The sequence below is a fragment of the Schistocerca americana genome, chromosome 2 (genome assembly GCF_021461395.2).
Source record: "Schistocerca americana isolate TAMUIC-IGC-003095 chromosome 2, iqSchAmer2.1, whole genome shotgun sequence".
Taxonomy (NCBI): Eukaryota; Metazoa; Arthropoda; class Insecta; order Orthoptera; family Acrididae; genus Schistocerca; species Schistocerca americana.
In genome coordinates, this window is record NC_060120.1 from 845,066,811 (window position 1) to 845,138,899 (window position 72,089).

Consider the following 72,089-nt stretch of genomic DNA (forward strand, 5'->3'; position numbering starts at 1 on the left):
TACTCGTTATGCAAAGATGAAGATTGGTTTTTCGCAAAAGGAACTGTAAAAAAAAAAAAAAAAAATTTGTGGCTGTAACCAATACTTACAAGAGAAGCAGAATCGAAAAGATGGTGGATACCACTACTTGCTGCTTGTACTCTTCACTGTACGGTGTGTTTACACTGCCACCTCACATAAAGATATTATTTACGCCCGAGATGTGCTGTGTTTGCGTTGACATGATTAAAAAAAAAACTGAACCTTTCAATTATCTTTGTACTCAATATAAACGTAGCCTATCTCTGACAAAGTTACAGTGTAATCATAATGTACAGTACAGAATAAAAGCAACAAGTAGCAGTATGCAGGATCTCTTCGATTCTATTTCTCTTGTCAACAGTGCCTTTTTCTGAAAAACTCATTTTATCATCAGCAAATTACGAATGATATCCTGCGTTTCACTCGGTCTGCTACTGTGAAAAAGAGTCTGTGCTCTACGATAACGCCAGGAACACAAAGGGACAACTATCCACCTGAAGATGTCGTGTGACCAATCGAAACGCGTAATAGGAAGATAAACAAGTGACAGGCGCAGTAAACTATTTTATTTATACAGGGTGTCAGAAACAGTATAAACTGCTTGTACGGGTGTTGCAGGGGGGTTGTGCTGAGAAATAACTATTAAGAAAAAAAATTCAATATTTTGCGCCGTTTGCGAGTTATTTAGTATTTAAGCTAGCCGATCAGGTCGTCGCGCGCGCAAAATCAAGCAGCCTGCCAGTGGCTGTGTCGCCAGACGTGTTCTTCGTTTTGTTTCCTCAAACCGAAGAAACATAGTTTTTTCTCACCTAGCTTAAATTCACCACTTCCCAAAAAGGCACGTTTTAACGGGCAATGAGCTTATCAAAAACTGGTAACTCAAGGACCCAAAGATCTCTGCGCATTACCGCACTTCGGCACGAGCAAGTGCTCGAAATTGCGCGCGCAACGACGTGACTGGCTAACTTAAGTGCTAAATAACTCGGAAACGTCGCAGAGTATTGAATTTTTTTCTCAACAGTTATTTCTCAGCAAAACCTCCCCTGCAACAGCCTTACAAGCTTTTCAGACTGTTTCCGACCACCCTGTATTTGTCAACAGTCGCAGCCCTGATGATATTGTCCTTTGTGGATGGAATATACATTAGTTTGGAGAGATGCACCGCAACAGTCTTCGGACTGAAGATTTTAAATACTTCGATGGTTCCCTCAAGACATCCATGGCCGATTTCCTCCCTTGCCGTTCCCGAACTGAGCTGTTTCTGCTTCGCCGACCACAGGTCGAACCGCGAGTCGCGTGCGCTGCCTAGTCGTCAGCAGGCAGTGAAGGCCAGCGTAGGCCATGCCTCTGCAGCAGCAACAACAGCTGCAGCAGCAGCCGCGGCGACGTCTCACGCCGGCTCGGCGCCGCCTGTTGCGAAAGAGGAAGTCATATCCTGCCTGATAGCCGCGGGGAGTGCAGCAAACACGCCGCGTCGTGCCGTGCCCAGGCAGCGAACGTCCCAGACCGAACTCTCATCTTATCTGCCAATGCTGCAGCTCGTCTGTAAACACGCAAGACGAATATGCGGCAAGTGTAGAGAGTGACAATACGGCCTGTTTCACACTTACGCCGGTTCGGTTAGTTTTCCGTTCTTTTCCGGTCGCTGCCGACAAGCGTGAAACGGTGTTCCGGTATCTATTCGGTACCTGAAACACTGAAGCCCCAAAGTAACTGGTATAGGCATGCGTATTCAAATACAGAGATATGTAAACAGGCGGAATACGGACAGAGATGTGTAAACAGGCAGAATACGCCTAGGTAAGACAAAAAGTGTCTGGCGTAGTTGTTCGATCGGTAACAGTGCAACAATGGCAGGTTACCAAGATCTAAGTCAGTTTGAACGTGGTGCTATAGACGATGCACGAGCGATGGGACGCAGCATCTCCGAAATAGTGATGAAGTCGCTGCGGCAGGTAAAAGATCCTGCAAGAACGGAAGCAACGACGACTCAAGAGAATCGTTCAGCATGACAGAAGAGCAACTCTTCCGCAAATTGCTGCAGATTTCAATGCTAGCCGATCAACAAGTGTCAGAGTACGAACCATTCAACGAAACATCATCGGTATGGGCTTTCGGAGCCGAAAGCCTACTCATGTAGCCTTGAAAACTGCACGACACAAAGCTTTACGCCTCGCCTGCGCTCGTCAACACCGACATTGGTCTGTTGATGACCGGAAACATGTTGCTTGGTCGGACGAGTCTCGGGACTCTCGTTCCAAATTGTATCGTGGGACGTTTACGGATATGGAGACAACCTCATGAATGTATGGACCCTGCATGTCAACAGGGGACTGTTCAAGCTGGTGGAGGCTCTGTAATGGTGTGGGGCGTGTGAAGTGGGAGTGATATGGGACCCCTGATATGTGTAGATACAACTCTGACATGTGCCACGCAGGTAAGCATCCTGTCTGATCACCTGCATCCATTCAAGTCCATTGCGCGTTCCTACGAACTTACGCAATTTCAGAAGGACAATGCGACACCCCACACGTCCAAAATTGCTACAGAGTGGCTCCCGAAACACTCTTCTGAGTTTAAACAATTTCGCTAACCATCAATCTTCGCAGACATGAACGTTATTGAGCATATCTTGGATAGCTTGCAACGTGCTGTTCAGAAGAGATCTCCATCCCCTCGTACTCTTACGGATTTATGGACAGCCCTGCAGGATTCATGATGTCAGTTCCCTCCAGCACTACATGAGACATTAGTCGACTCCATGCCACGTCGTGTTGCGGCACTTGTGTGTGCTTGTGGGGGCCTATACGATATTATGTAGGTGTACCAGTTTCTTTGGCTCTTCAGTGTAGTAACAGTACAGCATCGGATACTCTCTTTACGCCGGCCTGTGTGACCGAGCGGTTCTAGGCGCTTCAGTCAGGAACCGCGCGACCGCTACGGTCGCAGGTACGAATCCTGCTTCGGGCATGGATGTGTTTGATGTACTTAGGTTAGTTAGGTTTAAGTAGTTCTAAGTTCTAGGGGACTGATGACCTCATATGTTAAGTCCCATAGTGATCAGAGCCATTTGAACCATTTGAACTCCCTTGACATGAGCAGGTTTCATCATGTTTCTATTAGGTGCAAACTCGTTTCCAGGGAACAGAAAGCAATCAAGGCGATCACGCATACACGCACGCACACGCACGCACGCGCACAAACGGTTGAGTTTCTGTTCTAAAATGATAGCGAGTGGATCTCCTTAAAAATTATCTCTTATTTTGTGAAAGTTGTCGCATTTTTTCTGATAAAATGAGCGGTTTACCAGATATTGATGTGGAGCGGTGTATTTCTGCAGTGCAATATACAACAGTGGTGATGGACAAAACTTGTAGTATATAAGTTTAGAGTTAAGACGCAGGGAGCACAGATAGGCGTTTGTGTTGAAATTTTCAACGACTTTGATGAATTTGACTTCAGTGAAAAATGGAATTGGGCAGCGATTGAAAAATTCTTTTTGTCGAACAAGAGACATACTACATTTGGACAGGTGGTAAATTCAGCGTGATTTTGAGGAAACTTAAAAGAAAATTATTTGAAAATCAAGGAAATAACAAATGACATTTATTTAAAATACATATCAAACTGTAACACAGCACCATTTTCCTGCGATAAGTATGAAGGTAAAGAAAACTGTCAACTCACTGAACCAACTTCTGACAGGAACTAATCTTTCAACTACTGAGCCTTCGTACGGAAGAAAACTAAAAACCAAACTCAACTTGATCCGAAGAGGCCCCGTATTACCCTAACGGTACTGACCGATCGCCGTGCTATCCTCAGACTTAAGGAGATGAAGCGGGCGTGTGGTCAGCACATCGCTCTCCCGGCCGTTTTAAGATTTCGTGATCGAAACAGCTACTTCTCAGTTAAGTAGCTCCTCAGTTTGCCTCAAAAGGACTGAGTGCGCCCCGCTTGCCAACAACGCGCGGTAGACCGAACGGTCAGCCATCCGAGTGCTAGCCAATCCCGACAGCGCTTAACTTCGGTGATCTGACGGGAACCGGCAAGGCTGCTGGTACATGAAACAAAATACAGAACGTAATATGAACCGTGTGAGAACCGTTTATGTGTGAAAGGGTTTCATTTGTTTTCTGTTGCAACCATAACGGAACTGAACCGAAGGAAACCACATACACTATGTGATCAAAAGCATCCGGACACCTGGCTGAAAATGACTTACAAGTACGTGGCCCCCTCCATTGGTCATGCTGGAATTCAGTATGGTATTGGCCCACCCTTAACCTTGATGACAGCTTCCACTCTCGCAGGCATACGTTCAATTAGGTGCTGGAAGCTTTCTTGGGGAATTGCAGCCCATTCTTCACGGAGTGCTGCACTGAGGAGAGGCATCGATGTCGGTCGGAGGGGCCTGGCACGAATTCGGCGTTCCAAAACATCCCAAAGTTGTTCTATGGCATTCAGGTCAGGACTCTGTGCAAGCCAGTCTATTACCGGGATTTTTCTGTCGAGTAACCATTCCACCACAGGCCGTGCATTATGAATAGGTGCTCGATTGTGTTGAAAGATACTGTCGCCATCCCGGAATTGCTCGTCAACAGAGGGAAGCAAGAAGTTGTTTAAAACATCAATGTAGGCCCGTGCTGTGATAGTGCCACGGAAAACAACAAGGGGTGCAAGCCCCCTCCATGAAAAACACGACCACACCATAACAGCACCGCCTACCAATTTTACTGTTGGCACTACACACGCTGGCAGATGACGTTCACCGGGCATTCGCCATACCCACATCCTGCCATCTGATCGCCACATTGTGTACCGTGATAAGCCACTCCTCACAGCGTTTTTCCACTGTTCAATCGTCCAATGTTTACGCTCCTTACTCCAAGCGAGGCGTCTTTTGGCATTTACCAGCGAGATGTGTGGCTTATGAGCAGCCGCTCGACCATGAAATCTAAGTTTTCTCACCTTCCACCTGTCATAGTACTTGCAGTGGATCCTGATGCAGTTTGGAATTCGCGTGTGATGGTCTGGATAGATGTCTGCCTATTACACATTACGACCCTCTTCAACTGTCGGCGGTCTCTGTCAGTCAACAGACGAGGTCGGCCTGTACGCTTTTGTGCTGTACGTGTCCCTTCGCGTTTCCACTTCATTATCACATCAGAAACGGTGGACCTAGGAATGTTTAGGAGTGTGGAAATCTCGCGTACAGACGTATGACACAAGTGACTCCCAATCACCTGACCACGTTCGAAGTCCGTGAGTTCCGTTCAGCGCCCCATTCTGCTCTCTCACGATGGCTAATGAATACTGAGGTTGCTGATACGGAGTACCTGGCAGTAGGTGGCAGCACAGTGCACATAATATGAAAAATGTATGTTTTGGGGGGTGTCCGGATACTTTTGATCAAATAGTGTGTTTGTGAAGCATGTCTAACTAAAGACGTTAGCGGTTCCAAAACCACGACCGTCTACAGTGTTCACGTGAAAATAGGAGGGAACTTCGAAAAGTAATCACACATTAGCTGGGGTATAATGGGTAGTTAAGGAGGAAGCTAGATAACAATGACAATTTTCAATGTTGAGACTGAATCTATCTCAGTGAAAGACAAGCAAGGCGTGAACAACGTATTTCAAGTATGAGGACTTATTTTGATGGTTTAAATCATACCTATGATAACACTGTGCAATACACGGAATACCCCACTCTGTTGGGACACAAACGGGCAATGTGATACTTTCCGTCACAGGTATGGCACACCGGTACTCATGCAAGTCCTCTTCAGTCGACCCTGTATTATGCTCATGGGCCCACTTCTCGCAATTTGTGCGTAAATACTTTAACCGATCATCTGATTTTCTAGTTGACGAGTAGATCTCTTTGCAAAGAAGAGAAGGCGTTTCATTCTCATCTTCAGAAGAGCTGTTTGACTCACAAGGCTTCAGACTCTTCTGACTCTTTTAGATGGTCTAGTTTTTTAACCTGCGAGAAGATGCTTCCGTTGCACTGGAACCGCGCGTGGTGACCGCGCGGTTTGAGGCGCCAAGTCACAGATTACGCGGCCCTTTCCGCCGGACGTTCGGGTCCTCCTTCGGGCGTGGGTGTGTGTGTTGTTCTTATTATAAGTTTGTATAAGTTAGTTTAAGTAATGTGTAAGTCTAGGGACCGATGACCACAGCAGTTTGGTCCCTTAGGAATTCACACACACATTTGAACTTTCTTTTTCACCTAATTCGTATTTTTAGGGAGACTCCCTGATCACGGCGCATTTTCCTCTCCACCTGGCAGATGATGATCTCTCCTAATGAGGAAGTAGCTTCAGTCTCTGCGGTGATACAGTGAACGAAGACTGTGTCTCCACGGACGAGAGTGTGGAGAAGAAGCAGGAACTGAATCTGTTGTGTTCTACGAATCTGGCATTATTCATTCTGTTGTATCTTATGGTGGGAATTCCTCTTCACCATATGCATTTACATTAAACGGGAAAATACCCGTCTTTAAAACACAGATAGGTCATTTTGCATTTTTGCTTTTCTAATACAGGTAAGTACGAACAACTGGGCTGTTTGTTACTGTCTTGCCACTCTTACCGGATGGCTGTTATGCCGTATCTTAATTTCCTGACCATATAAAGCGTTTAACGATCCCATCTCAAATGAAAATATATATCTCTTCAATAAGGGATAATTAATCAAATTATTAGCGACAAAAATATTCTAAAATTGGCCCAAAATAACTGTAGTCTAAATTCTGTATGTAATTATTAAATTGTACTTATTGTTTCTGCATAAGAAAGAAGGAGAAAAATCGTTCAACATGGCATATGTTTTTAAAGCCCGTTACAGGTATTCTTCACTGCATTACTAGTTTCAACTTGTAATACCACAGTCTAAGTTCCTAATTGAAAACAACATATCACGAAGTAAGATACACACCTACAAAAATCTGAGAGATTATTTTGCTCAAGTACACGTCTGACACTACCAAGTCTCATGGCGGTACTGAAGATGCCGGGCCGGCCGGAGTGGCCGAGCGGTTCTAGGCGCTACAGTCTGGAACCGCGCGACCGCTACGGTCGCAGGTTCTAATCCTGCCTCGGGCATGGATGTGTGTGATGTCCTTAGGTTAGTTAGGTTTAAGTAGTTCTAAGTTCTAGGGGATTGATGACCTCAGAAGTTAAGTCCCATAGTGCTCAGAGCCATTTGACCCATTTTTTGAAGATGCTGGCTGTTTTCATGGTCTAACGGGCAACAAACATTGTTACCAACTCGTACAGAAAAATATACCGAACTTCCCTACGATATGCCAAGTAACGTTTATTGATTGTTGCACGTCCTCATCGCTGGAAAATCTCTTTGTCCTCAGATGTTCTTTCAGCTTGCCGCAAAGATGGAAACTGCATGGTGCAAGATCTGGTCTACCAGTTCAGTATCAGCGACGTCTGTGCGGCCTTGGTCAAACTGTGCGCTCCATTCCACGACCCCTGAAAGCGACAACGCTTTTGGTCCGTATACTATCAGAATTTCACGGTGAATCTGTGTCCTATTTAGACATTTTTCCTACAACGATCCTACTGTCCCGCGACTTCAGTTTTGGGGTATGTTTCGAGGTGCTGTGCTATTTCAGTCGCACACTGTGATGCATCTGTTATCCGTACTGCAGTAAAACTGTGCCTACAGGAAACCCGGAACATGCACTCTCTTCTGACATTGCGCCACTCTTGTTACGCAATGGTCTTTTGCATGGAAAGACATGTATAGCTTACATTGCGAAGTCCCTACGAAGGAAAATTTTTAATGTGCAGTATTTTCGATTGGCGGTGCTCACAAACTGCAATGTATTGTGCGAAATTCATGTTGCAAAACAGACCGGCAGCTGCTAAGGGAATCTGTTTCGTGGTGCTTGCAAATTTATAACTACATGATCCTCATCAAATCACACACCATTGCCTCAGGATATACAACGGGTCCCAGGAGGAGTGGTCAGCGCCGGCCGGGGGGGTGGCCGAGCGGTTCTAGGCGTTACAGTCTGGAACCGCGTGACCGCTACGGTCGCAGGTTCGAATCCTGCCTCGGGCATGGATGTGTGTGATGTCGTTAGGTTAGTTAGGTTTAAGTAGTTCTAAGTTCTAGGGGACTGATGACCTTACAAGTTGAGTCCCATAGTGCTCAGAGCCATTAAAACCATTTTTTAGAGTGGCCAGCATTCACAGATATGACAGGAACTCTCATTTGAAGCAATAAACCTCATGTGCAGTATTCTGAATGGTTTCAGAGGCTGAACATATTTAATGTAAATTTGTTTTTGGCTGGGAACATCTCAACCGCACCTACACTAGACGATAGATTGGTCGTCGCAGTACAGTTAACTAACCACCAATGAACCGTACTACAGCTGTAATGTGACGTGTAATATAACGCATAGTAGCGAATGTGTTAAAAACAAGTATTTTTCAATCAATCCTTTGTAAAATGCGGTTGTAATGTTTACTAGCTGTTGTATGTATACATGTGTAAACCTGACAATGTATTGAACAGTACAGAAAATAAATAATAATCTACAAGTTTTCTACCTCGGAAACCATTCGGAATAGGGCCTACGTCCGTATGAAGTTTTTTTGCTTCTCTGTCGTATTTATAAATACTGACCATTCCTCTTGGGACACCCTGTATATATGTATAATCCATCATGGTTTCATTCTTCCTTAAGTTTAAAACACGTAACGTCAAATTTGCACGTAAATGTCTATTTTTGAAATGTCAGATATGAACGAAACTGCAGGTTATAGTAAGTGATGGATGTCATCCAGCATCTTAATTTGAGAATGCACCACCTCTCCAAACACTTCTCTGTCGCCGTCAAATGCCAGACCTCGTCGATGAGCAAGACGTACGTGTATCTATGTCGTTATATGGAATGATAAGAGCCACAGTTCTCACCATTACGTATTCTCAGATTAAATGGCAACGTAAGCACGCTTCCTGTGGCACTGATAATTAGTTTCGAACGTAAGACAAAGCTACTGGATTTTTGCGGCCACAGGAATCACTCACTGCTGCTTCTAAGTGTTCGGCGGTTAGCAGTCCTATTCACTGATTTGTATTCCGAAAACACTACATCTTTCTCTGATTCCTACTGCTAACATGCATGTTGGTTAATGAGTTATCCTCGGAGTTTGAATGCACGTAGATTAAAATCTCTAACAAGGTTTTCGTCGGTGTCAGTGTTTTTGGTTCAAATGTCTCTGAGCACTATGGGACTTAACTTCTGAGATCATCAATCCCCTAGAACTTAGAACTACGTAAACCGAACTAACCTAAGAACATCACACACATCCATGCCCGAGGCAAGATTCGAACCTGCAACCGTAGCAGTCGCGCGGTTCCAGACCGTAGCGCCTAGAACCGCTCGGCCACCCCGGCCGGCGTCAGTGTTTTTCAGGCACATTTCCCACCGACGTGGGACAAACAGATAAACTTGTCTTCAAGTAGCATTCTAACAGAACAGATAAGTTCAAAATGGCTCTGAGCACTATGCCAAAACAGATAAGTACAGACACGCGAGAACCTCCAGGTGCAATAAACGAGAGGTTATCAGTTCATCCAAATGGATGGGTCACTTTTTACAGAATAAAGATTAGGAGTCAGTGCATAAAAAACTGCACGTGTTGCGCTCCACGGATATGTTACAAAGTAACGCTGACACAGCAACCGGATCCCTCACGCTACAGACCTGCTCCGCATGTAATCAGCTTAGCTACGTCAGCTTAATGTATTGTTCCCCAGCTACTGCAGTTAAGAAGGCCGTGAACGTCATAACTCCTGACTTAAGAGGGGCAGTGTATGCGCATTAGCGAGAAACAGTAAGACAAGTCATGCGGCCATCCATCAAAGTCTGTTCACATAGTTCACATAGAATATCACATTGTTCCAGCGACAGTGTTGTCACTGTCTATTGCTACAAATTGCTCCTTATGTATATATATTTTAACATGTCACCAGTGTTTCCAGTTCTGTCGGATGACCGGTACAGGACGACAATGCTAACAATGTAGTCAAGCATATTCTGCGACGACGAAATGTCTTTCTTTCCTAAGAAAGGAGGAGGCTGATTGTCGTAGAGAAAGAGAGAAAGGGGGGGGGGGCGGAATACAGAGAGAGAGAGAGAGAGAGAGAGAGAGAGAGAGAGAGAGAGAGAGAGAGAATGTAGAAAGTATATAAAGGTGTCCTCAAACCTGAAGGCTGTTTCGAACAGCGAAGTGATTCATAGATGCGGTCCTGTTGGAAGAGATGCGCCTTCGCCTCTCTATCTGACTTACTCAGCCAACTTGAATCACTTCACAAATTGGCGTTGTTCACATATTTAAATCATTGACAGCGGCGGAAGAATTGATAAGTGACAAAAAAGGTCAGGACGTCTGCAGAGTAAAAGCTGGACTTCCTGATCTGTAGCCTGACTTTTATGTATTTAGCCACCGAGCCGATTCGTGAAATAATATTTGTATTAAAAAGACACAGTGAGCAACATACATACATAAACACATATATACAGAGTTGAAGAAAGTCTACCGAAACAAAAACGCATCTTTTTGTTGTAGTCTTTAGTCCGAAGACTGGTTTGCTGCAGCTCTCCACGTTACTCTACCCTGTGGAAGTCTCTTTGTCTCTGCATAATTACCGCAACTTGAGCCTGCTTACTGCATTCGAGCCGTGGTCTCCCTCTACAATTTTTACCCCCTCCCAACACTTCCCTCCATTATCATACTTACAAATCCTCGATGACTTAGGATGTGTCCTATCAATCAATCCTGTCTTTCTTTAACTTCCTTTTCTCCCTAATTCGATTCAATACCTCACAGTTAGTTACTCAATCTCCCAATCTAACCATCAGCATTCTTCTATAGTGTCTTATTTCAAAATGTTCTATTATCTACTCGACCGAGCTGCTTGTCGTTCATGTTTCACTTCCAAACAATGCTACACTCCAGACAAGTATCTTCCGAAAACACATCCCACACTTAAATTTATATCAGATGTTAACAAACTTCGCTTTTTCAGAAAAGGGTTTCTTGCTGTTGCTAGTCTTCATTTTCTACTCCTTCCTATTTAGCTAATCGTCATATCGTCATTTTCCTGCCCAAATAGCAAAACTCGTCCACCGTTCTATTCTGTGATTTCCTAATTCCGTTAGCATCGCCTGATTCAACTCCACTGCATTCCATTACCCTTGCATTACGTTTGTTTGAGTTTATTTTAAAATCCCTTTTAAAGACACTATCGATTCCGTTCACCCTGTCTTTCAAGTCTTATACCGTACCTGACATAATTATACAGACGTGACAAAAAGTGAGGGGATAACGGTGTACACAGATACAATATCGCGTACATTAGGTACAGACGAACAGTGCATTCGGTGAGCTGTCATTTGTACTCAGGTGATTCATGTGAAGAAGTGTCCGACTTGATTATGGCCGTACGACGGGAATTGACAGATTCTGAACGCAAACTGGTAGTTCTGGTAGCTACGGGCATGGTCATTCCATTTTCGAAATCATCAGGATATTCAATATTCCGAGAGCCACAGTGTCACTAGCGTGCCGAGAATATCACATTTGAGGTATTACCTCTCAGTGGCCGGCTTCCTTCACTTAACGATCGAAAGCAGCAGCGTTTGCAAAGAGTTGTCAGTGCTAACAGACAGACAACACTACGTGAAATAACCACAGGAATCAATGTGGGACGTACGACGAACGTATTCGTTAGGTCAGTGCGGCGAAATCTGACGTTAATGGGCAACGGCAGCAGATGACCAACGCGAGTCCTTTGGCAACAGCACATCGCCCGCAGTGCTTCTTGTGGGCTAGTGAACTTATCAGTTAGGCCCTAAACGACTGGAAAACAGTAGCGCCTGGATACAAGAGTCCCGATTTCAGATGGTAAGAACTGACAGTAGGTTTCGAGTGTGGCGCTGACCCCACGAAGGCATGGACCCAAGTTGTCAACATGGCACTGCGCAAGTTGGTGGTGGTTTCGTAATGGCGTGGGCTGTGTTTAGATGGAATGGACTGGTTCCTATCGTTAAACTGAACCGATCACCGACTGCAAATGGTTATGCTCGCGACTTGGAGACCATATGCAGCCATTCATGGACCTCGTGTTCAAAAACAACGATGGATTTTTTATGTGTTACAATGTGCCATGTCACTGGGCCACAAATGTTCCGACTGATTTGAAGAACATTGTGGATAACTCGGGCGAATGATTTGGCCGCCCAGATCGCCCGACATGAACCCCATCAAACATTTCTGGGACATAGTGGAGATGTCAGTTCATGTATAAAGTCCTGCACCGGCTACATTTTCGCAATGATGGACGTCTGTAGAGGCGGCATGGTTCAACAACGACTTGTTGAGTTCATGCCACGTGGAGCTGCTGCACTGCGCTGCGGAAAAGGAGGTCCGACACGACGTTAGGCTGCATCCCATGACTTTCGTCACTTCAGTATACAACGTCGTCAGCACACCTCAAACTTTTTATCACTCTCGCTGAACTTTATTTCCCTTTCTGAATTTCTCCTTCGTTTCCTTTTACAGCTTGCTCAACTCAAATATTGAATAACATCGTGCATAAACTACAAACCCCTGTCTCAAACCCTTCTCAACTGCTGTTTTTCCTTTCATTTCCTTTGAATGTTGTAAACGTAATCTGGTTTCTTTACAAATTGTCAATAATCTTTCGCTCTCAGAATTTTATCCCTGCTACCTAAAAAGTTTGAAAGAAATTATTCAGCATTGTCTAAAGCTTTCTCTGAATCTACAAATGCTATAAATGTAGTTTTTTTTTTTCTTCGACCTATCTTTTAAGCTACGCCATAGAATAAGTATTGCTTCACTAGTTCCCACATTTCTCCAGAACCCAAACTGACCGTTCCCGAGATCAATTTTAGCAGTTTTTCCATTCGATTGTAAATAATTCATGTCAATATTTTTCTGGCATGACTGTTTAAGCTGATGATTCTGTAATTTTCATTCTGCATAAATGAATTACAATGTGATGGTACAAGCTTTAGAATTTTTTCTCGTTTTTACATCCAGTTACGTTTCCTGCTGAAAAATTTTTCGATAAAGTTCATGATATATTTGAAGGCTGTCGCGCTGTGAAGTATTGAGATGGCATGCATTTTACATAAATGGCTTCAGAATATTCTGAGAGAGGTTAAAAAACTGAGATCGGATTAGTGAATTAGCGAAGGTCAAAGTGCGTAATATGTTTTTGCATAACGTAAACGCGCCTAGAACCACGAAGAGAAAAATAAGCGAGTTGGTTATGTTTTCTGTCCTCAATAAATGGATTGGAGGCAAGATATTTTTTTGGGATGAAGAGATTATTTTGTCTGTAATTACTATTATGGACACTTCGAAATAAATTTCATTCCTGCGGAAAAAATGATATGATCTTACACCAAAAGCATTGAGTTTACTGGAGATTACGTTGAAAAAAATGTTTTTTAAATACACAATTATTTACTATGTTTTTCATTAAAGTTTTCGCCACAGTCTCCTAGTGTACCAAATCTGTACCTGAAACTACAGGGTACATTTAACTTTTGCCAGACAGGTACTCTAAACTGGGGCCTTTGCGTTTTGCAATCGGTTGGGTTCTGAAGAAATGTGTGAACATCTGATGCCATACTTACCCTACGGCATATCTTAGAAGATAGGCTGAAGAAAAGGACTTGTTGGGGACCGACAAAGGTTCGGAGTTCGAGTCCTGGTCCGGCACACATTTTTATTCTGCCAGGAAGTTTCCTACCAGCGCACACTTCACTGCAGAGTGAAAATTCATTCTGAAAATCCGTAGGTGATTTGGAAGCAATGACCCACCGACAGCAGCAAGCGACAGCCGAGGTTCCGTTTCAAGAACTTGGGGTACGAAGTATTTAAGAAAATTTCGAGACATATACAAAGTTTAACTTTTATGGCCCATGGTTCTACACCCCAAACGGAAGGAAACTCGAAGGCAAAAATCCTTTGACTTGTAAGACCACGTCATGTTCCTCTTCAAACTTCAGCGATGTTCAGCGTCAGCCGAGATCTTCTTCAGGTATCTTCAGTTGCCCACGATTGTCTGAAAAAATTGGAAGTGAAAGATAACGCAGCCTAACTGAACAAAAGATTTTTACCTTCAATGACAGCAACCACGAGACCCTATAGATATATATAAGAACATTTACTGCAGCCAATGATGTGATCATCTTGATTGCAGGAAATTCACTGTTGAGGGGAAAAAAAAATCACACGCCGTAGCCTTGTGGAAACGAATGGCTCTAGCCGGTTGGAGTGGCCGAGCGGTTCTAAACGCTTCAGTCTGGAACCGCACGACCGCTACGGTCGCAGGTTCGAATCGTGCCTCGGGCATGGATGTGTGTGATGTCCCTAGGTTAGTTAGGTTTAATTAGTTCTAAGTTCTAGGGGACTGATGACCTCTGATGTTAAGTCCCATAGTGCTCAGAGCCATTTGAACCATTCGAATGGCTCTCCAAGACAAACGAATCTAGTTCAGAATCGTAATTGCTGGTACTGTAACAGCAGAAAGACCACGAGATTCAGGACACGGACAAGCATGAAACCAAGCTGGTCGCAACGAGCAGCATCCCAGACGCACCTTGCGTAATCCGTTTCCAGTAACCTTGGCGCCGGTGAAACTTTTCTTGCTGTCATTAGCAGCTTTTACAATTGCATTAGACTCTTTATGGCACTTGCTGCTTCCTGATGATGTCCGCAACAAGTCACAAACCACCAGAGCACCACTGTTGCAAGACGTTCCACTGTAAGAACCTGATGTTGGGAGGTTGCTGGCGAGCGTGCCGCAGTTGCGAGTAAGAAACCAGACCGGAATACAAGCGGATTTCAAATTCTCGGTCCGCCATTTTTATTTTGATTGTAATAAATTACAATCATCCGCCGGCAACCCCAAAATCTTAACGCAACAAATACATTAAGATGACCTCCTTTCGCCCGGCGTAGTGCAGAAACTCAACGTAGCAACGATTCAACAAGTCGTTGGAAGCCCCTGCAGGAAAACTTAGCTATACCGCCTCTACAGCGGTCCATAATTGCGAAAATGTAGCCGGTGCAGGATACTGTACACGAAGTGACTTCTCGATTATGTCCCATAAATTTTCAATGGGATTCATGTCGGGCAATCAGGGTGGCCAAACCATTCGCTCGAATTGTAGAGAAAGTTCTTCAAACCAGTCGCGAACAATTGTGACCTGGAACCAATTCCATCGTTGTTTGGGAACTTGATGTCCACGAATGGCTGCAAATTGTCTTCAAGCATCCAAACATAATCATTTCCAGACAGTGATCGATTCAGTTGGACCAGAAGACCCAGTCCATTCCATGTAACCACGGTCTACACAATTATGGAGCCACCAGCAGCTTGCACACTGCCTTATTGATGATTTCTGCTGTTATTTCACGCAGTTACGCTTGTATGTTAACACTGACAACTCTACGCAAACGCCGATGCTCTCGGTCGTAAACTGAATGACGTCCGTCACTGTGCTGTCTGTGGTGAGAGGTAATGCCTGAAATTTGGTATTCTCGGCACACTTCTGACGCTGTGGAGCTCGGAATACTGAATTCCCTAATGATTTGTGAAATGGAATGTCTCGTGTGTGTAGCTCCAACTATCACTCCGCATTCAACGTTTGTTAATTACTATCGTGCGGTCGTAATCACGTCGGAAACCTTTTCACATGAATCACCTGAATACAAATGGCAGCTCCGCAAATGCACTGGCTTTTTATACTTTGTATGAGCGACACTACTGCCATCTGTATACATGCATATTGATACCCCAAGACCTTTGTCATCTCAGTGCAACAACTGCAAGAGGGGGACGAAAGGCGCTGAACCTAAAGTAATTTATTCCAGTAATAACATAGCGCAGTAGGTCGTATATCCTTGTTTACCCCTGCCCAAATAACTGAGTTACTTAGCGTGCTGTAGGGGAACCTACAGCTTAATTTTGCATCCTAACCACGGTGCAATTTGGGTTTATCGCTTGCACAAGTCTTTGTAGAAATGAAAGAAGTGATAATGGCAGAAAAATATCTTTCAACCACCTGGTGTTCGAATCCCGAACGTTTGGATTTTGTCGAGCTATATGTCCGAACGTATATACCGCTAACCAGCGCTTCGTCATTTTCGATAAGAAATTGGTAGAAAGGAATAATACCTAGTATGAAGAGTCCGTAGTGAATACACCGGTTACTGGCGATTTATTGGCCGACGCAGACACAGGACGAGTTTTCGAAATCGGCTCATGCAGTACCACAGGATATGGTAGGCTGATTGGCAGCAACCTGGGTCCCACTCGCAACAGGAAACGCTATTGATAATCTGGCAGCTGCACCTTATCGCCCTTTAAACACGCGTGTCCTTGGGGTACTCAGCTGAAGAGAGGGACCCACAGCTACGAGGTTGTTGACTGACAGCGTTGCTCAGCTATTCAGAGGCGCTGCTGCTCTTGTGTACACACTACTTTACGACGACTAATAACTAAGCCTTTCTTCTCATCGGACAATATTTCGAACGCTGTAAAAAACATTAACACGAAAGTGCGGCTGCTGAAGTAAAATGTTTGTGGTGACAATGCTTTTCTACCTCGTAAGTTTCGCCGCTGGCTTCTGCATTGCCTGACTTAAACATTATGACCAGTCACCTTTCAACGTACCAGTGCATTTCTAGATGCAAATAGCTATCATAAATTGCGGTCTCATGTCTACCACTCCTTGCTATGATCTTGAAGTTAGGTTAACAAAAGATATCCACGCTTTTTTGTGGTCGTCAGAGTTCTGATTTTATCCAGTCGTCACGACTTCCTCGCCTGTGCCGGCCTGTTCATCTCACAGATAGCACCTACACCAAATGTCCTCATCTGTTTGTTGTATATGTTCCATTTTCCCTCTTCCCCTGCATATTCTACCCTCTACTGTTCCCTCTAGTAGCATGGAAGTTATTCTCTGATGTCTTAACATATGTCCTATCATTTGACACTTCTACTGTTCATTGTTTACCACATATGCTTTCGTCGCCAATCCTGCAGGCACCTTCTCATTTCTTATTTTATCAGTCCACATAACTTTCTGCAACAAAAAATTCTGAGTGCTTCGACCAAAAAAACTAACCACACTGTAGATTTCAGAGTTGGTCGATCTGCTTGAACTAGTACTATTCCATACCTGCTTTTCATTTAACGATAAAATCTTCCAACACAAAGACGACTTAGCTAAGGGTAACAACATATGAAGCATCCTGGCTGACATATTTATCAACCAGTCAGAAAATAATTTTTTTGAAGGGAAAAGTAAACTTGTTTAAAAGCTTGTTTATTACTGAAACATGCAGATAACGCTCCACTCTTGACTGATGGAACAAATGATGAACTTTATGGATTTCTTACCTTATTCAATTCACTGACAATACGTCAACGTTCACAACTACACATAAAACAAATAACTCCATACATTTCTTAGACCTTTATTTCTTGTTAATGAACAGGAAGAACACAATTTTTACATTTACAGGAAACCAACCCACACTGGTATCACGATAGACGAATCATCACATCATCCAAACACACACAAGTACGCTGCATTTAGAGCTGTGATGAAAAGAGCGCACATATTATCTAAAGCATTAATACAAGAAATTGAAACATTCAAAGCAGTTGCCATAAATATTGGGTATCAACTGACATATTATCCATGAAAATAAATGGTAACGTCAGTAATAGAAGCACTACACGAGTAACAACTCACACAACATATATCATATCTCCACAACCATTCCCAATTTAAGCTCAGCAACACAGAAAATTACTAACTGTTGTGTAACACCAATATTAAAATATCCTGCTCCACAAACAACGGACTTCAACAACAATTCCCTCACACAGAAAAACAAACATCCAAATAATAGAACAAATATAGAAATTACAATGCGATTGCTTCCCCGCATTTCACACAGGCAAACCAGGAAGAACTTTCCATATATGTTACAAAGAACACACTGATGCTTTTAGACTTAACTACTTTCACAAATCCAAAATAGCTAACTACATGTACCTTAATAGACACAGATTAATTGACATCCACAACACAAAGACCTTGATGTAATGGAACAATTAGAAACAATGTTACACAATAAATCTTTTGAAAACATGTTTAATAAACAAACGAAGTTTAGCAACTACAGTTTTCTCGGTAATTTTAAAAGTTTACTTTTTCCTTAAATAACAAATAATTAATAGTTCAACCATTTGATAACATATAACCACATTTGATACATTCACAAATATTTGTTTCATAAATAATATCTCTATATATTTAACAATAAACAGCAGGTATGAGACCCCCTTGCCACGGTTCGTGCGGCTCCTGCCGTCGGAGTCCTCCCTCGGGCATGGGTGTGAGTGTTGTCGTTAGTGTAAGTTAGATTAAGTACTGTGTAAGCCTATGGACCAATGACCTCAGCAGTTTGGTCCCATAAGAACTTACCACCACCGCCACCAGGATCCTTACATTTGAACTTGTTCTGTCTTGTGTTTACAAATGTGCTGTACAATGGAAAGTGTTTACTCATACTGTGCTTCAAAAGCATCTACCCACTACTGGAAATAGTAAATTATTTTTCGATTTGTGTTAGTTTTAAAAACTTACATTTCCAATGTGGCACTTAGTAATATATGACTATCAACGTAATCTTACCTGAATCAGAATTAACCTAAATCTGAAAAAAAAATGATGTAAACTCTCAGAGCACCTGGAAATTTCCTATGAACGCTATTAAATGTCCCCTAGTTACTTGCTGTCAGCGCGCCAGAAAAAGCGGCAGAAGCTTGCAGGCGCGTCAGCAGACGCGGACGCTACAGCGTGAACTACTGACATTGGCACCCGTAACACGCCACGAATGACACAGATGATGTTTGCAACCCGTGTGGCGCAAACGCACGAGGCACTTTCCTCCTACCGCACGACTCGCTCCTTAAGCCGTCGGCACACGGACCGTGTATTCGAAAGTTAAGCGCGCCGAGTTTCTGACCTCATAGCGTGGAAAATGTACGTTGGGAAGTCTTTCCGAACGTGCACAACAATGTTTAGCATGACAGATATTCTGAACGTGCATTTCGACGTTGACGAATGAGATGGAATAACGCCATTACGTCTCCTCAGTACAGAATCGCGACACGGAATATTGGCTTTCATTTGAAGCCGATATGTATATACGTCGTTCCTAAATACCAGAAAACTACTGATCTCTCTAAAACCTGTCGTTAATTGTATGATTCTTTGTAATAAAATTACGGTAAACGTCTTACTGGTGGCTAAAGAATTATTATAACTTGTGTATCATGAAAACGTGCCGTTTCAACGCAACGTCACACTGAGAATCCATAAGAATTGCGATGTTCTTGGTACAGTCTCTTACACTGAAGTGCCTAAGAAACACTTATCGGCATGCGCACTGAAATACACAGATATGTAAACAGGCAGAACAAGCAACAAGTGTCTGGCGTAGTTGTTAGATCGGTTACTGCTGCTACAATGGCAGGTTATCAAGATTTAAGTGAGTTTGAACATGGTGTTACAGTCGGCGCACGAGCGATGGGACACAGCATCTCCGAGGTAGTGATGAAGTGGAGATTTTCCCGTACGACCCTTTTCACGAGTGTGCCGTGAATATCAGGAATCCGGTAAAACATCAAATCTCCGACACTGCTGCGGCCGGAAAAAGATCCTGCAAGAACGCGACCAACGACGACGGAAGAGAATCGTTCAACGTGACAGAAGCGCAACCCTTCCGCAAATTGCTGCAGATCTCAATGCTGGGCCATCAATAAGTGTCAACGTGCGAAACATTCAACGAAACATCAACGATATGGGCTTTCGGAGCCAAAGGCGCTCTGGTGTAACCTTGACGACTGCACGACACAAAGCTCTGCGGGATCCGTCAACACCGATATTGGACTGGAAGCATGTTGCCTGCTCGGACGAGTGTCGTTTCAAATTGTATCGCGCGGTTGGACGTGTACGGGTATGGAGGCAACCTCATGAATCCATGGACCCTTCATGTTAGCAGCCGACTGTTCAAGCTGTTGGAGGCTCTGTAATGGTATGCGGCGTGTGCAATTGGAGTGATATGGGACCCCTGATACGTCCAGATACGACTCTGACAGGTGAAATGTACGTAAACATCCTATCTGATCCCCTGCATCCATTCATGTCCATTGTGGATTCTGACGGACTTGGGCAATTCCAGGAGGACAACGCGACACCTCACACGTCCGAAATTGCTACAGAGTGACTCCAGGAACACTCCTCTGAGTTTAAGCAATTCTGCTTGCCACCAAACTCCCCAGACATGAAGATTAGTAAGGATATCTGGGATGCCTTGCAATATGCTGTTCAGAAGAGGTCTCCACCTCCTCGTACTCTTACGGATTTATGGACAGCCCTGCAGGATTCATGGCGTCAGTTCCCCCTAGCATTAAAGCATACATTAGTCCTGGTTCATGTCACGTCGTGTTGCGGCACTTCTGGGCGCTCACGGGGGCCCTACAGGATATTAGGTAGCTGTACTAGTTTATTTGGCCCTTCAGTGCATATTTAACTGCCAGTTAATGTCAAATCTGCAATTAAAGTTTGGAGGAGATGGAAGACGCAAAGTACATTGGTACAGCGCGAGGAGTAGCGTCTCCGAATTTGTTAGGTAACAGCTGATTTGATAGTTCCAATTTTGTTTTCGCTAGCCTTCGCGGTTTGTGACATGTCTTTATATATTCTTATTAGTTTAACAAAAGTATAATTTCTACAATATTCAATATTATGTAAATATACGTAGGCTGTTTCTGAGGAGTGAGTTTGTTCGATTGGCTTCATCCACAAGACAGGTTGCACTACTTGCAATAAGATATTTTGCATTTTCTAATTTTAACTTTTGTTTTTCACATGTTGTCAAGTTCCTGCTGCTGAAAGGGAACAGTGTTCAAGTAGGAATGGCCTAGGATTTTGTTAAAAAGTGAGAATTATGAAATAATTTTTATCTTACGAAGAGAACTATTGGAAATTTGTATCGTACGCTTTGTAATGGAACTTCTATAGGCCGATGTCTTTACCGACTGGAGTAATTTTACGCCCGTACACTTCGTAAACAGTGTGATTAGCGAGCCAGATAGAGCCCACTGGAGCGGACTGCGATCGCGTATACCACGTTGAGGCACACGTATAGTATGCATAAGTCGTGTCGTTTCTGAGCGTTCGCCAGCATGTTGAACTTGGCGCGTTCAGCCTTGGAAAGCACGGCCCGTGTGCCGACGACTGACAGTAGACGTGTCGTGGCGCGACCACCAGCTTACTCGGACAGCACGAGGCTCGCTAGTGCATGAACTCAGGCCTGGAATGCAGCCTCCAGCTGCAGGGATTTTAAAGTGGGCAGCGGCAACACCCGTGGGCGCTATAAAGCTCACCGGACGTCCTGACCGAGACTGCGGTGACCTTATCCTAGTTTATAGTGCCGCCTATATGCATGGTAATGCTGTAAGGTACGAGGACATTGGGGGGAGCGGTCACCAGCTCGCTTGTACTGCATGTCGCAGCGCTCCCACGCGGGTTGTCATGCTACTATGTAGCATTCCCCTAAGCCCGCAATGGCCCACGGATTAGACGCTTTACTTATGCAAAAGGATATAAAGATACCAACTTGGGATTCAACCATCAGGCTCTTCATCTTGTATGCCAGCTCTTTTTATCTTGTTCTCTTATTTTAAACTGTAACAGTGTGGAGGACATCAAAGGTGAGTAACTGCACTCCGCCAGAAACGCCTTCCGTGGCGTGGAAGCAGTCCCATTTAACGTGACGAATGTTGCTTTCTTGAACTGTGGACAGAAGCCTTTTTTGTACTTCAATTTTACAGTCAGAGGCAAGGCAGAAAATGAAGACTGAAGGCCGGTGTTTACATTCGTGGTGATTTTCGTTTTATTGGCATAGGTTGTTGTACAAACCATGTTTCTGCGCCTAACGTTTCGTCTGCTAATGCTGGGATCATCTTCTGATGCTATAAAGCCTCAGTTAGTTGATTTGTTGGTTTTCGAATTCAAAGAACCACGGGAAACACAGGCATGACCCGTACATCACAGCACGTGACACTGTAGGTCTTAAGAGTGCCAGCAGCCGTCTCCGGCGGGGAGGAAATAACTATTTCACACGACTTTGCTAATTCCTGCCTGCGCGTTTAAATCCACGCGAGCTCTCAGAAGCACACGTCGAAGTTAAGGTCTGTACGGGGTATCTTTTCAGGCACATACTTTTTTTCCCGTGGACTCCGTACGGAGCCGAGCATTCGCGAACTGTGCCGGACAAACCGACTAGTGTGACGTCACAAGTTCGTTTCGGAGTCCGTATTTCTCTTGGACCCCACTGCTGTGCCTTCGTAGCTGACATGTTGAAACGTCTCTGTAACATTCGTTTCATAGTATTTAATTTGTATTTCGTGCTGTCATGCTCAATTATTTGTAATTTAGTTTTGTACTTGGTGTCTGTCCCAAACCAGTGGTACACAATTAAGTAAAAGTATAAATTTTTCCAGTACCTACCTAATCCTATGTATATGACCTACATTTTGTGCTCCCAAATTTCGTTTCTCTCTTTATCATTTGTATGAATGAGTCAGTGAATGTGTATGCTGAATTCGTCTCTTATAATTATGGTAGCAGTACAGCATCTGGCTACCAGCTGTGGTAGTAACAGAGTACCCAACGTGGCTTCCTCAGTCCAGCCAAAGAGATTTGTACCTTTCAAGTATTCATTCGAAAGTAGTTACGTTGGTGGCAGAAAGGACCCGTCTGGTCTCTTCCGGCTACCTGAAGGAAGTTCGTTGCTGGCAGAGAGAGTTCTAGTCACTTGTGACTGGAAATCTGGTGAGTGAAGACGGTACTCTTAAGAGCGACTTGACGCTGGTGAATGTGTTAATGTGTGATGGAGTGCAGCTATTCTAACTCATGTACACGTTTCATCTCCTAGTTCATTTTCAAGTTCGGTAATCAAATTCTTATATTTCTCAGAGTGTAGTCACGATTATATTTTCCTGTATTTGGCTAGTTTTTCTGGTTTTTGCTTTGTCTAACCAGAGCACGTGTTGTGTAGGAAGTTCGTTACTCCAGCACAGGTTTAAAATTCAGTTGTGTGGCTTCTGTTTTAAGCTCGTGTGTTCGTGTTTTATTTCTTCTACTTCTCATTTCGTTTCAGTTTTAAGATGGTGTACCTGTTCAAGTGTTCAAATGTGTGGGAAATCTTATGGGACTTAACTGCTGAGGTCATCAGTCCCTAAGCTTACACACTACTTAACGTAAATTATCCTAAGGACAAACACCCATACCCATGCCCGAGGGAGGACTCGAACCTTCGCCGGGACCATCCGCACAGTCCATGACTGCAGCTCCTAAGACCGCTCGGCTAATCTCGCGCGGCGACGGTGTACCTTTGTTCATACGATGTGGTGGTAATCTCACCGTGTGTAATTTGAGTACCATCTTGAATAAGTTTTATCCTTAATTTCGCATGATATTTTACTGCTGTTTGTGTCTGTATGGTTTATATTTGTGTTCTTGAAGTTCTCACGAGTCTTAATAATTTTACTTTGATCATGAATATTCACGACGTTTCTGGGTGTTTTACGCTAGCGTATCTTAGTTTGGTCTGCAAGGTGATGCAGATAGATTTCTTTGTCGGAAAGTGTTCAATAATATTCTTATTCACAACAATTCAGTCATAGTGACAGGCATGAACCTCTGAGCCTTTGACTTATTGTGTTATGCAATACTCTTTTATCTCTGTTCTTGTACGTGTGAATCGTGTACTTTTGTGTAAACTTCTCCCCTGCACGTCTAAGATTTCTTTTTCATTTATCACCGCAACGTCCCTCAGCAGTCAATATAATAATAATAATAATATAAGTGAATTAATTAATTAAATAACTTGCAACGAAAGATCATAGTTTAGAATTACTTCGTGAATTTTTAATATGATGTCTTATTTTAATAAACTATTTTAACTTGTGATGAATGTTTCTCAGACAAACCCTTCCCCTTTTGTAAGATTATTTTTAATATATTCCACCTGGCGTTTCTGAAGCGCACAAGGCAGGTCTTATATTTGTAGACTATCTTATTCTTTTTGGTGACGATTAAGCTCCTGCTTGCTCTGAATTATCTGATTTCACGTTTGTACTTAAATTGTTCCCAAGTGTTCATACCATATTTTCACTTGGATCTTTTTATCAATGTTAACACGTTCGTTATTCTTAGCAATTCAGTGACTAATTCAGTTCTTAAATTAACTTCTTCCCATTTTAATAAAATGGGATGGCGACCCAGAAAAATTTTGTGGCACACGAAACTTACAGTAGACTGCGGAGTTCCACATTGGCAAACTTCCCCCAATTTCTGTCAGTAAATTACTCTCCAGATAGCCATTGACCGATTAATAACATAGGCCAACGAAATTTTTTTTGAAAAACTTTTTTTACTTTGATAACTGATCTTTATAGATTTTTATGCGCTGAATTCAATTCTAGCCTTATTTGTTTTGTATCACCCATTGTTTTCGAGCAATATGCTTTTTATTATATAGTATAAAAATCCTATGCTATACGGTAAACGGGGAAATTAATGAAACGCTTTGTTACAACATAAGCGTGGTTTGTATTTACAGTAAGCTACTTAAAACAATGGTATCTATTAATGTAGGTTTCACTTGACAGCCGGAATTGGTTTGTATTTTCTTTCTCTTTTTTCTTTGCATCTTCTTACGTAGCTTTTTCTACGGTGAGTCGCCGGCTGATCTTCTCGGTGAAGTGACCAACAGTAGTCCCCCATCATGTTGGTGTTCCAGCGGCCTTGGTAGCGTTTTTCCATCACTTTAATGTCCTGGTGAAAACGCTCTCCTTGCTCCTCACGAACATCTCCCATATTGTCCGCGAAGTAATCAAGGTGACTGTTCAAAAAGTGAACTTTCAGGTTCATTAAACATCCTAAAGTTTTAAACTTCTGTAACATTGTAGCTGTAATAGAAACATATTCTGTGTCTTTTACATATCCTAAGAACTTTGTAACGACTTGCTTGAATGATACTCATGCTTCTTTCTCATTTAAGGTCATTGTGGATTCAAAGTTTTCTAAAGTCAGATCCGACAAAGACGCCTTCTTTTAGTTTAGCTTCTGAAAGGTGTGGAAATTTTTGGTAGAAATACTTAAAACGTGGTCCATCTTCAGGCAAAGCCTCTCCAACCTGTTCAATAGGCCCAACTTTATATGTACGGGTGGTAGGAGAACGGATTTTTGGATATACAAAGTTTTTGCGTATAATTTTCTTCTCACCAGGTTTTAAAGACTCCCTCACAGGCCAGTTCTTTCTGCACCAGTCTTGATCCCAAGCCCTACTGTCCCATTCACACAAGAAACAGGGAAATTTGATAAAGCCACCTTCCTGACAAAGGAGCATGCATGTTACTTTTAGATCGCCACATACCATCTAACCTTGAGCAGAATAGCCTATTTTATTTAGCACTATTTCTAGGTTTTCATAGCTTTCTTTCATATGTACAGAATGTCCAGCAGGTATAGATGCATACAGTTACCATTGTGTGATAAAACAGCCTTCTTTTTGTATTCAATACCAAACTCATTCATCAGACCGGGAATGTCTGAGCAGTACACTAAATCATCTTCTTGTTGAAAAAACTTGGAAAATTGCTGATCTCTCTTTCTATACATGTATATGCTGGTTCCAACTGCCAATAAGTTCTTTTGTTTTAATCTAGAGCCAAGCAATTCAGCTTTTTCTTTCGTTAAGCCTAGATCCCTAACCAAATCGTTAAGCTCGGTCTGAGTAAACAATTTGGGCTCTAGACTTTCTGTATTACAATGGAATTCATCATCATCCTGTTCATCTAAATCACATTGTACATTAGAAAATACTTCTGTTGTAACAGAATTTAAATCATCTGGTGGTTCAGGAATCGGCAAATCTACACCATCCCCTCCCTATTGGTCGGATGGCGGACGGAAGGTTAGGGTAGCTTATTACCTTCTTGTTTTTCGAATTATGAACAGTAATATCAACACTGCAAAAGTAGCAATCATCGGAATGATTTCTTGGCTCCCTCCATATCATAGGAACAGCAAATCTAAAGGCTTTTTTCTCCTATTTTGGGCCATTTTCCCAGATCTTCAACACACACATAACATACCTTTTGCGGCGCCCAAGATTTATCTTGATCACCAAGTTTAGATCCAAAGTATGATAGATAAACCTTTTTCAAAAAGTCTGTAATGTTTCTTCGGTGTTTTTTAATCACAAATTCACCACAGATACTACAAAAGCTGTCAGCAGAGTTTTGCAATCACGATTAGACATCGTACTGAGCACATGTACAGGAAACGGGAAAGCGAGATTAGGTTGACAGTAAACAAAACATCTATCAACACAAAAATAGAATCGACTTTTTTTGCCAGCAAATGTTTTTCAGCAGTGCTACCAACGTCATCTACATTCATTACATCTCGTTTTTAAATTATTTTAACTATATAAAAGATATTATATTCATCAAAAATCGCTTAATTTAATAAATTCAACTTTAAATGTGAAGAAATGGAGGGTAGTACAGTTTTTTAAGTATCATATTTGGATTTCCCACCCTAAAAAAAATAAGAATAAGGTATTTTCAGCAAAAAAGTTTGTCATCGTTAGCCTGTGTAACCACTTAATGTCGGGGCTCGATGATGTAGAACGTGAGTATACTGCGATTTCAGTCGCTATATAATGTGAAAAGAAAAGCAAAAGAAAGCCGCAGTGAGCTAAAAGTGGCCTGGAAGGCGTTCTACACGGGCCCATACTAACATGTTAAAAGAATTTGCGCCAGAGCCAGGTAACTATCGGAATTTTTTACTGATGAACGAAGAACCTTTTAACGAACTGATGAATTTCGTTACATATTATGCACGCAGAAAAGATAACGTTTATATACACGTCGGATTTTCCTTTCCACAAAGCTGGAAGCGATCTAAAAACCTAAAGAGTAGGATACATTATTGTAGAGGATTGATAGAAGTGCTGTTATGTATTTCTGCAAAAATAGTTCATGCATCAGAAACGAACAAATAAGCACGTGCAATGTCATTTCCCTGCATTTTAACACTTCTACCGAGTGCTTCTGTAGCTAATTAGCGAATAAATACTGAAGCTTTTTCCCTGAGTGCGCTTCAGAAGGTGATTACTTTTAATTTGTATTTGCTGATGTATTGATATTTACATGGCGTCGCTGTATCAGTACACGTCCGCAAATCAGGAAGTCTCATCAGGAAGTCCCGTGTAGAGCGCAGTATCGCCCTAACACGGTTCAGTACATTGCGCTGTACAGGGTGTCCCTACAAACATATTCACTCTTTTACACTTCCTAACAACTGGTGAACCTTGAGCAAAGAAAGTTCATTCTGAAGCGCTACTGAAAGACGGAGACTGAAGTGGAAAGACAGTTCAGAACGAAGTTTCAACGACATAACACCAACGCGACTCACAATTACACGCCTGCGAAAGAAGTTTGACGAACTAGGAACTGTCCAGAATGCCCACAAGAACCATTCGTGAAGACGACGTTCATCCACCGGCCCGCAAGAGAAAGAGTAGTCATGGTAAAGTGTCGATAGTTTCCTAGGAATTCTGTGCAGCAAGCGGCTCACGAGACATGAGGTCCAGTAACTAGCGTCCACCGGAGTTTGAATCGCACCCAATGGAAAAATTTTATTCCTAGATTACTCCACGTTCTGAATGAGCGAAGGGTTGTATTTCGTGAGTGGCACGATGGAAGATGTGCAAAATACAAACAATTTCCATATATGGTTGTTTGAAGAGACCATTTCTACGATAAACAGTTCAATCAGTCGTCGCATTTGTACCTACTGCACAGCTGAGAATCATCACGTGACGGTGGGACACCATGTGGACCTACCAGGTGTTACAGTGTGGTGTGATTTATCAGCGTTTGATTTGATTGGACCTTTCTTTTTTGAGCAAACAGTGGCTGGCGAAAATAGTTGAACTTACTACACGAATACGTCATGCCACGGAGCGAAGAGTTGTTTCGGGTTGGAGAACGGTATTTCCAGCAGTATGGAGCACCTCCGCACTTTACATTTGTGGCCATATTGCGCTGCTGAATCTCAGGGTATACATCGTCCGCCCAAAATTTATGATACTGATGTATGAACGATATCAGGGTAGTTACTAAGCTGATAGCTTGAAATATCATCTGTAAACAGCAAATGTGCGTACGACCAGTCATTTGTGAGCGGTAATAGTAAGTAGTGGACGTGCGGTCGTAATGTTGTGTCACAAATCTCGATGGAGCATTATCTCTAAATCTTGTGTTCGGACATTCTCCAGAATATTTTGAGGGTGAGAAAAGTGTGTGCAAAGTCCGTCCCACACACATTTACACGCGAGCATAAACAACGACGCGTGGACGCCTGCTGCGACATGATTGAAATTCAAAACGCAAACTTTTTTTTTTTTTTTGTGCCAGTGACGAGACACGGTGTTATCAGTATGAACCTACAACATAACGACAAAGTGCAGATATTTACTCGAAGGAACAACTCTTTCACGACATAACCGACATTCAAGCCATTGCGACGCGCGAGTTAAACAACATCCAAAAAGAGGGACGTTTCTGAAAGTTCACATGATTGTGTGAACGTTCTGTGCGTTATGTTCATGTAAGTGGAAGGGGGGGAGGGGGGGAAGACTATGTAGAACTCCCGAAACATTGCAGCCACTAACTTAACTTTTCTCTGTTACTTATTAAACCAGTCTCGAAAAATTTTGGGCTGATGGGTGGTTTTTGGTTGTTATTCACGAGAGAGACCCATAAAATACTTTTCTTTCTTTCTTTCTTTCTTTCCTGGGCCTTTGTTCTGCTGCAACGCGGGGTCGGCTTTGTTATGGCGGATTTGGCGGTGTTAATTGCAGAGGGTGGCCGGATGCCCCTCCTGCCGCCACCCCGAACCCCCCAGGGACAGAATTAGTGTACCCCAGCTGTCTGTGTCTAGTGTAAGTCATGAAACAGTGCGAACGTTTTCAAATGTCTGTTAGTCGTGTGACTGAGGCGGAACTGGGGGACCAGCCCGGTATTCACCTAGTGGGATGTGGAAAACAGTCTAAAAACCACATCCAGGCTGGCCGGCATACCGGCCCCCGTCGTTAATCCGCCTACCCGAGACCAGGAAGCAGTGCGTTAGCGCTCTCGGCTACCCTGGCAGGTAGAAACCCATAAAATACTGACAACGAATATTTTATTTATAATAAGACGCTTAACAATCCAGTGTTGTTATTTCACACAGAAATAAGCAAACTGCGGTAAGGTATTTTCCGAACGTGAAGTTACGCTATTGCCTGGTCACGTACAGTGTCTAATAAATTACCCCAACTTACTTTCATGTAGTTCTGTATGTTTCACTGGAACTACTGTAGATTCTGTCTTGCCTTTAGTGTCAAGTGTATTACTGCTCGGTAAGTGGACACTACGCCTTAGATTCCTCGGCTAACCTATTTCAAGCACGTCGCTCACATTAGGAACAGTACATAACACGACTTTTAGCATTCCTACTTAGGAACGAGTAATATAAACAATCACATAATTTCATTGATATTCTTTGTCGTAGTATGGTCCGTCATCGTTGGACATAAAAATATATCGAACGAATATTCCTTGTAGAACAGAACTACCTGCCTCAGAGCCTCAGCTTTGTGCACAACATCTTCTTAATAACATGTTTCGAAAACCGGACATGCACCACTGTTTATATTAGCCTCACTTATTTCTCTTACACCACTGGATGGGAAAAATAAAAGGATTACGAAGCTACCGTCCGTTTCTTTCCTGACTGCTAGAAGACCTGAGCAAATGTTCCGTCGTTAAGGATTTCCTTGATGAGGGGCAGTTAAACACCAGACGTTATTTACGCGCCTTGTGTTTACCAGGTGTATCATAAACAAGGAGCAGTGATCTATTTTCACACAACCGGCAATAATTAAAGTAGATTACGTTTCAATGTCATATATCATGCTGGATTACTGGCAAATAGTATGTGTCGATTGTTCATTTCACACAACACAATACATAAACGGTGAATACTACAGGTACCAACGAAAGGTGCGAGCAGAAGACAATGAAACAAGCAAATAATCCTAGTAAGCATAGCTCTGGAAACCGTGTGTCTCCCTAATACGACTACTACAACTGAGTAGACGAACACGTTATACCAGCGCCCCTAAGGATCCAACTGCAGTTGCGCACTTCAGGACACACACATTACCACATGTGTCTCACGTTGGTACAGTTCATGTGAAGGCAGGCTACACATCTCCTCAACGATGCTAGTACACACTAAAAACAATTCGAGACGTGTTCCGAATGCATTGACGAGCGTTCACTATGCATTCCGCAGTTCACCGATACCGTCAACAGAGCTGGAATCCATCAAAGATTTTCAAAACCCCGAACAAAATAGAAGAAGCAATGGGTTCAAATAGTTGACCTGTGAGACCATGGTATTGGTTAAACCCGCTCATTACACTTGTTGTCGGTACGCTATTTACCAGTTCTTAGCTATCTGGAATGATGATAAAAGGTCATAAACGTAGCCTTCGGCATTGTCGGTGTTGTAATAAAGGCATGACTGCACTTGCACCTATGTCGTATTGGGGAAACTATAGGGTTCTGAAACTACGTTTATTAGGGTTATTTGGTTCTTTCATTATTATTTTCTTCTGGGCGAGCCTCGCAGCCTCCATAAATGCGAAGAACGGCTTTATTCCACCAGGCGTTCAAAAATTTGATTTGTACTACTAGTTTCGAACAGTGCCCATTCTCAAGCGCATCTAAAAATGCGACACACCATAAAAAACAGAAGAGAGCTAAAAAATGGAAGTCATACAATTGCACTGAATGTACCGTTAAACAAACATAGCAGTTACCTACGTAACAGATGTAGACACGTCATTGCCGTTTCGTAAGCCATGTATGAGTGTCGAATCTCAAAACTAATATCTTAGTACATAAAATTGAAGAATGTGTGAAATTAACCTATTTCTTTATCGTAAAACGAAGTGTTTACAAGTACAGCACATCACAACATGGAGAACATACGTCATAAATCAAGAGTGTGTAGAACAGGCTTGTTGGGTCTCATAGATAACCGATGGTATTACAGAGAATAATTAAGGTAAACTAGTAACAGGTATAATTTCAAACATTCCTCACCTTTATGTACTAAAACATTAGTTTTGGGATTCGAGACTATATACGTGCATACCAATACTGTACCGAATATACGGTATAAAACAGGGTGTCCATAAATTATCTTTATCACTTAACAATTTAATATCTTTAAAGCTATACTAGATATTGACAAATCGTTTGGAACATGTGATAACTCAACTCGAAGTTTTGTCTCCTCATTTATACACATTAATGTATGAACCCTTAGTGGCACAGATACTGTCTAGTCGGAATTCCGTTTCTCTCCACGTACGATTAAAGATATCCACCTTGACATGTTCGAATGAATTGGTAATGCGTTTCTTCAAGTCCTGTAGGTCTCTGACGTTGGTACGGGAACATTAGATCCTTTACAAAACCTCAAAGGAAGAAAGCAGTGGTGCAATACCAGGGGAACTGGCGGTCATAGAATTCGACTATCTCGTCCAGTACACCTATCCGGAAACTTTTCATTTAAAAATTGATGGACATCAGAAACAGTGAGGTGGTGCCCAATCCTGCTGGAATATGATATCAGGTTGCAGGTGTTCCAATCATGGCACAGGAAACTCTTGTAGTGTATACTGGTAAATACCATCGTTGGTGGCAGACTCGATGAAAAAGACTGGACCAATGATTTATTTATGCATCAATCCGCACCAAACATTGGGCTTTGGATTGTCTCTTTCCACCTCTACTGTGTCTGCACATTTCGCGCCTTTATTTAGTTGAGGGAACATCGATTGTGGTGTGTGCGTCTAGAAGGTGAAAGACGGGTGGAAGACACGTCTACTGGTCCTCTAGACATGAGAAACACCTTAGTTGACTTTGTAAATTATGGGGATGATTTGGAATCTGTTACATCACCATCATCGGTATTCGCGAGTGGAAATATCAGATTCCTCCATTTTTTTTCGAGTTCTCATGTAAAGATTTTCGCAGGCAGGATAAGTTTCTAGTTACTCAGTGGTTTGCAGCATGCTCCACTTCGCTTAAGTTTAGGGTTTGTAGAGAAATAGTATCCAGTCTACATCTTCGGAATTATGTTGCACGAGCGATCGGTAGGATACTGCTGTGTGCTTGATATCGAGAAATACAGCGAAAATGGTAAAATATTATGGCAAACCATGCGAAAATACATGTGTTCTTGTAAATCCAGAGTCTGGAGATGAGTGTAGAAAAGCAGACAAACAAGCAGGCCTGGACCAGAAACAGTAACGTGTTTGTCGAGGGGAAACAAGCCCGAAAATATCTAGTGCTGCGAAGAGTATATACGGTGCTGTCTGTCTTCGCGGTTTATGTATGAGTGTCTGATGGTCGATAGCTACGCGAATGACATATAAGGGACGATTTTTGTGTGGCACAGGGTACGAATTGTATGTTTACTACATCGACACGGTACGCGGTGATTTATTGCAGGGTTGGAGATCGGTTTCACGCTCTAATATTCAAGCTCCTGTCCTCAGTGGGAGAGCAGTCTTTCCATATTTGACGATATGTAGAGGCACTTTACAGGGTTTAATTGTCGATGCAATATGGCGATCTGTTTAAAATAGTTGTTTGCCGCTGAAAGTCTCATCTGCAGAAAGAAAAACAGGCGGATGGTGCTTCCACACCGGCGGCATCAGTAATTCAGTGGGTAAATTCGATAAGAGCCAATCATGATGCTTGATTCAATCACAAGACATCCTTTGTGCTGAGACAAAGGAGTCTCTACATAGCAGTTAGAATGCTTGTGTATGTTGATAGCAGGACTTAACGATTTCCAGGAAAGGTAACACATGATGGGCAGGCTGCCACGTTAGAACCATCAGGAGGAATGCATTTATCGTTATTCTAGGCTATTTTCGTAAACAGATTCTATTAGGGCAAGAATTTCCATGCAGAGAATCTGAGACATCACAAAAGCTCCTACAAAAGTGAGCATTAACTATTTATAGGACACTACACAATTCGCGAGAGGTCGACTTGGCTCTTATTTTACATAGCCATGTGACATCAGTATAACATTGAGAACCTTTTAGATGGTGAGTTGCCACCCAAACATTTCGTGTGATACGTCAGCCACGCTGGGGAGGTGAGCACACATGCATGGCTAAATGCAGCTCACATGTCCTGCTAGGATCGCTACAGAGAAAGCAGCCTGCGCTATTCTGGAACAGATTTATATAGCAACAGCTGTGATGTCAGTACCCATAGGTATCGCATCAGGAACAGTAAACACATGCATGCGCGGCCCAGAGGATGACTTGGAGCTTATTAAGACAGACATGTGACGTCAGTATAACACTTGAAGAACTTTAACTGTAGACGTGACTTTCACATGCCGTGGCAGTGGCATGAGAGTGATGGCTCGCGCTGGCTTGCGTATGGGGGTGGCTCGTGGCGGCATCGACACATGCGCGCCCTTGGAGAGTCTGATATGTTGACGATTGTTTGAAAGCATTTTTACGTGCAAAGAACGTTTGTGGACAACATTATTTCCGGCTGTATAAGCATTGTGAGCGTGTTGGCAGAGCATTATATACGAATTATTTCAGTGATTTATGAGTAGTTTACAGGTCTGCACATCAGTGCACTGCATTATTTCAGTGATTTGCAAGTAGTTTGCAGGTGTCTATGCTGTGTACTGCAATATTTTGACAATTTATGAGTTGATGTCGTGTCTGCAAATCAGTGTACTGCATTATTTATGAGTAGTTTCCATGTCTGTGTGCTGTGTAGTGAATTATTTAGGTAATTTAAGAGTTGTTTGTGTGTCTGCAGAGCGTTTTACATGCGTTATTTCGTTAATTGACGAGTAGTTTGCAGGTCTGTAGGCTGTGTGGTGTGACCCCAAGCATGTGAGAGCATGTGTTTTGTATCAGTGTGATAAATATACTATCTCAAATCTGTCCCTAAATAAATTATTCCAAAATAAATGAAGTACACTCCTTCCTCCCTGCAGCAGCCCAGCGCAGGCTGAGTCATTTTCCCGACATTTTCCCCTCCAGACCACCATCTTGGATTACGTCACAAGAGGGACGATAGCACCCTCTGGTGGCGGTACTGTGTACTATGTCAGTTGGACTCCAGACCTCGTGGTGGGGACACAGCATGGCTGTACTGCCTCAAATTGTTTAAATAAAGACTGCCTGCAAAATAAAAGACTTATATCTATCCTCTCCAGAACAGGCTGAGACCTTTTTCCACTAATTCACAGGAAGAGGTGAAAGTCGGATGACTTAGATTAGTGGAGGTAGCCCGATTGCCCTTTTTTGCCGCAATTTTCTTAGTTTAGTGGAGGTAGCCTTCGTATGTTGCATTGTCCTGATGGAATTTGAACTTCCTCTCAATTTCTGGGGGAGGGGAGGGAATTTACCAGAGGGGGAGAGGTTAATTAATTGATCAATTTAATTAAATAGTCAATCACATTGATGAGTGTGACAGGGGCTATTCCAACAATGCAGATCTGAAAGTGTACCTGCAGCAGTAGGGCGGAGGGGGAAAGGGAGGGGGGGGGGAACAATAGGTTAAATGTCTGTCATTCAAAAGGAAGGATCCTTTTAGCAGAACAATAGGTTATGTCAAGAATGAGACTTCCACTCTGCAGCGGAGTGTGTGCTGATATGAAACTTCCTGACAGATTAAAACTGTGTGCCGGACCGAGTCTCGAACTCGGGACCTTGGTAGAGCACTTGCCTGCGAAAGGCAAAGGTCCCGAGTTCGAGTCTCAGTCCGGCACACAGTTTTAATCTGTCAGGAAGTTTCAATAGGTTATGTATCTTCAATCACAGGAGAACAAAAGGTTTTCCCCTGAGTGCATACCAGCCCCTGACATAGGCAACCTGCACTAACAAAATGGACTGATGCCCCCTTGTCTGCCTACTGATGGTATCCGGCTAGGAGTCTTGTTAGGAAACAAACATGTTACACTGGTTCATGATACATGCTGTTGACAACAGTAACGTTAATTTTATGTTTTTCATTGTTTTAGCTTTCGGTTCGTGCCTATAGAGTCATCTCAAAAGATGAAACGAGAATGTGTTTTTAAGCGACTTTTGACAATACAAAGCTAAGTCCCACACAACACCCAGCCACCAATCGGAAAAAAACTCAGACCCCACCGCGAATCGAACCTGGGCTCTCGTCTGTATGCAACCTGCCACACTGACCCCGCAGCTACGGAGACGGGCAGCAGTGTACACGCTTCGCCCTCAAGCTTGCATGCAGTGCTGCTCAGGTCTGTCTAGGGCTAATTTTTTCCGGCAGTGGTAGTCTTACGTTAACAGCAGCGTCCATTGATTTACTGATGAAGAGACGGCCAATACGTACGTACCTCGTGTGTGGATTCAGTGAATGCTGTAGGAAGAGCGGCACAACGGCGCTATGCTGAGCTGTTCACGCACCGACGGCAACCACGTCACACTACTCTTGCATCTGCCTGAGGGTTGTGGCGTGACCTTAATTTGTGCTGTACGTTTTTGGCGATTATATACTATAAGCATTTTCACTGTTGCAAAAGTATTTTCACAGGAACAAATCTAACTACGGCAATGAACGGAATAAACAACGATTACATTATTCCTCTGTAACGAGCCACAGGGGACCACGTGTCCCTTACAGGAAAATACTCAGAAAAATGTACAGGTTGATTATAACTGAACTGCAGCTACTGACGGAGGTCCAGCTGTAGTTATCCTATGGCAGCCCATAAACATGTCAACGCGGAACCGATTTATGCTGGAAAAAAATTAACAACAATTTTGGCCACCTGATGCAATTCTAGCGCTCTACAGCACCTAGTCTGGAGACATGGTAAACACCCAATGTAAGCTGCGGTTAATAATAAAACAAACATTAAGCCCTGCTCACTTGTTTGACCTTTTCTTCCCACGTTCCATTTCTAATCCATTACATGTAGAAAAAATTCTGTGCGTCTTTCTCGGATTCGCAGAGCCAGATTTCCACCTAGTTGTCAAAACTGAAAATAATTTTTTTTTCCTGTGCAAATCGATTCTGCATTAACGCATCAGAACATCTACCAAGTTCCGCTGCCACATAATAGTTACCTGTACCTCTGTGAGTGCACCGTAACTGTAACCATACCTGAACAACCGAAATGCTTTCTTTGTACTTTGGCTTCACGCTGTGTATACATTATGTGATCAAAAGTATCCAGACACCTGGCTGAAAATGACGAACAAGTTCGTGGCGCCCTCCATCGGTAATGCTGGAATTCAGTATGGTATTGGCCCACCTTTAGCCTTGATGACAGCTTCCACTCTTGCAGGCATACGTTCAATCGGGTGCTGGAAAGTTTCTTGGAGAATGGCTGCCAATTCTTCACAGAGTGCTGCATGAGGAGAGGTATCCATCTCGTTCGGTGATGCCTGGCACGAGGTGGGCGTTCCACAGGCCGTGTATTATGAAAAGGTGCTCAATCATATTGAAAGATGCAATCGCAATCCCCGAATTGTTCTTCAACAGTGACAAATAGGAAGATGCTTAAAACATCAATGTAGACCTGTGCTGTGATAGTGCCACGGAAAACAACAAGGGGTGCAAGCCCCCTCCATGAAAAACACGACCACTCCATTACACCATCGCCTCCGAATTTTACTGTTGGCACTACACACGCTGGCAGATGACGTTCACTGGGCATTCGCCATACCCACACCCTGCCATCGGATCGCCACATTGTGTACCGTGATAAGCCACTCCTCACAGCGTTTTTCCACTGTTCAATCGTCCAATGTTTACGCTCCTTACTCCAAGCGAGGCGTCGTTTGGCATTTACCAGCGAGATGTGTGGCTTATGAGCAGCCGCTCGACCATGAAATCTAAGTTTTCTCACCTCCCACCTGTCATACTACTTGCAGTGGATCCTGATGCAGTTTGGAATTCGCGTGTGATGGTCTGGATAGATGTCTGCCTATTACACATTACGACCCTCTTCAACTGTCGGCGGTCTCTGTCAGTCAACAGACGAGGTCGGCCTGTACGCTTTTGTGCTGTACGTGTCCCTTCGCGTTTCCACTTCATTATCACATCAGAAACGGTGGACCTAGGAATGTTTAGGAGTGTGGAAATCTTGCGTACAGACGTATGACACAAGTGACACCCAAACAACTGACCACGTTCGACGTATGACACAAGTGACACACAAACAACTGACCACGTTCGAAGTCCGTGATTCCGTGGAGCGCCCTATTCTGCTCTCTCACTATGTCTAATGACTACTGAGGTCGCTGATACAGAGTACCTGGCAGTAATATGAAATATTTCTTGGAAAATGGCTGCCTATTCTTCACAGAGTGCTGCACTGAGGAGAGGTATCCATCTCGTTCGGTGAGGCCTGGCACGAGGTGGGCGTTCCACAGGCCGTGTATTATGAACAGGTGCTCAATCATATTGAAAGATGCAATTGCAATCCCCGAATTGTTCTTCAACAGTGGGAAGCAGGAAAAACGTATGTTTTCGGGGCGTGTCCGGATACTTTTGATCACATGGTGTATTCCGTCATCGGTCTACCACGATTCGCTTTCCTGTTCCACACCCTTTATCGCGGAGTAGCACTTGCAGCCAACATTCTCGTCTGTTTATTTGTTGGATGTATAACCCCAAGTTACAAGATTTTGTAATAAAGGGCACACGCGCACCCAAGTGAATGTTCACCTGCCTACGTACTGTTTGTCTCGAAGCATAACTATCCGTCAGGAAACCGACCTTAACACTAACAATAATACAAATGGCATAATACTTATTTAAATTTGTCGTGTAATGGACAGAAGTTAGTTGTTTTCACTAAAACATTTCAGAGTAAGGTGTTAAGTAATTTTCTAATTGGTTCTCATCGTCGATCTATTTCAATGATCCGAAACAGATTAAATTTGTGGTAGTAAATGCAATAATGATGTAATTCAATTATATTCCTACAGCCGATGCAAATATTTCTTTTATTTTCACCAACCTTAAAAAAGCCAATGTCTATAATTATTGCTGCTTGCTATGTATAAGTGCACTGTTTATAATCACCAAACGTAATTAAATTTGCTCCATCCATTGGAAAACATAAAAAAAATTACCACCACATAAATGGTTTGCCCGAAGTGCGCCCAATGCAGGACATAAGAGAATCAAGGTCATGAAAAGAAACCCCGTGATACGTTCAGGTTTAAATTTAGAACCTATAAGAGAGCACGTACGGGTGTGCACTGATATGAAAAAGTCATGATTGGAATTTGAATCATTACTTTCGGTTTGTGATATACGTTCTTTGTAGAAATTGAAAGATTAGTGAAGCTGAGTGCTTTTAATTACGTTTTGCACTTTGCTTTGCTCACAGAAAGAGGATATTTTTATGTCTTTCTGCTTTCTAGGCCACAACCAGCAATCACCGGAAGCTGTGGAGATCACGCTGGGAGAAAACCAACGGAAACTGCTGTGCGGGAGTGGAAGAGATAAACGTGAACTGAAGACGCGATACTGTGACTCGCTAAAAACTGAAGCGTCAATTCAAGAAATGGCTTGGCTGGATAGTAATTCGTACTACCAGGGAGTATCTCTGGATAGGTAGGTGGGAGACAGCGTGTGGAGAGGAGTCTCACGTTGTTGATCGCTACAGAAGAAACCTCGCTAACGTACGACAAATGAGGTAATAACACCTTATCCCTGTAGTACCACTGAAACAAACTCATGATATCTCCGCGTCACCAACGAAATGCACTAAAGATCTTGTTGTGCCGCAGAAAGCAATGCATTTGACCGTAAATCACACTGACGAGTTTTTAACATTATTAACAGGCATTCAATGCAATTAAAAGTGCATTCTACCACTTTATTCGCATTTTAAAAATCATACAAGTCTTCCTCTCACGGAAAATGAAGAAAAAATAGAATAAAAATATGCTATGTTGTCAAAAAATAAGGAAGTTCTCATTTCTGCCCTTTGACCTTTCGAACAGGCCTTTCATAACGTCGAGGGAGTCAATTAGGTGTCCTTAGCTAGAGAAAACTTTTTTAATGGCATCTACAGAAAAGTCTGTTAAAAACGGTAGAAAGCTTATCACCGTAGACGTATCAACGATCTGATCAGAAGAGCAAGTTAGGAGCGTCGCGCTAGTGAATCTGCTGGAAAAAACTAATTCTTTGCTACCGACTTGCTTTAGCAGTGGTGTCGATTATGTATAAAAGCACTGGAAAGTACATATTTCCACTACAATATGTACCGCTGTTGCTGCAATTTGATCTTTCCTATGCTTTCCTGCATCGGACCTTCCATGTAAGTCTAGTGAAGGAGTAGACGGCAGTGTAAGTTTGACCTCTCGGACACGGCGAACCTGGACTAGACAGAATACCTGGCAATATTCAGATGGTTCAAATTGCTCTAAGCACTATGGGACTTAACAAAAAATGGTGGAAATGGCTCTGAGCACTATGGGACTTAACTTCTGAGGTCATCAGTCCCCTAGAACTTTAGAACAACTTAAATTTAACTAATCTAAGGACATCACACACATCCATGCCCGGGGTAGGATTCGAACCTGCGACCGTAGCAGCCGCGCGGTTCCGGACTGAAGCGCCTAGAACCGCTCGGTCACAACGGCCGGCTCCATTGTCAATATTCAACAACGTGAATACGCGATCAGGAGTACCTTGGCTCAGAACCCGACTATCTGGATTTACGTCCGGTTTTCCTTGAATCTGCCTGGCCACGGTGGTCCAGGCGCTCCAAGACGGGACTGCACTGGAAAGGAACCGGAGAGCCACACTTATTTACCACCTGCCTGCTTCCAGGACCACGCCAAAATAGATCCTTCAGCTACGCGGCGGACGCACATGCCTACTACCACAATTACGGTAAAATTCAGCTTGCCTCTTGACTACTACAAGCCAGTCTCACGTTTATAAACGGACTCCATACTGGACTTGAGGTCAAACTTGTCACTTTTTGAAACCAGAGGAAAAATAAAACAAACTATAATTTAAACATTTTTGAAAGGTGACAATCAACAGCCGTCAGGTAATGTATAAAATGCATGTTTGACCATCGCCCGCTTTTATTTTAAACCCAAACATCGACCGGTTTCAGTCATGGGCCATCCTCACGGATAATGCTAAAAATGGTTTAAGCTTCAACACTACATTTGTCATTAATTAAACAGTGTATAGAGCATATCATGAATATCAAAATACGATACAGGACTTTTAGAAGCAAACTTACTAATAACAAGTGTACTAAGAGCAGTATACGATTCAAATGCTTTTTCCATTTTTAATGTCTCATTAATTTAATATCTCATTAGTTGATAAACAGTCGTTTTTACATGACTGAGGAACAGGCGATGTCAAAACTGTTACCATGGTTGTTTGCTATGGACTCCAAACGCTAGGACAATACTTTGCAAATGTTACATTGGCATCTCATCAGCAATAACAAATGGGCGCACAGATTCAGTTTTTGACATGTAACGTCTATTTTCCATGTCGATAGGAATGCCTGGAGTATGTATTCGACAAGGATTCTCATCCGGAGAGTAGTATAATGTACTTTAATTGGATGCAGCAGGATGCTGTAGTCGTGAATGCTTTCTCTGCACATGCTGTTCGGAGAGTTTCCACTGACTTGGTCGTCTGTTTGACAAATTCGTCTGTGAGCTGTCTAGGCCAGGCGGCAGCAATGAACAGAGGGTTGTTATTATCTGTAGATGAGGATGAAGCCAAGAGAATGCCCGTCGGCGAGAGACAAATTATATACTCTGCAACAACAGCGCTGGCTAATTAATTAATTGCGGAGTAATGAAATATAGAAGTCGGTCGTGGATCCTCGTGGAATGGACAAGACGGGTCCGGTCGGAATGTTATAGGCAGTTGCAACTTCCAGTGAATCAATTAATCACTTTAATATAGGCTACAGTAGGGTGCTGATGACCACGCTGTTTAGCGCACGACAATATTAAATCCATTCAGCTAGCAGGTTCGAGTAATGTTACGGCAATATAAACATTGCAGTAACGCTGAATCGGAAATTACGACTCTCGATGTGTGCAAAGATTTAGCCAAATTTGATGTTATCTGTCGGCAGCCCTTAAATGTTGTTACTAAAGACAAGTCTTAGTATTCATTTACAATCGTTACTCTCCACATTTCCCTTCATTACCAAACTGACCGCTAATTGATGCTTCAGCATGTGTCCCACCATCTCATGCCGGCCGCGGTGGTCTCGCTGTTAAGGCGCTCAGTCCGGAACCGCGCGACTGCTACGGTCGCAGGTTCGAATCCTGCCTCGGTCATGGATGTGTGTGATGTCCTTAGGTTAGTTAGGTTTAAGTAGTTCTAAGTCCTAGGGGACTGATGACCACAGAAGTTAAGTCCCATAGTGCTCAGAGTCATTTGAACCATCTCATTCCTTCTGTTAGTCAAGCTGTGTCAAAAGTTTCGTTTCTCCCCAGTTTGATCGAGTACCCCTTCATTAGTTACCAATCTACCCGTTTGATCTTCAGCATTATTTTGTAGCACCACATTTCAAAAGCATGTACTCTCTTCTTGCCTGACTTTTTACGGTCTCGTTTTACTTTCGTACAAGTCTATGCTCCGATCTAATGTCTCCATAGAAGATTTCCTTATGCTTAAATTAATATTAGATGTTATCAAGTTCCTCTTTTTCCGGAATGCCTTTCTAGCTATTGCCAGTCTTTATTTTATATCCTCTGTACTTCGGCCTTTCTCAGTTTCTTGCTGTCCAAGTAGCAAAACACATCTACTACTTTTAGTGTCTCATTTCCTAGTTAATTTAATTCGATTATATTCCATTACCATTGTTTCAATTTTGTCGATATTTATCTCAATATCTTATTAAGACATTATATCTTCCGTTCAACTGATCTTCAAATCCATTTAGGCACTGTGACCGAATTGCTATGCCATCAGTTTTAAATCCTTCTCACTGATCTTCAACTTCCTTTCCACATTTTTCACTGGTTTCCTTTTCGCTGTCTGAATGTATAGACTGAATGACTACACTACTGCCTCACTCGCTCTCAACTACAGCTTCTCTTCCATGTCCTTCAACTCTGCAGTTGGTCTCTGTACAACTTGTAGGTAACCTACCACTGCCGTATCTTATCACTTCTACCTCAGAATTTTAAAGGGCAAATTCTTGTCATCACTGTGAAAAGCTTCCTAGAATTGTACAAATGGTATGTGTCGGTTTGCTTCACTCTGTATTTTGTGTCGTAGGATTTGTATTGCCTTGCTTGTTCCTACATTTCTCTGGAACGCAAACGGATTGTCTCCGTGGTGGGTTTCCTTTCTTCTGTAAATATTCGGTGTCAGAATTTTGCCGCCATGGTATATTAAACTGATGGTTCGGCAGTATTCAAATCTGTCAGCACTTTTCTTTGGAACTGGGGTTACTGATGATGGTGATGATGATGAGGTCCCGTACTCCGAGGAGTGTAGGGGACGATGCGGGAGACCCACACCACTGTACTAGGCAAGGTCCTAGTGGAGGTGGTTTGCCGTTGCCTTCCTCCAACCGCAATGGGGATGAATGATGATGATGAAGACGACAACACCCAGTCATCTCGAGCCAAGAAAAATCACTGACCCCACCGGGAATCGAACCCGGGACCCCCTGCGCGGGAAGCGAGAACGCTACTATTATATTCTTTCTTTAACTCTGAGGGTATTTCGCTTGTCTCAATTGTCTTGCATACCAGGCGGAATACTTTTCTTCAGATCTCAATAATTCTGAAGGAATGTCGTCTACTCCAGGGGCTTCGCTTAGTCTTTCGGTGGTCTGTCAAATCGTTCTCGAAGTGTCACATTTCGCGTCTCATCTTCCTTTACTTTCTCACGACTTTCCGCAGTACTGTCTTCAAGTTGTTTTCCTTGTATAAGCACCGAGCGAGGTGGCGCAGTGGTTAGACACTGGACTCGCATTCGGGAGGACGACGGTTCAATCCCGCGTCCGGCCATCCTGATTTAGATTTTCCGTGATTTCCCTAAATCACTCCAGGCAAATGCCGGGATGGTTCCTCTGAAAGGGCACGGCCGACTTCCTTCCCCATCCTTCCCTAATTCGATGAGACCGATGACCACGCTGTCTGGTCTCCTTCCCCAAAACCAACCAACCAACCAACCTTGTATAAGTCCTCTATAAATTCCTTGCCCGTTTCAGTCTTCCTCGTCTTTACTTACGTTAGTACTGACTTGCCATGTGAGATCATTATGTTTATACAAATGATTCTCTTTTCTACAAAGTTTTCTTTAATTTTACTACATCAGATACCTATCTGTCTCATAGTCATGCACGCTTCTACAGTTTTCCATTTCTCTTTCAGGCATTTCAGTGCGGACATTTTGCTTTCTCATTTTCTAGAAGTCTATATTATTCCATTTTTCCTGATTTATTTGTTGTATTTTTTTTTTATTTTCTTCTTCCGTCAACTAACTTCGGTATCTAGTGTATTATCCAAAGATTGATGCTCGACCTCGTGTTTGAGCTATTTGATCCTCTGTTGCTCTCACTATTTCATCTCTCAAATATACCCAGTTATCTTCTACACTACTGGCTGTTAAAATTGCTACACCAAGAAGAAATGCAGATGATAAACGGGTATTCATTGGACAAATATGTTATACTAGAACTGACATGTGATTGTATTTTCACGCAATTTGGGTGCATAGATCCTGAGAAATCAGTGCCCAGACCAACCACTTCTGGCCGTAATAACGGTCTTGCTACGCCTGGGCATTGAGTAAAATAGGGCTTTGATTGCGTGTGCAGGTACAGCTGCCCATGCAGCTTCTACACGATACCACAGTTCATCGAGAGTAGTTAGTGACTGGCGTGTTGTGACGAGCCAGTTGCTCGGCCACCATTGACCAGACGTTTTCAATTGGTGAGAGATCTGGAGAATATGCTGGCTAGGGCAGCAGTCGAACATCTTCTGTATCCAGAGAGGCCAAGGCCTGTACACGACCTGCAACATGCGATTGTGCATTTTCCTGCTGTAATGTAGATTTTCGCAAGGATCGAATGAAGGGTAGAGCCACGGGCCGTAACAGATCTGAAATGTAACGTCCACTGTTCAAAGTGCCGTCAATGCGAACAAGAGGTGACTGAGACGTGTAACCAATGGCACCCCATACCATCACGCCGGGTGATAAGCCAGTATGGCGATGACGAATACACGCTTCCAATGTGCGTTCACCGCGATGTCGCCAAACACGGATGCGACCATCGTGATGAAAAAAACAGAACCTGGATTCATCCGAAAAAATGACGTTTTGCCATTCGTGCACCCAGGTTCGTCGTTGAGAACACCATCGCAGGCGCTCCTGTCTCTGATGCAGCGTCAGGGGTAACAGCAGCCACGGTCTCCGAGCTGATACTCCATGCTGCTGCAAACGTCTTCGAAGTGTTCGTGCAGATGGTTGTTGTCTTGCAAACGTCCCTATCTATTGACTCAGGGATCGAGACGTGGCTGCACGATCCGTTACAGCCATGCGGATAAGATGCCTATCATCTTGACCGCTAGTGATACGAGGCCGTTGGGATCCAGCACGGCGTTCCGTATTACCCTCCTGAACCCACAGATTCCACATTCTGCTAACAGTCATTGCATCTCGACCAACGGGAGCAGCAATGTCGCGATACGATAAACCGCAATCGCTATAGGCTACAATCCGACCTTTATCAAAGTCGAAAACGTGATGGTACGCATTTCTTCTCCTTACACGAGGCATCACAACAAGGTTTCACCAGGCAACGCCGGTCAACTGCTGTTTGTGTATGAGAAATCAGTTGGGGACTTTCCTCATGTCAGCCCGTTGTAGGTGTCGCCACCGGCGCCAACCTTGTGTGAATGCTCTGAAAAGCTAAGCATTTGCGTATCACAGCATCTTCTTCCTGTGTGTTAAATTTCGCGTCTGTAGCACGTCGTCTTCGTGGTGTAGCAATTTTAATGGCCAGTTGTGTACTGTTTTCCTTTCCGCCGTTTCAAGCAATCGTTGTCTCATGTTCCCTTTGAATGTCTCAACATCCACTGGTTCTTTCAGTTTAGCCGCATGCAACTCAATAATAATAATAATAATAATAATAATAGTAATAATAAATTTCAGGATCAAATTGGCGCTTCATTCAAGTTCTTGCGGAGTATACAGCATACCAGTATAATTAAAATTTCATTGATACCATGCGTTTCTGGCCAACAGCTTGTCATCTTTCCGCGGCGTTTTGCATTCGATGAGACGAGAGGCGTGCGTACTGGCGCAGCAGGCGGCGCACAGAGCGGCCGGACTTCATTCACGCCTGCTGGAACGAGTTCCCGCCCGTCCTTCAGTCCTGAAAAGCCGTGACCCTCGGCTGGCGACGGCTGACCTTCGGTTCGCCACTCGCAGCCCGCGCACTATCCGGTCAAGGCGAACACAGTGGCAGCAGGAACGGAGCTCTCGTTACCACACACTTACCAGCCACCGATCTCCATGTTCAACGCCAGAATAAGGCCTGCAATAAGACAGCGAAATATTGCTAGGTTGTCGAGTGAACTGATGCTATGCCATAGAGTAAGCACAGTTAGTTCTAAACAGGAACTGCCGTACTAATCGATCGGTGCAGAGGCTGAAATATTCTTTTCGTCTCTTTACTTGAAGCGGCGATGCGTCGGGAGAAGTCTTACCCGCGGCGGTCGAGACAAAATTAGGTGACTTACTGCCTCAAGGGTTTACACGAAAACGTTCACTGGCAGACCCGGAATAATTGTCCACACTGCCACGCTGTTAAAAACAGTCTACATAACGGTCACAGGACAGGGTTAAACCCGTCGCTGCTCCAAAATCAATAATTACTCGTAATGTACCGTAGCAACTGTATACAGAAAGATTCTGTGATGTACACTGAAGAGCCAAAAAACTAGTACACCTGCCTAATATCGTGCAGGACTTCTGCGAGCACGCAGAAGTGCCGCAAAACGACGTGGCATGACCTCGACTAATGCCTGAAGTAGTGCTAGAGCGAACAGACACCATGAATCCAGCAGGGCTGTCCATAAATCCGTAAGATTACGGGGGAGTAGAGATCTCTTCTGAACAGGACGTTGCAAGGCCTCCTGGATATCCTCAATAATGTTCTTGTCTGCGGAGTTTGGTGGCCAGTGGAAGTGTTTGAAATCAGAAGAGTGTTCCCGGAGCCATACTGTAGCAATTCTGGACGTGTAGGGTGTCACATTGTCCTGCTGAAATTGCCCAAGTCCGTCGGAATGCACAATGGACGTGACTGGACGCAGGTGATCAGACGTACGTGTCACCTGTCAGAGTCGTATCTAGACGTATCAGGAGTCCCATATCACTCCACCTGCACACGCCCCACAGCACTACACAGCCTCCACCAGCTTCAACAGTCCCCGGTAACATGCAGGATCCATGGGGTTCATGAGGTTGTCTCCATACCCATACATGTCCATCCGTTGGATACAATTTGAAACGAGACTCTTCCGACCAGGCAACGTTTCCAGTCACGAACAGTCCAATTTCGGTGTTGACGGGCCCAGGCGAAGCGTAAAGCTTTGTGTTGTGCAGTCATCAAGAGTACACGAGTGGGCCTTCGGCACCGAAAGCCCATATCGATGATGTTTCGTTGAATGGTTCGCACGCTGACACTTGTTGATGGCCCAGGATTGAAATCTGCAGCAATTTGCGGAAGGGCTGCGCTTCTGTTACGTTGAACGATTCTTTTCAGTCGTCGTTGGTCCCGTTCTTGCAGGATCTTTCTCCGTCAGCAGCGATGTCGGAGATTTGATGTTTTATCGGATCCCTGATACTCACGGTATGCTCATGAAATGGTCGTACGAGAAAATCTCCACTTCATCGTTACCTCAGAGATGCTTCGTCCCATTTTCGACTATAGCACCACGTTCAGACTCACTTAAATCTTGATAAACTGGCATTGTAACAGCAGTAACCGATATAAGAACTGTGCCAGACACTTGTTGTCTTGTATAAGCGTTGCCGAACACAGCACCATATTCTGCCTTTTTACATATCTCTGTATTTGAATATGCATCCCCATACCACTTTCTTTGGCGCTTCAGTGTATATATGCAGATTGAAGCGACGAATGAAAATATGTACCAAGGCCGGGATTCGAACCCGAGTCTCCTGCAAAGTATGAAAAAATTGGTCCAATGAGTGCTTTGTAAGCTAATTCCTTTGTTGACGGCCTACATTTCCTAAGGACTCTTCCAACGAATCTGTCTGGCATCTGCCTCTCGCATGATTAATTTTATGTGATAGTTCCACTTCACACCTCTACGCACGCATACTACTTGATTTTTGTGGAAGTAACTGCTTTCAGTGATTGTTCTGCAATCGTGTAATCATACAATAAAATGTCTTTCGCACTATGTATTCGCAATATGTTACATCTGCATATGTTGGCGGTCAATTACCACTCCCTGCACCAAGCGTCGACCCTCTACAGGTCTTTCTGCATTTTCTTCTCCGAGATCCCAGCACTGGACTGGAAAATGTCCAGCGCTAACAGTTCGTTCACAGCTTCCAGCTGACTCCTCGCAGCTTGCGCCAATAATCCTCGCAAATACGAAAGAGGATAGCAGTTCAAACTCAGGTGGTCAAGACACACAAAAACGCAACACTTCAGGTTCCTACGGAAATCTTCGATGAAGAGTTACCGACAGATGTAGAAGTAGTTTCATGTGTCCACTAGGCATGTGGGTTGGAACACTTGGTTTTCATGTTGTATAAAATAAACCTGCAGACAATATTAACGCAGTGCGAACGGACCCCAAGTTCAATCTTGAACTTATTTTCCTAATCGCTGTCTATTGATGCCATCTGTTGTGATACATTTAAATGACTTCGTTTGTTCCGGTATTTGCACCAATAGTCAATGTATCAAACTTGATTGCTTTCCTGCATTTTTTGCTTATTTATCATTCTGATTGTGTATTGGTATTTCAAATACTTACTGTTTTCGTCTTAAAATTTCTCCTGCTTTTATAGCTGGCCCTAATCAGAAAACGTAAGGAAATGAACGAATGTGAAATACTTCCGCAGGCATTTCATGCAGGCACTGTTCTTAAGTGATCAAGGGAAATCACAGATAACCTAAAATTTAGACGACCAGAGGGGGTTTTGAACCACCTTCCTATCAAATACGAAGTCCGGTGCACTAACCACTGCGCCACGTCGCTCGGTCCTGCTATTGAGAAAATATGACAGTACTTGCCGCAAGATGTGGGCGGCTCCAACAGCGTTTTCTCCTACACGACGCTATCTTTACTGCACCCTGTAATTTGTGCGCTATTCATTTGAGAGCAGCGGTTATGTGTGGTACGATCTCAGCTTTCACTTGCTCCGTTTCCGCACACTTCACATTCTTTTGGACCGCTTCCTCACTGACGTCAGCCTATCAAGGGGTCACTGACGTCAGCCTATCAAGGGGCTTGTTATTATTTTTGCTGAATTCATTTTGTTATGTGTCAATTAATGCACGAAGTCCTACAAAATAAAAGTGCAATAAATTACGATGGAAAAGGGACGTCCATAATTAAGTTAGCTCAAAATGGGGGAGGAGGGAGGGATCGAGCAAAATCTCACCAAATCCCATTTATCTGATTTAAAGGGAGGGTGGAGGGGGGCAACGAAAATCTCACGTCAACTTTTTAATTCAGAGAACATACATTATTAAATTTGACACCATTTTATTTTATGTGGTTAATGCTGAGCGTAGACAGTATTAAATTGCTCACCAACTGCTTCTGTGAACTGAACTGAATGCTTTACAAGTGTGCATGCTCGGAAAGACTCCCCGATTTGAAACAAATGCCGCCCAAGTGTCAGATTTCATTCGGGGAGTTCTGTGCCGCACTGGATGAAATCACTGCGTTTCAGTCACTGAGTCAGTCGTGGTATTCTGCACCGCATATAAAGCCGATGTTATTGTGTTCACCAAGAATTTGTATCAAAACTTATACAATGTGTCTGTTAGGCGGTATGCCGACAAGTCGAAACACATGTGCGCGCAAGAAGCAACCGTTTCTGCAAGGAAGCTAAGCCGAATTGTAGCGACAAGAATTCTTTAAGTGATCATATAAATCAAGAGACTGAAAAGATACGCAATCGTACAATTCAAAGGAAGGTACAACAAACAATGCTGTGTGTCATCTGCAAAGTAAGTAAAGGTTCAGTGACATTTAATGCTTATATTACACACCAGTAAAAGGTCAGTTTTTTAGGGATTCGTCAAAACAATACTATTTTCGTGGAGCCTTTTTATGTATGTCCGTCCATCGTAACATTACCCATCACTGGCATGTTTAAAATAGTGTTTTCAATTACATGTTAAAACACTATTTAATACACTTTATACACTGAAGAGCGAAAGAAACTGGTAACACGTGCCTAATATCGTGTACGGCCCTTCGAGGACGCAGAAGTACCGCAACACGACGTGGCATGGAGGCGGCTAATGTCTGAAGCAGTGCTGGAGGGAATTTACACCATGAATCCTGTAGGGCTGTCCATAAATCCGTGACAATACGAAGGGGTGGAGATCTCTTCTGAACAGCACGTTGCAAGGCACCTTAAATATGCTCAATAATGTTTATGTCTCAGGAGTTTGGTGGCCAGCGGACGTGTTTAAACTCAGAAGAGTATTCCTGGAGCTACTCTGTAGCAATTCTGGACGTGTGAGTTGTCGCATTGTCCTACTGGAATGCATCGGAATGCGTAATGGACATGAGTGGATGCAGGTGATCCGACAGGATGTTTACCAACGTGTCACTTGTCACAGTCGTGTCTATACGTAATTAGGGTCCCATATCACTCCAACTGCACACGCCCCACACCATTACAGAGCCTCCTCCAGCTTGAGCAGTCTCCTGTTGACATGCAGGGTTCATGGAGTCATGAGATTGTCTCTATGCCCGTAACGTCCATCCCCTCCACACAATTTGAAACGAGACTCGTCCGACCAGGCAACATGTTTCCAACCATCAATGGTCCAATGTCGGGGTTGACGGGTTCAGGCGAGGCGTAAAGCTTTGTGTCGTGCAGTCATCAAGGTTACACGACTGGGTGTACGCCTCCGAAAGCTATATCGATGATGTTTCGTTGAGTGGTTCGCACGCTGACAGTTGTTGATGGCCGAGCATTGAAATCTGCAGAAATTTGCGGAAGGGCATCACTTATGTCACGTTGAATGATTCTCTTCAGTCGTCGTTGGTCCGATTTTTGCAGGATCTTTCTCCGGCCTCAGCGATGTCGGAAATTTGATGTTTCACCAAATTCCTGACATTCACGGTACACCCGTGAAATGGTGACACGGGAAAACCCCAATTCATCGGTACCTCAGAGATGCTGTGTCCCATCGCTCGTGCGTCCACTATAACACCACGTTTAATCTCACTTAAATCTTGATAACCTGCCATTGTAACATGAGTAACTGATCTAAGAACTGCGCGAGACACTTGTCGTCTTATATAGTCGTTGCCGACCGCAGCGCCGTATTCTGCCTGTTTACATATCTCTGTATTTGAGTACGCATGCCTATATCAATTTCTCTGACGCCTCAGTGTAAATACAACTTCGTTTTGTTGAAGTGTTTTAACCAGTATTTTAAAACAAGTAAGAAGATTCATCTTTTTTCCGACAACGGGGTAGACATGACATGAGGGGAGGGTGGTGGGGGGTCCCACTACACTTCACCAAAGATGTTCAAATGTGTGTGAAATCTTTTGGGACTTAACTGCTAAGATCATCAGTCCGTAAGCTTACACACTACTTAACCTAAATTATCCTAAGGACAAACACACACAGGACTCGAACCTGCGCCGGGATCAGCCGCACAACCCATGACTGCAGCGTCTGAGACCGCTCGGCTATTCCCGCGCCGCACACACCACCAAGTCTCACCGAAGGGGAAGAGCGGTTCCAAATTTTAAAGAAAAGCCCTCACGTACTTAGCGGACGCCCCCAAAGGAGGTTCCACTATGACGAGCTAGCAAAAATTCCACCGCGACGACTGTGTCACTGCCGAGCTGCAGAAGTTGGTAACGCAGAGCTGCCCTCGTCTCCAGAAGAGTCAGTTCCTTGTGTGAAGTGTGTCACGGTCATGTGACAGGTAGATGTGCAAACAAACTGCTTCTCTACGACTCGCGCGGCAAAAGAACGTCGTTATAGCAGAGTGAATACAAAATGATGCAACGGACCAGGAAAGGAAGACGACGAAAGAGAAATAAATCCATAAGGGAAAGGATAGTGCAGAGGAAACTGGCGGGGCAATAAACTTCGGAAAAGATTTTGGTATGAAAGGCGTTGGGATGAGCAGAAGCAGACGAAGGAAAAAGAGGAGCAGGTGTTATACGAGCAGACGTGTTGGAGTGGAGCTGGTTCGTGAAGGCGGCGACCTCGGGGCTCCGCGCTTTCACCGCCGACTGCGCTCGTCGCCTGCCGCCTGCTGCATGCCGGGCACCTTGTTACGGCCAGGGGCCGCAAGAAACGGCGCGCTGACAATACCGCAGGCGGCTCGCCACTCTACACCGTGCATATTCACAAGTGACGATCTTCTCTTATACGCACTCGTACTTCGAGGTTATAAATCAGTTAACAGGCTTATTTTTAGGTGACGTGTTGCGAGAAAAGAACACTCGTTATTTCGTTAAGTCCGACTACAGTAACTACAGTTTCTCGACAAAGGAAATCGCGTAGAAAAATTGTTGTTCACACTGAAAGAACATAACAGATAATCGCCACCAGAAGACTAAAACATCCGTCTTTTGAAATACGCCATGGAAATGAATTATTACCCATGTGACTGGAAGTTTGTTGGCAGTGAAACACCAGGAACACTGCTGGCCATTAAACGAGTGATGACGTGCTACAGACGCGAAATTTAACCGACAGGAAGAAGATGCTGTGATATGCAAATGATAAGCTTTTCAGAGCATTGACACAAGATTGGCACCGGCGGCGACACCTACAACGTGCTGACATGAGGAAAGTTTCCAACCGATTTCTCATACACAAACAGCAGTTGACCGGCGTTGCCTGGTGAAACATTGTTGTGATGACTCGTGTAAGGAGGAAAAATGCCTACCATCACGTTTTCGACTTTGATAAAGGTCGGACTGTAGCCTATCGCGATTGCGGTTTATCGTACCGCGACATTGCTGCTCGCGTTGGTCGAGATACAATGGCTGTTAGTAGAATGTGGAATCGGTGGGTTCAGGAGGCTAATACGCAACGCCGTGCTGGATCCCAACGGCCTCGTATCACTAGTAGTCGAGATGACAGGCATCTTATCTGCATGGCTGTAACGGATCGTGCAGCCACGTCTCATCCCTGAGTCAATAGATAGGGACGTTTGCAAGACAACAACCATCTACACGAACAGTTCGACGACGTTTGCAGCAGCATGGGCTATCAGCTCGGAGACCACGGCTGCGGTTACTCTTGACGCTGCATCACAGACAGGAACGCCTGCGATGGTATACTCAACGACGAATCTGGGTGCAAGAATGGCAAAACGTCATTTTTTCGGTTGCATCCAGGTTCTCTTTACAGCATTATGATGGTCGCATCCGTGTATGGCGACATCGCGGTGAACGCACATGGGAAGCGTGTACTGGTCATCGCCATACTGGCGTATCACCCGGCGTGATGGTATGGGTGCCATTGGTTACACGTCTCGGTCGCCTCTTGTTCGCATTGACGGGACTTTGAACGGTGGACGTTACATTTCAGATGTGTATGAAGAAGCTTGCACAGGATAGAGTAGCATGGAGAGCTGCATCAAACCAGTCTCAGGACTGAAGACCACAACAACAACATACGACCCGTGGGTCTACCCTTCATTCGATCCCTGCGAAACCCTACATTTCAGCAGGATAATGCACGGCCGCATGTTGCAGGTCCTGTATGGGCCTTTCTGGAGACAGAAAATGTTCGACTGCTGCCCTGGCCAGCACATTCTCCAGATCTCTAACCAATTCAAAACGTCTGGTCAATGGTGGCCGAGCAACTGGCTCGTCACAATACGGCAGTCACTACTCTTGATGAACTGTGGTATCGAATTGAAGCTGCATGGGCAGCTGTACCTGTACACGCCATCAAAGCTCTGTTTGACTCAATGCCCAGGCATATCAAGACCGATATTACGGCCAGTGGTGGTTGTTCTGGGTACTGTTTTCTCAGGATCTATGCACCCAAATTGCGTAAAAATGTTATCACATGTCAGTTCTAGTATAATATATTTGTCCAATGAATACCAGTTTATCATCTGTATTTCTTCATGGTGCAGTAATTTTAATGGCCAGTAGTGTAATTTAGCTACAGTTACTGGCCCTAATACACAAACGGCACAAATTTAGACTTTATAATTTGACACGTTTCCGTCTGAAGCATACACATCTATCCGAACCCACAATCAAAGTCTCCATCAATAGTGAAACGTTTATACGTTTGAGCGATTCAAAACGCAAGGTGTTTTAAATATTTCATCCGCTTTCAGCAGACTAATCTTTTACATGAATAAAGATAGAATCTTGGAGAGGAATTTAAAATTAAAGTTAAAACTCACATACGTATAGAAGTACCACTCACTCTACAAGGATAAACCGTTTACATGCATGCACATACAACCTTCCGGTAGTTTTGATAATTACACTTATGTTCAAAATTCTCATTTACCTTTCACATATGTTAATTTCTCCGTCCACCGCACTCGCGACAAACATCCAAACGATGGTCAAAACTCGTCCCAAACTTCTGCAACCGTACCCAGAGTTACTGCATTTACTGTTGTTTTCACGCGACACAGCAGTTCGCCGCAAAATGCCGCAGGGCACGGCACGTACACAAACCCCAACGCAATAAAGCACACACCGTGAGATCAGATGAACTTGCATAACAGTGGTGAATACAAAATACGCCCCATACGATACAGAAGGTGGAATGCCGCACTCTCTCAGAAAATCGCTCCGTACAATTATACCTGAACTGCACCTGTTGAAATGGGCGATGCCTTCTGTTGTGTTATTCCCATCTGTACACGACGCTCATCGGATAATGTACTAGAAAGCGTGCGAATGAAAGAACTAGCTGCACCAGGGAGACGCCTACCGGCAACAACATGAAAGGGCCACTTACAACTGGAGCCAAGGTAAAATGTTAGTTGCAATGCGCAAGATAAAATTCACGCCAAGTTTATTTCTTCTTTCAGTTAGAAAATGCAGTATTATGAAATTGTACTTACAATGTACATTTGGATGTAGAAACGTTGATTGTATAAGGTACGTGAATACCTATATACCGACAGGAAATGTATTTGCATTTGTGAATATGAATGACCTCCACCTACACCTTACAGCTCTAGTCAACGCAGTGCGCATGTCCCAAGGGACATTGCATCGTACTTCGACACAGACACTGCAGTTTTTACCTATATATAATTAAAGTGCAGCTACTCACGTAGGTACCGTGTGGGCTGCAATTATCGAATGGTAGCGATACTTGACAGATACGCTAACGCGTTAATGCGGAACCTTTTTACGCACGAAAATAATTAGTTTCAATTTTGGTCAACAGGTGCAAATCTGGCGCTGTGCAGCGTCTCGTCGACATCTCCGGTGCTCGTATGGAACAAATTGTGTAAACGCCGGTTAATAATAAAGTCAGCATGATGGCTTTCTTACTTCTTTCGCCATTTCTGCGCAGGCCCCGTTTCTAATCCATTACATATGGAAACATTTCTATACGTCTTTCTTGCATTCACAGCGCCAGATTTGTATCTGATGGTCATAATTGGAACCAGTTTTTCCCAGCGTAAATCGATTCCGCATTATTATACCTACCACGTCTCGCTGCCATACGATAAATACAGCCCACGCTGGTCCTCTGTGAGTAGTTACGCCTTAATTATAAAAACCCGGGATTACGACTGTTCTGAAACGGACGTAGAAACCGGATTTCAGACGCTATGATATAGGCTTTTCATGCGAAGCCTATTGCTTCTCAAAAATGCACCACTGCTTACTTAATTGTTCGTCGCTTCCGCCTAGTTGGGTATACGTTCACTCTACATTTCTCTTCCAGGTTTTCCGTTCAATGGTCGCTGGTGTTCCACCTCTTCCGTACCCCGACAGTCGTTGCATTTCAATCTCGTAATAGGCGTCCGTAAGTTCTGTTCCTTTAGTGAAATTGTAGTTTCTGTCATCCTCACTACATGTTTACTGACCAATTAAATCTCCTCTCTTTTAGTTTGTTCAAGAACCTGGAATGTAGATTTTCATCCACCAGTTCTTTGGCCTCTGCTTTAACCGTTTATGTTGATTTGGTTCAAGAAACTCAAGTTACTGCCACCTGAATAAAATTCTTTCTGTACGACTGAGACTGACACTTTAAACCGTTTGCTTTGATTGTGTCGTAGATATTTATGTCGGAGCGGTACTAATACCTTGAGATCAAATACGTCAGCTGACGGTCCAACAAACCGTAAAACTGTCTGAAAATGTTGGCGAGGAGTATGTGCCTGACTGACTATTAATATAAAATAAAAACACTGATGGACTGAGACCTCTGAATTCCCTCTAAAACCATCTGACACATTAATATCTGAATGCTCCTGTACAGCTGTACAGTCGCAATCTTTCCCAAATGTCTCGATTTCTTCGGTGGCAATGAAAACGTGTAACTTGTCTGACTGGTATCTACTACCGAGTAGTGAACGCACTGGAGTTTGTTGACACAGAAGTGGCGCGACTGTAAGGGGAGTATTTGAAAGTGCTGTTGACACTGGCAGAAGTGTCAGCGAGCATTATAGCGGGCCTGTTCACACGCAAGCACCCAAGTATTACGTACTAACAATCCTTTCAATTTAACACTACCGACTTTCTGCATCCTTTAGTGGAAGCGGTATTATTACAGACGACTGTAGACTTTATGGTGAAAAGGTAAGAACCTCATGGGCAATCCTACATATCAGATAAGACAGATCGTTGTCGATGACCGATGGAGATGGCTCTTTTTCAGTTTTTACATGTCCGCTGAAGAATGACAGTCTCTCTCATAGTCTGCCACTTGACTCAGTTCTGTGCCCTGAAATTCCACCGTGTTCCAGCAGTCATCCTGATATCATTGAATCATTACTTCTGGGGTCCTCCAATGCTTCTTTTAAAATCGAAAGGTCTGCACTCTGTCGTAGTGCTGCTCCATCAGTTGAGATCTTCTCTCGTACCATGAAGAGTTCACTTCCATTTCTACCTGCTATCTACCTCCACGGTATATATTATATTCGTGTTCTTCCTCTCATGACCTCGTTCCTCATCTGATCCCTGAGACTGACGCCCAGCCATTCTCTGCTTTGTTACATGTGGTGGGGCATATGTCTTTTCCACTTTTGTTTTTAATTTCATTAGAACATCCTGGTCGGTGAGAATGAAGTGAATCTTTCTGATTTATGCCCATTCTTCGAGGAATTTCTGCAATTTTTCTTTTATTTTTCCCACCTCCATTTTATGGTCAAGGTAGATGAATTCGCAGACGACATCTATGGCTTTATGGCCAGTTTTAACTGGTTAGATGAATGGAATCAGAAATTATATTATTTGCATATTCATCTCCTACCTGAAAACCCGCCTACCTGAATATCCGAGATCGCTAGCGCACGCCTGTACTTTGGCACTCGAGTCAGACGGTTCGAATCTCATTTGTGGAAGACATGTTCACCATCAGTGTACGGCCAGCAAAGGGAGGCGAAGTGTCGGCCTGAAGTTCGTGATCGCCAGAAATTCCGCCAATGACCTGGATTCCAAACCTCTTCGCAGTGTCGCAAGGAGTAAGGGAGTATGAGACTGTTGATGATCACCCTTCTGTCGCCATCTCCCAAAATCATCGTCGTCATCACCATCCTTAACAGACATACATTAGACATAGCTCTCACTCACCATTTGGAAGCGGCTACTGTGCGCAGAGGAAGGAAATTCATTCCGATTAGGCGGCTGAACCTCCCCCTTGGGGTCTCATTGTCCAAAACTGCCACAGGAGTTTTTTAAAAAAATTAAAACTTAAAAACTTATTAACCCCCCCCCCCCCCCCCATACGTGTGGCTATGTAGCAGTTAGGCTGAAAAGATGATGATGGACAGCAAGCGAGAGGACTGGACAATTGCGTCAAACTAATCTAAACACTGATGTCTTCAACAACATCAAGAAGTGCGAAATATGACTTTGTGAAACATGTATGTACTGCAGACAAACCACAGACACGATAAAGTGGTTGTTTACTTTCTGAAAATATGAACTGACATGGGGAATCCAGCACATTGGCGGGGGGGGGGGGGGGGGGGGGGACCAGGCTTTAGCTACGTTAAGAGGATTTATCTTGAGCAGCTAAAACGGTATGAGGACTGCCTACCGCGAAACCGAACAGAGACAAACAGACAAATCCGGGCCATAAATTGAGATTTCCACTGACACAAGGGACCCTAAAACCGTGCTGATTGATATTGTCCGTCGACTGGGAACAAGTATTTCGAAAACGGCAAAGTTGGTCGGCTGTTCGCGTGCTACTGTCGTGGGCATATGTAGAGAATGGTCGACGTACGGTGAAAGCACGACTGGGCGACAAGATGTTGGACGAACGTGAAGGCCGGAAGCTTACCCGCTTTGTAAACCAGGAAACTCGGAGATCTTTCGCAGGTCTGACGATAGAGTACAATGGTGGTGCACGTACAAGTCTTTCGGAACATACCGTTCGGCGCACACTGTTGAGCATGGGGCGACGCGACAGACGAACTCTACGTATTTGTATTTGACGTAAGACATCATCAATTACGGTTATCGTGGCCATGGAATCACTGAAAAAGGACCATGGATCAATGGAATAATGTCGGCTGGTCGGATGAATCACTACTGTTTCTTTTACACCAAATCGACGGTCATGTCCGGATAAGCAGTCATCCCTGCGAACCGAAACGTGTACCGCGCCATACACACAGACATATAGCGGACGTTCACTTGGTTTCCATGGGGACTGTGGTAGTAATTGAAGGCACCAAGACAGTTGTTGATTACGTGAACATGCGGATCACATCCATCCCTTCATATTTGAGCTCTTTCTCGATGGCAATGATGTCTTCCAGCAGGATACCTAGCTGTGTCGCAAGGGCGGAATTGTGCTTCATTGGTAGTGAACTGAATTTATGTCTTGGTCACCAAATCTGGCTGATCTGGTCAGGATGGAAGACATCTGGGACGCTATCGAAGGGCCTTCCAGCAAACAGCAATAGTTGAGTGATCTGTCTGTAGACTCTGAGGACACATAGCGCCCAAAACGTACCAAGCTCTTGTGGAAACTACATCACACAAAATCGTTGCTATGTTGCGTTCCAAAGGTGGATCAACATGCTATTAAACAGGTGGCCGTAACATTTTGGCTCAGTGGTATGTAAACAGTACGTTGTCCTCGACGGTGTTCGTCAGAGATGGTGGTACCTTTGGTAGTGCCCAAGGGAAGTGTGATAGGGTCGCTATTATTTTATGGTTATATAAATGATTTGGCTGACAGGGTGAACACCACTCTTCGGTTGTTTGCTGATGATGCTGTGGTGTACGTGAAGGTGTCGAAGATGAGTGTAGGTGGATACGAGATGACTTAGAGGAAGTTCCTAGTTGGGCAGATGGCTCTAAATGTGTTAAAAGTTAAGGTGATGTAGATGAGGAGGAAAAAGAAACATGTAATGTTCGGATACAGCGTGAAACGTCCCCTTAGAAAAATTTATACAAGACTGTGCTTAACCTGACACACAGTATTTTGTTAGCGCAACGCAATCTGACTTTCAAAATTCCCTACAAAAGAATGGCCCTGACTAACATTAAACTATACCTTTCACAAATCACTTACCTCACAAAAATCTTCGCTGCTCAAGCTACTGCAATACAGCGAGCGCCACTACCGCCAGCTAAATAAAAGATTCAAACTATGGAAGGCACTAACTACTGATAGGGATAGTTAGCAAATGAAAGATATTAATAGAGAACAAACAATGTATTTACCTTGATATCATCATATATAAACATAGCAGTTCATGACAAATTACAAAACTCCGCCATCTCTCTCCCCACATCCACCACTGCTGGCGGCTCAACTCCAACTGCGCAACGCTACGCGCTGTTCACATCCAGCTGCCTAACACTACAATGGCAAGTATTACAACAATGCAAAGCAGCCACAGACTGCACACAGTACAGCCAGTGATTTTCATACAGAGGTGGCGTTACCAATAAAAAAACCTAAACAGCCTACTTACAAGCATTAGTAGTGTCACGTCGTTTAAATATCTCGGTGTAACGTTGCAAAGCGATATGAAATGGAACCAGTATGTGTGGGGTGTGGTAGGAAAGAGGAATGGTCGACTTCGGTTTATTGGGAGATTTGTAGGGGAGTATGGAGCATCTGTAAGGAAGATCGCATATACGGCGCTAGTGCGACCTGTTCGAGAGTCTCGGATCCGCACTAGGTCGGATTAAAGGAAGATATCGAAGCAAGTCAGAGGCGGGCTGCTAAATATTTTTACTGGTAGGTTCAAAAAATGGCTCTGAGCACTATGGGACTTAACTTCTAAGGTCATCAGTCCCCTACAACTTAGAACAACTTACACCTAAGTAACCTAACGACATCTCACACATCCATGCCCGAGGCAGGGTTCGAACCTGCGACCTAGAGGTCGCGCGGTTCCAGACTGTAGCGCCTCGAACCGATCGGCCACCACGGCCGGCTCTGGTAGGTTCGATCGACACCCCAGTGTTACGGGAACTGAAATAGGAATCCTTGGGCGGACGGCGACGTTCTTTTCGAGAAACACTATTGAAAAAATTTAGAGACCCAGCATTTGCAGCCGACTGCAGAACGATTCTGTTGCTTCCAGCATACACTGCACGTAAGGATCACGAAGATAACATACGAGAAATTACTGCTCATACGGAGAGAGAGAGGACGGTCGGTTTTCTCTCGTCCTGTTCGCGAGTGGAAAGGAAAGGAAACGACTAACAGTGATAGAAAGTACCCTCCGCCGCGCTCCGTACATTGGCTTGCGGTTATGAATGTAGATGTAGGAAGGTAACTGATTAGCCAGCCGCTGTGGCCGAGCGGTTCTAGGCGCTTCAGTCCGGAACCGCGCTGCTGCTAAGGTCGCAGGTTCGAATCCTGCCTCGTGCATGGATGTGTGTGATGTCCTTAGGTTAGTTAGGTTTAAGTAGTTCCAAGTTCTAGGGGACTGATGACCTCAGGTGTTAAATCCCATAGTGCTCGGAGCCATTTGAACCATTTTTGGTAAGTGATTTCGCGGCGGTGCGCTGGTACTCTAGCGCGCGGCCCGCGAATGCACGGCACGGAACGCCACAGCCACAGCGACCGTGAAAGCCTCGGCAGCGGCAGCGGCGGCGCTAACTGGGTCACGTCCAGGACGGCTGTGACGCAACGCCACGGAGCGCGGCGCGGCGCTGCGCTAGTCGACTGCCGTCCAGCACAGCACAGCGCGGCGCGCGGAGCGAGTTTCGCAAAGATCGGACCCCAATTATACAGGACATCGCACCACAAAACGGACACATAGAGTGAAGTGTGTTTTTTTGTACACCATTATTCAGTTAAAATAATAGACTTTTTTAATAACTGATTTTAAATTACATTTTGCACATACGTAGTGTACATTAGCTTGGTGCACAACGTCGAAGAATTTTTCTTTTGTATGTTGGTACTCCGGTTCCCATGGGTTTATTTACCGATTGTCATTTTATATCCGTAGTTCGCTGTTTCTATTTGAGTTTACGTATTGTCATTTCGTGATTTGGCGGTAGTGAGCCGAGCTGTGGACGCTGCAAATTGGATAGCCAAGTTGTGAAATCGGAACATTTCCGACATATTCTTCTGTCTGAGTTCAGTTGGGGGGTGACAGCATGCCATTCGACAGAGTACGACGTGAAAATAGTTTTCTCGTTTCAAGGAGAATCGCTTTGACATTGGTGACTCTCCACGTTCAGGAAGATGGATTTGAAGAAGATCGTTTGAACGCATTAATCCACAATGTCCGTGTCAGTGTATTCCGGAACTGATAAATTGCGATCATTCTACCATCGTGCGAATTTGCTTTCAATGGCAAAGGTTCAAAAAATCGGGTATATGGGTACCATATGCTCTAAGCCAAAATTAGAAGAATCGGTGGGTGGCTACATATGTATCTCTGCTTGGCCGTCATCAATTGGCTCGTGGAAAACACCGACCATTCCTAATCTGTATCTGTACTGATGACGAGAAATGCTAATACAAGGAAAAGAAAGGAATTACTGAGCCCAAACAAAGCAGCAACTCCCCAAAGACTTGTTCGCATACACAAAAGATAATGTTATAAATCTGGTGCAATAGTCACGGTGTAATGTATTACTAATTGCTTCCTCGACTGCTGACATCTATTGTCAACAACTGAGATGCCTTACTAACGCAGTCCAAGAACAACGACAGGGAAGACTGCCTGAAGTGATGCTACACCACGACAACAGTAGCCAGCATTCTGCTGGACTGGCAAACACTAGAGAGTAGTTGGGCTGGGGAGTCATTACGCACCACCTTCTTCGCCTGATCTTGCGCCCTCATATTTTCACCTTTTCCTCTCTATCGAACACCTTCGAGGAACTTCCTTCCCGGACGAAAATGCGCTCCGAAAATTGCTCGACAAGTTCTTCGCCTCGAAACCACGTGCTTTTTAAATTTTCACAATCGAAAAGCTACTGCAACATTGACACATATATAAATACTGAAAGAGAATATATTAGTGATGTCTAAACTCTCTTTACGTCTATCTGCTGAGTTTACAAACTTACGGAAAAACACTACGAACTAATTCACCAACCCAATACATACCAGTTTTACAAAACTTGTAATTCTTTTGTTATTACCGCATTGAAATTTCTAAAAAGAGAATAATGAACGTTGACAGATTTTACTGCCTTTTTAAGCTATGGAAATATGTAAGATCGTCATTACAAAAGCCAAAATAAATTAAATTTAAAAAAAAAAGCGCAGGAGAGAGAGTGTCACCAACTAACCACACCATGAGCGGCCTGCTTTCCCCACTTTTATCGCCTATACAACACGGCGCTGGTCTACACACTGCCATGGTTACATATCGCTCTATGGGGGGGATGTTCACGAAACTGACGGAAATTGTCAATATTCAATTTATTTATTTGTAGAGTCAAGGAAAAGAAGTTTCCAAAGTTTTGATGATGAAATGGCATTCGAAGTGCCTGAAAAATAATTAAATCTGTGACGTTACCTTCCTACCACGCTCACTTTTTCAAGCAACACTTCAATACCAGCTCAATGAACGGCCACTCCATCGTTGTTTCGCCTTGTGCTACTGACGAAGATTTACACCTGTACAAGTTAGGATGCAGTTCTTGTATTCAGTGATGGGGACGTAGGGAGGATGAAGGTATTAGGGAGAACGGGCTTTAAAATAGAAAATTTCACTCAACACATCTTGAGATAAATATATCTACAGTCCCGTTCTGCAGCGGAAAAGTCAACTGAAGACCTCGTAAAGGAAAGAAGGCAGGAAACAAGAAACCAGAAGAGAAGCCTTGAAGAGAAAGAGGAACCTCAGTACAAATAATGGGCCTTCTGAAGAAGTGGCATAAGAAAAAGAAACGTTTGCTCGAACTTCAACACTTTTCGTGACAGATCGACCTATATGACACTGGTAAACAACTGGAATTGCAATCTATAATTGTTTTTGTAGTGGTTCATCGGTATGGCTACGAAAAAATTAAGAACATTTATTCATCGCTGTTCCCAAAGAGTGACACATAGTTCACTGTTACGCTGGAAAAAATCTAATGTCATTTAAAACATTAAATTGCATTTTCAGAAAACTATTGTTTTTTTTAAATTTATGTACCTTCTTCTCAGAATCTGTGAACGCTAGAATTATTAAATTTTGTACACATATATTTATACACGCAATAAAAGTCTCAAGAGTACATTTTGAAATTCTAAGTTTAAGCTGGGATATGGGGCGAAGTGCTTGGATTTTTGCATGAACTTTAGGTTATACTTACAGTTTAATAATTAAAAAAGTTGTTAAAATACCTTACTCGATATATTAAATAAAATATGAAAAAACAATCTCTTTTTTTTAATTCACACATACATTCACTGACTGTGTTTTAGTATATGTTTAGCCAATTTAGCTAACACAAGCAGTAAGTAGTGGCGATAATTCTAAATCAAATTGGAGGATAGTGGGCTCCCATTTCGCTCTCTCGCAAAAGGCTGCTTGAACATTAGAGCAAACTAATTTGATTTAGAACTGAAACGTAAACCTGAGAGAGAACTACAGAAAAGCTTTTGAGAGCATTTTTGTCTTTTAAAGTTGAATCACAACCATTCTTTTTCTGCTTTGCAGCTGCTGAAATGGCCGACTTAAAAAAAAACTTATAAATTTATAATCATTTAAATCTTTCTGAGCGCTCCGATCTGGTTCTGTGTAACTCGAAGTAGAAAATGATTCAGATGGCTCTGAGCACTATGGGACTTAACATCTGAGGTCATCAGTCCCCTAGAACTTAGAACTACCTAAACCTAACTAACCTAAGGACATCACACACATCCATGCCCGAGGCAGGATTCGAACCTGCGACAGTAGCAGTCGCGCGGTTCCACACTGAAGCGCCTAGAACCGCTCGGCTCCAACTCGACGTAGCTCTTATGTATTACGTAGCGTACATCACGAGAGAGCGCTGACGGAGAACATTTTTATTTAGTCTAACTCATGAAATTTAAACGGCTGAACAGACTTTCTTGGAACATTACTAAGAACCATCCCGATTAAACCAGCTGAGAAACAGACTTACACTAAAATCGGACCTTTGGTTTGTTAGCAACGATGCCATAGACAGATACACTCGGTAAACTGCTAACATCCTTCAGAGGTTAAAAAATGCTCATGTGAGAAGGTCACAATATGCAAAAAGATAAAACAGTGAAAATTTTGTAGAAATATCTGGAATAGTTTTTTACAAAAAGGTACATTCATTACTTTTTTTAAAAAATAATTTTTTTAATTCCATATAAAAGTCAAATATACACTCCTGGAAATTGAAATAAGAACACCGTGAATTCATTGTCCCAGTAAGGGGAAACTTTATTGACACATTCCTGGGGTCAGATACATCACATGATCACACTGACAGAACCACAGGCACATAGACACAGGCAACAGAGCATGCACAATGTCGGCACTAGTACAGTGTATATCCACCTTTCGCAGCAATGCAGGCTGCTATTCTCCCATGGAGACGATCGTAGAGATGCTGGATGTAATCCTGTGGAACGGCTTGCCATGCCATTTCCACCTGGCGCCTCAGTTCGACCAGCGTTCGTGCTGGACGTGCAGACCGCGTGAGACGACGCTTCATCCAGTCCCAAACATGCTCAATGGGGGACAGATCCGGAGATCTTGCTGGCCAGGGTAGTTGACTTACACCTTCTAGAGCACGTTGGGTGGCACGGGATACATGCGGACGTGCATTGTCCTGTTGGAACAGCAAGTTCCCTTGCCGGTCTAGGAATGGTAGAACGATGGGTTCGATGACGGTTTGGATGTACCGTGCACTATTCAGTGTCCCCTCGACGATCACCAGTGGTGTACGGCCAGTGTAGGAGATCGCTCCCCACACCATGATGCCGGGTGTTGGCCCTGTGTGCCTCGGTCGTATGCAGTCCTGATTGTGGCGCTCACCTGCACGGCGCCAAACACGCATACGACCATCATTGGCACCAAGGCAAAAGCGACTCTCATCGCTGAAGACGACACGTCTCCATTCGTCCCTCCATTCACGCCTGTCGCGACACCACTGGAGGCGGGCTGCACGATGTTGGGGCGTGAGCGGAAGACGGCCTAACGGTGTGCGGGACCGTAGCCCAGCTTCATGGAGACGGTTGCGAATGGTCCTCGCCGATACCCCAGCAGCAACAGTGTCCCTAATTTGCTGGGAAGTGGCGGTGCGGTCCCCTACGGCACTGCGTAGGATCCTACGGTCTTGGCGTGCATCCGTGCGTCGCTGCGGTCCGGTCTCAGGTCGACGGGCACGTGCACCTTCCGCCGACCACTGGCGACAACATCGATGTACTGTGGAGACCTCACGCCCCACGTGTTGAGCAATTTGGCGGTATGTCCACCCGGCCTCCCGCATGCCCACTATACGCCCTCGCTCAAAGTCCGTCAACAGCACATACGGTTCACGTCCAAGCTGTCGCGGCATGCTACCAGTGTTAAAGACTGCGATGGAGCTCCGTATGCCACGGCAAACTGGCTGACACTGACGGCGGCGGTGCACAAATGCTGCGCAGCTAGCGCCATTCGACGGCCAACACCGCGGTTCCTGGTGTGTCCGCTGTGCCGTGCGTGTGATCATTGCTTGTACAGCCCTCTCGCAGTGTCAGGAGCAAGTATGGTGGGTCTGACACACCGGTGTCAATGTGTTCTTTTTTCCATTTCCAGGAGTGTATGTAATTCCATGAACTCAGCAGTAAATGGGTCGATTTTATGTAAGGCATGCTACAAAATTTCATTGCCGCATCTTAAAAACCGTGCAAATTCTGAAACTTTTAAAAAGTTTTATATAATTTTTTTAAATGTTTTAGAATTTTACATTTAATTATCAGCTCCTCTTCAGACAATGTCAGATATATTCAGCTTTAGAAGGGTTGAAAATTACCCTGATGGGTTTGTTACTCAGGTGACATCCAACGACTAGTCCACGTTCGAAGTCGCTGAGCCCTCCTGGCCGAGCCGTTCTCCTGTTACTAGCCCTGTTAACGGCAACGCAATACAGCCCGCCACTATTTACACTGTGGAGCACGTCCCTCGTGACATCTAGCGGACAGTTCCACATTACGTAGGGGTGTCTTAAGAGAAGCTGCGGCTCCTCGGTGACGGGAGGCGAAGCTCTATTACTCTGGTACACGGTAGGGAGGGCAGCGTCATTTCCGCGGCTGCCGTTTGCCTCCACGTGGCTGGGCCAGACAGGGGGAGGGCTGCGAACACGATCCCGCCCCTGGGGCCGGCCGCGCGATATCCGAGCCGGCAGGTAGACGCGGCAGACGACGAGCTAATTATCTCGCCGTCCCGCGCCGCGTATCGGATTTTGCAGCAGCCGAACCGCTGTCATCTCCACCCGCCGCCGCCGCCGCCGCCTCTCGCTCTAGCCGTGCCTTCGCACACGCCCACCGGTTGCCCCAGTTACACTGCTGACGTCAGGGCGCCGCCGTCTTTGTACGGCTTTCTGTGAACCTGCGCTGCGCACTGCCACGCAGCGCCGTCCCCCTACACTCGGCGTGGCGATACGCCCGACTCTCGGTACTCGTCTTCGTCTCTCGCCACACTGCCTTTCTTTCCTTTTCTTTCGGTATTCCGTTTCCCACTCGACAGACACAAGCACTTGCTTCGACAGAGTGCTATGACTGCAAACTGAAGAGCGAGTCGTCGTTAGTTCCTCTCTCTTCTCAGCAAAGTCACAAAGAGCCCCTTCGTGCTGTTTCGCAAACCTACACCGACCTTCTCCTGAGCGCCTTTTAAATTGGTGGCAATGTAATTAGCAGACATGCCCTCACTAAGTCATTTGACACTATATCGAGTACAGAAATTAGTCCTCTTCTTTTATACTTCAAGTACTGGGCCGGCCTGCCTCCCAGTCTGTCTGTCTACCCCACTCTTAAAAACCCTTTTCTGAGGAACAGGAACAGGTACACGAATCGAGTTGAAATTTATTTCCCGTATTAAGCACCTATGACCCCTCGCCGGTGTAAAAAAAATTGACTCTTATAAGCCAGTGCAACTTTTTTTATTTACATTTAAATTCTATATTTCTTTTCGCATGGAAATTATAATAAAGAAACATTGAAGCATAATTTTCTAATGTAAACAGGAAAAAATGTGTAATAAAAACAAATGGTACAGCATGCATCCGGCTTCGAGTACCGGTCCGGCAAAAATTTTCAGTTCGTATCACTGATTAATTAGAATGCCCTAATGCGGCCGCCGTCGAAAAAAAACCCTGAATGTCTATATAATAACCATACAAGTATATTAACAAGCGTGGGTTAACTGCTACACCGCCGTGTGACCATACAACCCCTCTGTTAATGATGGAAGATGCTGTCAGCTCTCCGTTTTATATGTAACTTGTGTTCGTATCATTACGAATGATGTTGTTTCAGTAACCTGCTTCACTTTGTTACTTTATAGTGATGATGATACAGTGGTATGCAAACGTAAATCCTTTCCACCTTTCCCACCATTCACTATTTATAAACAATGGAATCATACCTTACATACGTCTGACTGGCAATGCATATTTTCCTTCCTGTTAGTTAAACTATACACACAAAGAAGAGTTTTTAGGGTATTATTATTCGTTTTTGACACAATTTTAGTACTGTTTTATTCCTAAACTATTGTCTCTAAGAGTAATGGCATGCACCTAGACTTATATATACCCCCATTTTTATTATGGTATTGATCCATAACGGAAATAACCGTGCATATTTAACATCATTTGTACTAGTTTATACCATAAAAATTGTTAATGTCAAGGTAAATTGCATCTTAGTGAAAATGAACGAAATGTAACTACTTTTAGCCGGCCGCGGTGGTCTCGCGGTTCTAGGCGCGCAGTCCGGAACCGTGCGACTGCTACGGTCGCAGGTTCGAATCCTGCCTCGGGCATGGATGTGTGTGATGTCCTTAGGTTAGTTAGGTTTAAGTAGTTCTAAGTTCTAGGGGACTGATGACCACAGCAGTTGAGTCCCATAGTGCTCAGAGCCATTTGAACCATAACTACTTTTAATGAATTCATCCTATATATAATATGTTTATAATATATTTATTTTGTACACTAGCTCACAGACTACTTATGTCTCACGTTGTTTGTTTTATGTATGGTGTTGTTATATAGGGCCTGAAAATAGCGTTGACGCAGCGTCGAAACTCGTAGCGAAGTAAATAAAAAATGTTAAGTACAGCTGGAGGAATTTCATTTTTAATAAAAGTTATACCAGCTGTGTCCCACCTTCATCCAGTTTAAATATGGATGTACGACGACAACTAAAAGGGTCCTGCCATGCAAAAAGAATAGCATCGCAGACCAACACTGCTGGCTGCCGGGCCGTCTGGTTGGTATCCCACTGCTGTCAGGGGCGTCTCCAGACACGTCTACTCTGGTCACTGGGGCTCAGTTCGAAGCGGGACCCATCACTGAAGACAACTCTACTCCTATAAATGAGATGCCAGGCAGAAGTCATATACGGAGAAGCCCCTGACAGCGGTGGGAAGTGGGAAACCAACTTTGTCTGTTTCAAGCCATACGGCCCAACAACCAGGAGTGATGCAGCCTGGGGATGTGAAGCGGGCCCTTCCGTGGGTCGCCCATGGGGCCGTGCCGACCGCTCGTCCTTAGTTACGCAACGCGGCCGCAAGGACACCAGCACTACTGGCGCCGCTGCTCAACTCGCGAGCGAGCTCCGATCAACACTCCTCACGCACGACCCAGCTGGGGTACAGATCGAAACGACACCGTCCTCACACGGGTCGTGTTTGTCGTCGAGAAGCACGCCGAACGTGGTTTACATCGAGGTTGGTGCACGCTCGGAAACGAACTGCTGCATCACACGGTACGAGCCCCCCATCGTAATGTGCAACCGCAGCAATCTCCAGCGGCAGTTGCCTCCTATAATCGGCATGCAAACCACACAGCCTTGTTTAAGAAAATCGACGAACTGAAAATTGCTACGCTAGCGGTTTTCAAACACACGTTACCTGCCTTGCCCGTAGGCTAGCCATGTTTTTCTGTCTATAATATACATAAAAATTTGAAATATCCACGAATATGACACAAAGCAAAAAGTCGGTAAGGACATCAGCTTTTAAAATATAGATCACAAATTTACAATAATATTTCATCAGTCACACCTCTTAGTACAACTGTTACAGCGTTCTAATTAGATCACTACTTCTGTTCAATAGCACAATTTCTACAACCTGTGAAATACAAGGGACTTCAAAAGAAAAAATGCAAAATGTAGTCTTGGAAGCTCTCACATACAGTGAGTTTTTGATGGGCCTTGTCAGGGTGCTGGGCTTGCAGCATTTTCTTATTAGTCTTCAACCTCTGCACATTTTATAAAGATACCTACTTCATATGTCATGTAGGATCATTCTTTTGTAAGCCAGGCTACAGAACAGCTGACAATTTCTGGAGTTGTTTCATTAAATGTTCTCTTGATAATACCTGCTACACTATTTGGGAATAATGAGCTTTTGATGCAACTTTATCCAATGGAATTGCTCATTTTCCTGTATTACCGTTATCCTGCAAGACTACGGTCTATAACCCGGCTTGCGCACGATGATCTTTTCAAACTACAAGCTGTTACTGTCTTGTTCTTTATGAATGCATGTTACTGCATGACTACAGATAATAATGCTTTCCAATGCATATTCAGGGGTTTTTCACACTTCGTACGATCTGAAGATGGTTGCAGATAGCACCCGAAACTAGTTATGGTACTGTAATTGTGATAGGAAAATTGCGGCTAGGCATTAAAGGTTTTTTCTACTTTAAACATTTTGTTTATTTAATAGACAATTTTTGCTACGTTGGTGTTGCTGATTGTTTAAAACCAGTTTACATATTACGTTTCATTCCCCGTTTGTTCTCTTTCCCCAACAGGATCGTTTTTCGACGGAAACATAAATACACTGAAGCGCCAAAGAAATTGATATAGGCATGGATATTCAAATACAGAGAAATGTAAACAGTCAGAATACGGCGCTGCGGTCGGCAACGCCTACATAAGACAACAAGTGTCTGACGCAGTAGTTGTTGGATCGGGTACTGCTACTACAATGGCAACTTAATAAGATTTAAGTGAGTTCGAACCAGGTGTTACAGTCGGCTCACGAACCATGGGACACAGCATCTCCAAGGTAGTGATGAAGTATTTTCCTGTACGACCATTTCACGAGTGTACCGTGAATGTAAGGAATCGCTTAAAACATCAAATCTCCGACATCGCTGAGGCCGGAAAAAGATCCTGCAAGAAACGGGAAACCGTTCAGCGTGACGGAAGTGCAACCCTTCCGCAAATTGCTACAGATTTCAATACTAGGCCATCAACAAGTATCAGCGGGCGAAACATCAACGAAACATCACCGATATGAGCTTTCGGAGACGAAGGCCCACTCGTGTACCTTTGATGAGTGCACGACACAGAGCTTTACGCCTCGCCTAGGTCCGTCAACGCCGACATTTGGCTGTTGATGACTAGAAACATGTTGCCTGGTTAGATGAATCTCGTTTCAAATTTTATCGAGCGGATGGACGTGTACGGGTTCCAGACAACCTCATGAATCCATGGACCCTGTGTATCAGCAGTGGACTGTTTAAGCTGGTGGAGGCTCTGTAATGGTATGAGGCGCGCGCAGTTGGTGCGATATGGAACCCCTGATACGTCTAGATGCGACTCTGACAGGTGACACGTACGTAAGCATCACCTGCATCCATTGATGTCCATTTTGCGTTCCGGCGGACTTGGGCAATTCCAACAGGACAATACGACACCCCACACGTCCAGAATTGCTACAGAGTGGCTCTAGGAACACTCTTCTGAGTTCAAACACTTCCGCTGGCCACCACACTTCCCAGAAATGAACATTATTGAGCATATCTGGGATGCCTTTCAACGTGCTGTTCAGAAGAGATCTCCTCCGCCTCATACTCTTGCGGACTTATGGACAGTCCTGCAGGACTCGTGGTGTCAGTTCCCTGCAGCACTGCTTCAGGCACTAGTCGAGTCCATGACACGTCGTGTTGCGGCATTTCTGCGTGCTCGCGGGTGCCCTACACGATATTAGGCGGGTGTGCCAATTTCTTTGGCTCTACAGTGTACTTGTCAACCATCACAGAACTGGCACAAACTGGCCCCCGTAGCTACGCAATCACGCGCACCGGGACTGTCGAACGCGGCAAAGTAGGTCGCGGAATTGCTAATGAAGCGCGCTCTTCGTCGGCAAAACCCGCGGAACAAAGAAGTAAGTGGGCTCTGTGGCAGAGCCGGTACTGAAGGCTGTCGCGTGTCGCAGAGTAGCTACACGGAGCAGCTACCTAGTGGCTCACACGAAATAACTGAACCGCGCAAACGACAGCTCTCTGGAATGGCGGGAATTACTGCCTCGCTGTTGCGATTTACAAACGTCAGCGTGAACACGGGTGGAAGGGGGAATGCTTGCTCGTTTAATCTAATGGCATCGCCGCATATCTAAGGTGGATAGGATACGAAGTAATCTCTCAGACCGTCGCTACCGTCCAACATGGCTGGCGACGTGTTTCTTTTCTCTCTATTAATTTCAGTTTTAAGTTACTCGGCGTGCTGAATTCCCTTTTTCGATGAAAGTTCTGGCGCACATAAATAGTGTGCCGGAAAGGGGCGGAACGTTGCCGTTGCGGCTAAAACTCTTGCGGACAGAGCTACCCAGGCACGACGCACGACCTGTCCTCACGTCCGCCAGTGCCTCATCTCCTGCCTTGCAAACTTGACGGAAGTTCTCCTGCACACCTTGCG